Source organism: Stylophora pistillata, chromosome 11, assembly GCF_964205215.1.
Source record: "Stylophora pistillata chromosome 11, jaStyPist1.2, whole genome shotgun sequence".
NCBI classification, from domain to species: Eukaryota; Metazoa; Cnidaria; class Anthozoa; order Scleractinia; family Pocilloporidae; genus Stylophora; species Stylophora pistillata.
Genome location: NC_142529.1, coordinates 13,733,301 through 13,785,800, shown reverse-complemented (window position 1 = coordinate 13,785,800; position 52,500 = coordinate 13,733,301). Strand labels below are relative to the sequence as shown.

General features: G+C 39.0%; 2 protein-coding genes and 2 pseudogenes across 2 annotated transcripts in view; 2 read left to right on the top strand and 2 right to left on the bottom strand.

The window, feature by feature from the left end:
• The window catches only part of LOC111327177 (PDZ domain-containing protein GIPC2), a 17,861-nt gene extending 11,709 nt beyond the window's left edge, over positions 1 to 6,152 (bottom strand). The window contains exon 1 of the mRNA XM_022931295.2: positions 5,710 to 6,152. Within this exon, the coding sequence (XP_022787030.2) occupies positions 5,710 to 6,072 (363 nt within the window). The 5' untranslated portion in view covers positions 6,073 to 6,152. The remainder of the gene's footprint in view (positions 1 to 5,709) is intronic.
• A 19,407-nt stretch (positions 6,153 to 25,559) lies between these two features.
• Positions 25,560 to 27,439, top strand: LOC148720157 (uncharacterized; annotated as a pseudogene).
• Positions 27,440 to 33,883: 6,444 nt separating this feature from the next.
• On the bottom strand, positions 33,884 to 35,557 carry LOC148720156 (uncharacterized). The gene is made up of 2 exons (XM_088739559.1): positions 35,333 to 35,557; positions 33,884 to 35,171 (listed from the first exon to the last, which is right to left on the bottom strand). Exons 1-2 carry the CDS (start codon positions 35,438 to 35,440, stop codon positions 34,119 to 34,121), a joined length of 1,161 nt encoding a protein of 386 aa, XP_088595685.1. The 5' UTR covers positions 35,441 to 35,557; the 3' UTR covers positions 33,884 to 34,118.
• Positions 35,558 to 38,722: 3,165 nt separating this feature from the next.
• On the top strand, positions 38,723 to 40,282 carry LOC148720155 (uncharacterized; annotated as a pseudogene).
• The last annotated feature ends 12,218 nt before the right edge of the window (positions 40,283 to 52,500 follow it).

The following is a 52,500-nucleotide window of genomic DNA, read 5'->3' as shown; positions in this document are numbered from 1 at the left end:
GAAGACAGTAGGTTCATAACACATATTCGGGAAAAACTAATCAAAGCAAACAAGTGCCTGTTCATTTTAAGATCTTTAAGGAAAGAAGGGTACAATCAGGCCGAAATAGACCATCTGTTTCTAAATCTGGTTCTACCAAATATATTATACGGGCTGTCCGTATTTGGCGCTGTAAATTCCGAATTAACAACAATCCAATGTTTCTTAGATCGATGTTATAAGCGCAAGTATACATCCGACCACATTAATGTTTATGAATTGTTAGTTCAACAGGACACACGTATCTTCAAGAATGTTTTTAATAATACAATACACCCTTAAAGAGCTATAATGCCAAAAAAGAAATCAACCAAGTACAATCTGAGGAAAGCGACAAGTCACCATCCTAAAATAAACACTGATAGGTTCAAAAACACGTTTGTTAATCGCTTAATTTTTAAACATAATCTAGTCTTATAATTTTTATCTTGATTTTCTCTGTAATTTATATATATACCTTCTTTTAATGTTGTAACATAGGATATGTGATTATTTATCTTATGACTTAATAAAGATTCAATTCAATTCAGATTAGAAGTACTGGCCGCGCATCAACGATGAGCTTGTTACAGTTTATACTCATCTTTCAAGTGAACTTAAATAATATATTTACTTAAAGTACAAACCTAATACCGTGAATCACTTCTATTGCTAACATACTGATGAAAACAACAACCCTTGGGAACAGTAAAAGTTCTGGCTGATTGTTTAAATTGGATTAATTAATACAATCATCTTATGTAAACACGAGTTGGCGATTGAATCCATCCGTAAATTAATATTGTGGACAAAACAATTATACTTTTCTGACCAAAGAAACACTTGTGGAAGTCACTGCCACATACCTTTAATTTCAATCAGTCAAAAAACTTGAGGTCTATAAAATGCCTTCAGTGATATATCCTTCCAAGGTAAAAAAAACTTCAAAGGTTTGTTATTAGATGTAAGCAAGAGAAATCCTTGTAAACAAAGTCATCACGTTTAAATGCAAATTTTAATGAGTGATCCTGCATTTCCTCTGGCGATTTTAGTATTTCCAAATTATCATGGATGGCATCAACTTGTTCCGAAGTCTTAGTTTCCATAAGTCTTCATGTTAACAAACCATGAAAAGCACTCGACAGCGATTTTGCTAAAACAACAAAGCCCTCAATTAGAACCAATTCAATTCAATCTGATCCACAAATCCGGCCTAAATATAGGCTCTGTGTAGCCTCTTGTTTAGTAACAGATGGTTGCCTCAAAATATTCTTCCATATAATTTTGCAGTGTAAAGCTCTATTTCATCTCTTACGGCCTCTGGACAAAGATAATTATTTTCCGGTCTCCGTTCTTCTAACAAGTGAAAATAGATTGAACGAAGAGAAACTATCATTTTTCGAAGCATAACAATGTGAGCTTCTTGATTGGTTGTTGCCTATCTGGACTTTGCCCTGTGCGTGCGAAACACGTGATAAAATGTAGGTTGTTTACAGGAAATTGACACGCAATGGGTCCAGGTTAGCTAAAAGCGAATTTTATTGGCAGAAAACGTCTAAGCACGTGAGAGTTGCGTACAAAATTAACAGACCGTACCATTCTGTCCCTTAGGAAATATTTTTCATTGAGGTAGATTTATACCATAAAATGTACATTGTTAACTGGAAAATGGCATTTCATCTAAGAAAGCCTAATCCATACTGGCGAATAAAAAGTAAACATGCAATTGTAACGGGAAAGTATCGTTTACACAATACTTAATTCATGATAACTTTTAGAAGCAAAGAAACAGCTATGTAATGTGGCAGTCGACACAAAGTAAATGTAACTTGGTGGTTGTTTCAATCAAGTAGCCCTTCCAAAACAACACGCTATAGCACTAAATTCGTGTTAGGTCTTTAGCTGATGATGTGTGCGTCGTAAGTGAAGGAGCGGTACACAAAACATGCACGTTTTAACCCGCTAATCCGTAGAAAAAGTTCCCTGACAACCTTTCAAATCCAGACAGATCATAACGATAAAATCCTCACGAAGGACATGAGCCATTACATTGAATAGATGATCTTACAACTCTTGTAGATGTCTTCTTACCTTGTTCCTTGAGTGAAATTCAAAATTGGAATCGCTGATTAACTCATATATATATAGCGATAAAATATCCTGAAGTTGCTCCTACAAACATCTCAAGTAATATTTGATTCAAAATTTTTCTCATGTTCCACTCAGTCTTTTCCAGAGGGGAGAATAAGCATAGTTGTACAATGATCACAACTCCACCACTTTCCCAACACGACTGATACATTTCCTTAATTCACGGACCCCTCTCTCCGACTCGCGCGTTGATTCGCTGAAATTCGAAGACCTGTCAAACCATAAATTACCAAGAACCCTCTGATTGGTGTGACATAGGAAAATACTACAATCTGATTGGTTTGTGATACACCAAAAAATTGGGCCAATCAGATTGCGTTGAGATACACCAAAAAAGATATGCCAATCAGATTGCTTAGAGATACACCAAATCGCGCTGATCAGATTACACTACACCACAATACACCAATCTATACGCTAACATATAGTTTTTTTTTTAAAAAATAACTCAATAAAGGTTATTATTATTATTATTATTATCAAAAGTTTGATCATAGAGATTTCAATAGACTTTGACTATTAAAGATGATGGAATAATTTCAGCAGAGTTGAAAGGTATCACATAGCAAGTCAGAGAGTCAAAATTCCTTTAGAATCAGTGATTTTTTTTAAAATAAATTCTTAAACAGCTCTTTGGGCCTTCTATGTTAAACTTTCAGCTATATAAAGCTTCTTAGAATAAGCCACAAAGAAACAAGAACAGCTATGAAACATACATCACATATTTCAGCTCCTTTTATAGCACCTCACAACCCTGGAGAGGATAGCAAGGATTGGCTGAATTAATACCTTTCAGGCCTTAAAAAGGTAAACAGGAATATATCTCTTCAGCATTTGAACTCCAATTGATTTGTTCTTTCAGGAGATTCTCAAAACCCTCAGTAAATGAAAGAGGATCCACAGGCAATGAATTTCTAAAAGCTGCAAATGGCTCTGACACCAAGAGCCTACTTGTCTGCCTGCATGGGCTCAGATTTTTCAGTTACCTCAGATTCCAAATTCCTCTACTTTATAACCTCTTTAAGGAATGTGATAACTATAAATTATCTCATAAACCTCAATACTAAGAACTCCAGTAATTGTGAGGTCTTAAGAGTTTTTCACCTGCCTTTCTTTCAGAAGGAAAAATATTACAAGAGATAGAACTAATTTGCCACTGAATCAAGACAGGAAAAGAGATAGGTTAAAACAAGGTTATAATGCAAGCTGGCCCTGATGAAGAGAAGAAGCCCAGAGTTAGCATAATTTATGTCCTAAATCTTAAAAGACAGGTAAGCTAACCTTTCACACCTTCCTCTTTCTTAGTTAAACAAAGGTATAATCACCATAGTTTCTCGGTTATAAGGCACACTTGGTTATAAGACACACCCCAAACTTAGAAAATTACATGGAAATACTCGGTTATAAGAGCTAACAAAGAGTTTGATGGATCTGAGAAAGTTTCACAGCTTTGCTCTGGTAGTGAAAGCAAATGGCAAAAAACTCCCACCAAAGCAAGTGGCGAAAAACTCGCCCCAAAATTCATATTCAAAGGTGTTCGACAGCTGAATGTCAACATGCCACCGAGGGTGTAAGTTTCAGTGCACAAAAAAAGGCCAGATGGACGAAGGTTAGGTTTTATCTCCACATTGTATATTGAGAGAAGGAACTTTTTGAGACAGCCACACAAACACGATACTAGGAATTTGAAACAAGGTACAAATGATTGTTTTGTTGTCATGGATATCATGTGACCAAGAAGGTGCTGTTAAGAACGTGTATACAAATCTATGTTTGTTTGCTTTTCTATGGAAGTTGATTAGTGTTCTGAAAGTAGTATTTCTTTTTAATTCATAGGAAAAAAGGATTGGATTCTATGCAATCTTTGCTACACCTCTGACCAAAAAGCTCTGCTGAGGTGGGATTCCTTTCGTGGTCATTTGACAGGGGCCATATAAGAAACGGTTCTTTCAGAACCACCACAACAGCTCTTTTCAGAACCACCCTGGTTCTTTTCAGAATCACCAGATCTAAAAATGTCAATGACCAACAATTAGTGTTCTTTTCTAGTCTTTTTAACCATAAGTTCTGCTAAAGTTGTGATCTTAAGATTTAGTTGCACAAAAATACTTGGCTATGAGACGCACCCCAATTTCAGCACTAGGTACTTTCCACCCAAAGGTAGAATTTTCTTGGTAAATGGCTTGAAAACAATAATTGGCTATTCACTATTTGAGTGGATCAAGGTGTCAGACCAGCTATGCAGTAACTCAGAGCAGCATTAAATCAATTTTTCTAATTGTAAACCCAGTTCTTTCTTTGTACTGGCTACATGACTGCTTTGCTTCAAAATGGCAGGGCAAGGCAAAGCAGCATACAAAGCCATACCATAACCTATAGTCACATGCAAGATTAAGGAACCTTCTGTGGCAGCTTTGTAAAATCTATCCACTCACCTCATTTTCAGAAAAGAAATAACCTTTGCAAGAGGAAATAAATTTCCTTCAAAGTTTGTTTCACTTGAAAATTTTATTCATCAAAAGTTTTGACTAGTGTTGAAATTTTACACCTGATTGGTGGATTGAGTGAGTATCAAAATCAGTGCAACATTTCATCTCAATGAAGAAAATAACCAACTGATCCACAAAAATGTGTTGAGTTTTGAAAAAAATATTTGTAGGTTTAGCACTTTATCAACATACAGAGGAAAGGTTCATATTCCAAACATATAAATAGTACTCGGCAAAATTTATTTGGACAGCTTTGTCACTAATTATTTTTTGTGCTGTTAGGGTAATGTGTGTCTGGTGTCAGGCTTGTTTTCTCGTTGTGTATGACTTTTTTTTTTTTTGTCTTTTGTACGACTTTTTTTTAGTCTTTTCAGGGTGAAAGTCAGGGCCTACAGGCATAGGCTATTTACCATTCTGTCGCATTCAGCACTTACCTAGTTGATGTTACATTTGTGTCAGGTTTAATTGTCTGGCCAGATTCAGGCTCCTGTCCGGCCAGACACTTCTGCACAAGGGCTCTCAAATGAAAATTATCCACAGTAAGGATGCACAGTGCCGTACAGTAGAATTAACTAATGAATGAATTATATCTCTCTTATCCTAACTCAGAGTCCCAAGATGGCTGTGATCATTCACGATCATTCTTGTTAACTTACCGTCACATATCATTTTAGTTTTATTTTCAGTATCGAGAATGCCCTACTAATATGCAAATTGACGTAACTATTTACAGAAGTTTTAGTAAGACTTTGGCCAAAATTATTGAATAATGAACTAGTAACCTTTCAAAGACCTATACACAAATCCAAAGTACTGAAAACAATTAAATCTAAAGAATGTACATGTACCACCTTATTATTAATCTCTTAGTAAGTCGTACGTGCAGCACATGTTGCCATCGACTTTAGTGCGTGATGTTTCGAGGACACCTCACTGACACCACAACCATTCTATACAAAGACGCATCAACCATTAATAAGCATATACATGTCTACTGAAAGTATAAACATTAGTCTTAATTAGATCGACTATTTCTTATATTTTCACTAACCTCCTTTGACTGCATTTTAAAGACCTCTGCGATTTTTTGGTAGAGTTCCTTCACGTTTGTAAATCCTTCAACTTTTCCCGTGGCACTTCCATGGGCTAATTGACAGTAGAATACAAACTTGGGAGGAGGAATCGGCGGCGAAGGTCCTGAGTCAGTTGGTGGAGGATGGGGTGTTCTAGAAGCCATATCATTCGATTTGGAAGAACGTGGAGGTTCCGGGATTTGAACAGACGGATGCGTGCTTGTTCGTGAGGTATTTTCTGTTCCAGCGCCTCCGGAGCGATTACTCGACAGTTTTTTATCTCCATCAGTTTTGCGAGAATCGGAAATATTTGCTCCCCCTTTCTTAAAAAGAGGCATCATTAAAATCGCCAAATTATAGGTCACCAACTACTGTCTGCATCGATTATGATTCAGACGAAACTGTGCTTGACGAAAGCTAGTTCCCAGTCCTTTTGAATCAGCCTGTACGGTGTCATAGTGTTTTAGGTATCCCGGAGTTTTGTTCATGGGCATCCCCTTACCGAATAGTGTTTTGGGTATCCCCTCTGGGAGATACCTTGAACCCTAAAAGTGACTTAACCAACAGACTGGGGCAAGTAAAGCTTGTTGACGTCAGAAAGTTGTTTTGGGTCATCCAAGATGCTTCGCAATAATTGGGTTATTGTGAAGCATCTTGGAATGAGCGATCAGTCAGCAGTTTGAAGTGAATTGCCTTGCATGTAAACAGCCCATCGATTTGAGACACGCACAGGCCAAAATAAATAAATAAATAAATGACGATTATACAGCGCCCTATCCAAAAGCGCTAAGGCGCTTCACAATCAAGGTAAAAAGAAAAAATAATAATCAAACATAATCATTCATTAAAATAACGCTTAAAAAGATAAGTTTTAAGATTATGCTTAAAAGCGTTAAGATCTAAACTTCATTTTATAGTTTCAGGACGGTCATTCCACAGCTTAGGGGCAGAGACAAAAAAGGCGCGATCGCCATAAGATTTCAACTTGGAGCGAGGAATCACTAAGTAGGGTTATAAGTTTCTAACAAGTCATTGATATAACTAGGGCACAAACTATTCAAAGCTTCAAAAGTAAAAAATAAGATTTTAAAAATAATCCTCTACTCCACGGGGAGCTAGTGCAGTTCCCTCAGTAAGGGACTAACGTGATCATGCGTGCGACCACATAAGATCAGCCGTGCCATGACAGGCGCCATGATGGCGGCAACGAATTTCGCACAAGCGACAAATGCAGGAATTGCACCGATCTGTGATTGGGAGATATAAATAGCATTTCAATTCCAGATAATATTTAACAGTTTATACTAGTTAACTATTACATGTAACCATAGTTAATAGAGGGGACTATTAACTATGATGTAACTCACTAGACAGACGACCCATATAGATATTAAGACCGTATATCGAAAGAGTTATCAAGTTCTCTGTCGTGTGAGTTTTACTGTCTAGACTTTGAGGATTGACTTACTTACGTTTCTTCAAATGACTGTAAAAAAAAACTTCTCAGCGAAACTAGCAAAACAGACATTAGGATTGATCCGTCACGAGTGTGTCACTGGTGTGATTCCTGTGGAAAACCGCTGTGTTGACTAAATGAAGGAATCGCACTGACGTTTGGTGGGAAAACTGGTGTATGTTTTGGGTATCTTTTGTTAAAAAAGGAAACGAATAGAAGCTATGATGCAATAAAAGGCGACATTTCTGACATTTCGCCAAAGTTTAGATCAGGAACAATAGAATAAAATAAACCCGGATATTTGACACATGCAAACGGTCTGTAAACGGTGCGATTCCTGTGGTACCGCTGTTTAAACTAAATGCAGGAATGGCACTGAACGACAGCCCAGACAACGATAGGTAAAGAGGCTGGATATTATTTCTCTGGCGCGCGCAGACTGGGTTCTAATTTACCTGGGACTTTTAAAAGTTGCAAAAAAAAAGCTCACACAAACAAACAAACATGGCCGCCGCGCTTAGACCAGAATCATTTTTTCATCTGCCTAGTAGACTATGTTTTACGCCTCTAGGTAGGCTGCCTACACTTTCTTCTAACTTTATTAGTAGTGTGTTTCAAAAACGGAAAGCTACAACACTCTCAAGTGACCAAAATACGGAAAATTCAGAAAGCGGTCTGTGACTTAAAAGATCTTTACAACAACGGTGGGAAGGAAGCACTGGTCTCCATTCTTAGCAAATCGCCAACCACATCGCGTCGATCAGCTCCAAAATAATCCAGCACTTTGAAGGCAAATAGAGCAGCAGCCATTTCCAGGCGCAATCCACCCAGAAGGTGAACCTGTCTTAGCAAAATAAAGCTTTATAGAAGAGCGCGAAGGACGTTCGGCAAGTGTCTTGGCTTGACGCAAATGTTGCGCATGCGCAATTTCCCATCTTGTCAAGTAGAAATTTTTGGAAATTTGAAACTTTAGACTCACGTATTTCCGTTTCCGCTCGGTGAATTTTTTTTTATTTTTTTGCACGTTAACTTGGAACGGCTCTGTGCGTGTTTTACAAAAATTCGAAAAAAGTCTGTCAGAGGGAAAAAAAGTTAACGATGAATTCTAAAAAAGGCCTCTTTTCGTTAAACTTTCTGACAGAATTTTTTTAAACTTAGCAGTCAAGTAGACCAAGACAGTCAAAGGACGCATGCAAAATCTAAAATAAATTCACCGTCTAATTTTTAAGAAAATTCAAGTCAAGTCTAATTTTGGACCCAGCATTGCAAGCCAGCAACGTTGCCATGGCAACGAATTTTTCAATATATTTACAACAAACTGATTCTTCAATAATATCTTTATTTCAGGGGAAAAGTGATCGCGATTCGTTAAAGCTAAGCTTCATAATTTTAGTTTAAATATCTTGCATCAGAAAAGAGAAATACTATATCCAGCCTCCTTAAACTTGTTTAACTTTTGAAAATTGGGAAAAGAAGCGTTAAGTAGCGCTTCCGAAGTAGATTAAAATCACTTTACATTTTCCTTTATTTTCCTCTGAATGTAAGAGAAGATAAAAGCCATGAGCAACCCTTTTAAAGCTATACTTTATGCATGCTGTTCCCATAGACTTAATGCTATCTTTTCACCCTGTACATCTCCGTTGCTTCTTTCTCTTCAGCGTAACATCGCTCGTTTATCATTTTATCTTGTAAAAAGTTCTTGAAGTAATAATTTACCTTGAGTTTAATAAGTTTCAGGTCATTTGGGATTTGATGGACAAAAAAAAGGACTAGAAATTCGATTGATAACGCACTAACAAAATAATTGATTAATTATTTTTTCAGGGGAAAAGATGCCTAACTAAAGTGCATTTCGCAAAAGTTTAGATAAGAAACCTCGGGAAGGGTGACGGGATTCTTAACGATAACAAAAGCCCCACTTCGAGAATTTATGCAGTTAGTTTACCCATGAGAGAAACGCCCCTGGTATCACGACTAAGTAAAGTTACAAAGTAAAGTAATGCAAGTTTTTATTATTTTAAGTTACTGTTTCTAACTGAAGTAAATGGAAGAAGGTTTGGAGTGATATCTGTTAGGAAAAATCCAATCACCAGTTGTATTACCAAATACAACAAAACTATTTAACTACGGGTCACTATTATAAGCCGGCCAGATCTGTTTTTCTTTTTTACAGAGGACATTTCGCCACCAATCAGAACTGTAAACCAGATCGATCATTTCTCAGGCGGTACTGTATGTTCTGGTAAATTTTTGTAATTGTTCAAAATAACCCATCGATTTACAAGCGTATTGAACAAGAAATCGACGGCTTACTAGTACAATATTTTGCGAAACGAAACGAAACGAAACCAGGCAAGACGTAACGAAATTAAAAGAATAATGCAGATACATTTTCTATTAAGTTAAAGGTAACTTTCACGAGGATTTTGGAGTAATCTTCAATCAATGAGAAGGATTTTTATTCATTTTGCAAAGTAGTAAGATAAGAAGAGTTACTATTTTTTTAAATCAACTATTTTCACCCTGCGGAGAAAACGTGACGCCTTTCATGTCATAAAAGTACATTTAACCATTTCAAATCAGTATTTGACCGAGGACTTTTGCCTTGCTTTTATTTCTTAAATCGTATTTAAGTAAATACGAAATGGAACATTTTCACCCTTCAGTAACAATGTCTGTCTATTCAGGTCACAAAAATACGTTCAAAAGTCACTATCCGAGGGCAAATATGCTATTTTAAAGAACATCAAATTTCCAAGCGGCAACTATCAGACCGATAAACACTCTATTGTCTTCATTGTTCACCACTAAATTTTCTTCCTCGCGCCAGTTGAAAACAGCCAAAACCCATTTATTTATTCATGCGTACAGCCTGTCACAAATGTCATTAATTCGCAACTGTACATTGGCTAAATAATACATTTTACCTGTCAAAATTGAAAAGTCATTGTTTTACCAATCTGCCTAACTTCGCGGCCGTCAAACCATTCAAAGTTTTTCATGACTTTCCGCGGACGGGCACTATGGGCCGAGAGTGTCTTTCCACGGATTAACGCTATCGCGTCTCGTGATCAATTTAAACCAGTACGAATCGGATAAAATTTAGTTGTGAACTTTAATTCCCCTCAGCAGGTAGTAACGATGTTGCCATTCTCGTGTCACACGATAGGTTTTAATTAAACGGAATATCGAATAAAGAAAGATCTTGGCCATCTCCGCCTGCATAAACGTTCAGTATCTTCATTCCCTATCAACAACAACAACAACAACAACAACAATCATTATTTCTACTCTTGTATTTGTCAAGTTAAAAAACAATATTGAAAATAAAAACAGTCTTGGCTATCTGGAATAACCATAGGGACTAGCGGAGCCAGGTACTCAGTAGACAACAACATTGAATGAACATAAATTACTGATCAGCAACAAAATTATAACATCAAATACATATTATACAAAATAATTTATATCAAGGCCTACAAAGGTGGACAGAATTTAACAAACAAATAACTAACCAGATAATTTGGGAAAAGACAGAATTGCAATCTAAGATGATAAAAATACATATCTATGATAATAATTCAAAACGAGATCGTATTGTACTGATTCCTCAACGTTGGCGCACATGCAAAAAAAAGAGATGTAGTGTGCGCTCGTCTCAATACAGAGCTACATGATTAGTGCACTATTCGAATTTTTCGTTTTTATTGATGTTGCAAGAGTAACTAGTTCTCGTTAGGAAAATTTAGAGATTAGATTCATTATTGATAACATAAATCGCCTCCGTTCTCCTAAGTGAATAAAGTTTCCTTTATTTTCCTTCTGAAGATGAAAGCAATGAGCAACCCCTATCTACAGTAATGATTTTATTAAAAACGCATTTGAACATGTTTAAACTTTGTTGTGAGCAGTGTTTATAACTAGATACATTAACGTATGGACAAGCATGATTAAAAATTATCTTAAAGAGGTCTTCACTCACTTCCGCCTTATAATAAACATGTGTAAAGGGGGCATAGATCCTCATTAAACAGGGGTTAATTAGGAAAAGGAATGTGTCTCTCTCGTGAGCAGCCGTTGGTGGGGAGGAGCGTCGAGTGACGATCCTAAAAACGGCTGCAACGAAGACAAGGGTAGATGGGGGTAAACGTGGTAAAACATGGCTAACCAAAGGTAGATGGGGATAAACGTGGTAGAACATGGGTTACCTAGGGTAGATGAGGGTGAACGTGGTAGAACATGAGTTACCTAGGGTAGATGGGGGTAAACGTGGTACAACATGAGTTACCAAGGGTAGATGAGGGTGAACGTGGTACAACATGGCTACCCAAGGGTAGATTGGGGTAAACGTAGTAGAATGTGGGTTACCTAGGGTAGATGAGGGTGAACGTGGTAGAACATGGTTAATCAAGGGTAGATGGGGGTAAACCGGGTAGAACATGAGTAAATGAGGGTAGATGAGGGTAAACGTGGTAGAACATGGGTTACCTAGGGTAGATAAGACTGTACGTGGTAGAACATGGCTAACCAAGTAAACGTAGTAAACGTGGTAAACGTGGTAGAACATGGGCTACCTAGGGTAGATGAGAGTAAACGTGGTACAACATGGCTAACAAGGGTAGATGGGGGTAAACGTGGTAGAATATGGGTTACCTAGGGTAGACGAGGGTAAACGTGGTAGAACATGGCTAACCTACGGTAGATGGGAGTAAACGGGGTAGACGATGGGTTACTTAGGGTAGATGGAAGTAAACGTGGTAGAACATGGGTTGCCTAGGATAGATAAGAGTGTACGTGGTAGAACATGGCTAACCAAGTAAACGTGGTAAACGTGGTAAACGTGGTAGAACATTGGTTACCTAGGGTAGATGAGGGTAAACGTGGTACAACATGGCTAACCAAGGGTAGATGGTGGTAAACGGGGTAGACCATGGGTTACCTAGGGTAGACGAGGGTCAACATGGTAAAACATGGCTAACTAAGGTTAGGGGTAGATGGGGGTAAACGTGGTAGAACTTGGGTTACCTAGGGTAGACGAGGGTAAACGTGGTAGAACATGGCTAACCTACGGTAGATGGGGGTAAACGGGGTAGAACATGGGTTACTTAGGGTAGATGGAAGTAAACGTGGTAGAACATGGGGGTAACCGTGATAGCACATGAGTTACCTAGGGTAGATTAGGGTGTACCTGGTAGAACATGGCTAACCAAGTAAACGTGGTAAACGTGGTAGAACATGGGTTACCTAGGGTAGATGAGGGTAACCGTGGTACAACATGGCTAACCAAGGGCAGATTGGGGTGAACGGAGTAGATCAAGGGTTACCTAGGGTAGATGGAAGTAAACGAGGTAGAACATGGGTTACTTAGGGTAGATGGGGATAAACGGTGGTAAAACATGGCTTAAATAGGGTAGATGAGGATGAACATAATAGAGCATGGTTAGCCAAGGGTAGATGGGGGTAAACGGGGTAGACCATGGGTTACCTAGGGTAGATGAGGGTCAACATGGTAGAACATGGCTAACCAAGGGTAGATGGGGGTAAATGTGGTAGAACATGGGTTACCTAGGGTAGATGGGGGTAAACGTGATAGAATATGGGTTACCTAGGGTAGATGAGGGTGAACGTTGTAGAACATGGGTTACCTAGGGTAGATGGGGATAAACGGTGGTAAAACATGGCTTAAATAGGGTAGATGAGGATGAACATAATAGAGCATGGTTAACCAAGGGTAGATGGGGGTAAACGGGGTACACCATGGGTTACCTAGGGTAGATGAGGGTCAACATGGTAGAACATGGCTAACCAAGGGTAGATGGGGGTAAATGTGGTAGAACATGGGTTACCTAGGGTAGATGGGGGTAAACGTGATAGAATATGGGTTACCAAGGGTAGATGAGGGTGAACGTTGTAGAACATGGGTTACCTAGGGTAGATGGGGATAAACGGTGGTAAAACATGGCTTAAATAGGGTAGATGACAGTAAACGTGGTACAACATGGCTAACCAAGGGTAGATGGGGTAAACGGGGTAGACCATGGGTTACCTAGGGTAGATGAGGGTCAACATGGTAGAACATGGCTAACCAAGGGTAGATGGGGGTAAACGTGGTAGAACATGGGTTACCTAGGGTAGACGAGGGTAAACGTGGTAGAACATGGCTAACCTACGATAGATAGGAGTAAACGGGGTAGACCATGGGTTAATTAGGGTAGATGGAAGTAAACGTGGTAGAACATGGGTTACCTAGGATAGATAAGAGTGTACGTGGTAGAACATGGCTAACCAAGTGAACGTGGTAAACGTGGTAAAAGTGGTAAACGTGGTAAATGTGGTAAACGTGGTAGAACATTGGTTACCTAGGGTAGATGAGGGTAAACGTGGTACAACATGGCTAACCAAGGGTAGATGGTGGTAAACGGGGTAGACCATGGGTTACCTAGGGTAGACGAGGGTCAGCATGGTAGAACATGGCTAACCAAGGTTAGGGGTAGATGGGGGTAAACGTGGTAGAACATGGGTTACCTAGGGTAGACGAGGGTAAACGTGGTAGAACATGGCTAACCTACGGTAGATGGGAGTAAACGGGGTAGACCATGGATTAATTAGGGTAGATGGAAGTAAACGTGGTAGAACATGGGTTACCTAGGATAGATAAGAGTGTACGTGGTAGAACATGGCTAACCAAGTGAACGTGGTAAACGTGGTAAAAGTGGTAAACGTGGTAAATGTGGTAAACGTGGTAGAACATTGGTTACCTAGGGTAGATGAGGGTAAACGTGGTACAACATGGCTAACCAAGGGTAGATGGTGGTAAACGGGGTAGACCATGGGTTACCTAGGGTAGACGAGGGTCAACATGGTAGAACATGGCTAACCAAGGTTAGGGGTAGATGGGGGTAAACGTGGTAGAACATGGGTTACCTAGGGTAGACGAGGGTAAACGTGGTAGAACATGGCTAACCTACGGTAGATGGGAGTAAACGGGGTAGACCATGGATTAATTAGGGTAGATGGAAGTAAACGTGGTAGAACATGGGTTACCTAGGATAGATAAGAGTGTACGTGGTAGAACATGGCTAACCAAGTAAACGTGGTAAACGTGGTAAAAGTGGTAAACATGGTAAATGTGGTAAACGTGGTAGAACATTGGTTACCTAGGGTAGATGAGGGTAAACGTGATACAACATGGCTAACCAAGGGTAAATGGTGGTAAACGGGATAGACCATGGGTTACCTAGGGTAGACGAGGGTCAACATGGTAGAACATGGCTAACCTTGGTTAAGGTTAGATGGGGTAAACGTGGTAGAACATGGGTTACCTAGGGTAGACGAGGGTAAACGTGGTAGAACATGGCTAACCTACGGTAGATGGGGGTAACCGTGATAGCACATGGGTTACCAAGGGTAGATTAGGGTGTACCTGGTAGAACATGGCTAACCAAGTAAACGTGGTAAACGTGGTAGAACATGGGTTACCTAGGGTAGATGAGGGTAAACGTGGTACAACATGGCTAACCAAGGGTAGATTGGGGTAAACGGAGTAGATCAAGGGTTACCCAGGGTAGATGGAAGTAAACGAGGTAGAACATGGGTTACCTAGGGTAGATGGGGGTAAACGTGATAGAATATGGGTTACCTAGGGTAGATGAGGGTGAACGTTGTAGAACATGGGTTACAAAGGGTAGATGGGGATAAACGGTGGTAAAACATGGCTTAAATAGGGTAGATGAGGGTAGATAGATAGATAATAGAGCCTGGTTAACCAAGGGTAGATGGGGGTAACCGTGGTAGAACAAAGGTTACCTTGGGTAGATGAGGGTGAACGAGGTAGAACATGGGTTACCTAAGGTAGATGGGGGTAAACGTGGTAGAACATGGCTTCGCCAGGGTAGATGAGGGTGAAAATGGTAGAACATGGTTAACCAAAGGTAGATGGGGGTAAACGAAACAGAACATGGGTTACCTAGGGTAGATGAGGGTAAACGTGATAGAACATGGGCTACCTAGGGTAGATGGGGGTAAACGTGGTAGAACATGATATAATTTGACAAAGTTGAAATGGTAAATTGGCCACCTTGACGATTACAAAAACTGACGTTTCGAGCGTTAGCCCTTCGTCGGAGCGAATAGAGGAATTGTGGGTTGTGTGTACTTTTAAAGGCAGAAAATGGAGCTACGTTATTGGTGGCAACATGGCAACGAGAAAAGCAAGAATAAATTAGTGGAATGAAAAGCGTTCGTTGATACCTGCGGGATTTAGACTGCCGGTTTGAAAGATGAGCTTTTGTTCAAGAGTTTTACGGCTTTCCGTGCTACCTAAGTGTAAGGAAAGACCGTAGATTGCCATATGTTGCTTAGAATGATTAGGCAAATTAAAATGTCTAGCGTTTACCTCGATCTAACCTAAGGCAGATGGAGGGAAACGGGGTAGAACATGGGTTACATAGGGTAGGTGGTGGTAGAACATGGGTTACTTAGGGTAGATGAGGGTGATTGTAGTAGAACATGGCTAATCAAGCGTAGATGGGGGTAAACGGGGTAGAATATGGGTTGCCTATGGTAGATGGGGGTAAACGTGGTAAAACATGGGTTACTTAGGGTAGATGAGAGTGAACGTGGTGGAACATGGCTAACCAAGGGTAGATGGGGGTAAACGTTGTAGAACATGGGTTACTTAGAGTAGTTGAGGGTGAACGTGGTAGAACATGGCTAACCAAGGGTAGATGGGGGTGAACGTGGTAGAACATGGGCTAGCTAGGGTAGATGGGGGTAAACGTGGTAGAACATGGCTAACCTGGGGTAGATGGGGGTAAACGTAGTAAAACATGGGTGACCTAGGGTAGATCCGGGTAAACGTGGTAGAACACAGGTTACCTAGGGTAGATGGAAGTAGACGAGGTAGAACATGGGTTACCTAGGGTAGATGGGGGTAAACGGTTGGAAAACATGGCTTAAATAAGGTAGATGAGGGTCAACATAGTAGAACATGGTTAACCGAGGGTAGAGGGGGGTAAACGCGGTAGAACAAGGGTTACCTAGGGTAGATGAGGGTGAACGAGGTAGAACATGGGTTACCTAAGGTAGATGGGGGTAAACGTGGTAGAACATGGCTCCACTAGGAAGATGAGGGTGAAAATGGTAGAACATGGTTAACCAAAGGTAAATGGGGGTAAACGAAATAGAACATGGGTTACCTAGGGTAGATGAGGGTAAACGTGGTAGAACATGGGTTACCTAGGGTAGATGGGGGTAAACGTGGTAGAATATGATATAATTTGGATATATCAACTAAGTGGAAAGGGTAAATTGGCCACCGTAACGACTACAAAAGGTGACGTTTCGAGCGTTAGCCCTTCGTCGGAGCGAATAGAGGAATTGTGGGTTGTGTGTGCTTTTAAAGCCAGAAAATGGAGCTACGTTATTGGTGGCAACATGGCAACGAGAAAAGCAAGAATAAATTAGTGGAATGAAAAGCGTTCGTTGATACCTGCGGGATTTAGACTGCCGGTTTGAAAGATGAGCTTTTGTTCAAGAGTTTTACGGCTTTCCGTGCTACTTAAGTGTAAGGAAAGACCGCAGATTGCCAGATGTTGCTTAGAATGATTAGGCAAATTGAAATGTCTAGCGTTTACTTCCATCTAACCTAGGGTAGATGGAGGGAAACGGGGTAGAACATGGGTTGCATAGGGTAGGTGGTGGTAGAACATTGGTTACTTAGGGTAGATGAGAGTGATTGTAGTGGAACATAGCTAACCAAGGGTAGATGGGGGTAAACGGGGTAGAACATGGGTTACCTAGGGTAGATAGGGGTAAACGTGGTAGAACATGGGTTAATTTAATTTAATTTAATAATAAGTTCTTATATAGCGCATTAAAATTGAACTCTATGCGCTTTACAATTACAATTAACAAAATTTCAATAAAAATCCTATAGATGCAATTTTCGCTACTCTATCTAAACTAATGAATTAGTACGTGTTATACGTATATTTGACAACGTACGATATCAAAGAAAATCTGGTGGCTTAATTTTTGAAAAGATAAGTTTTGAATAAGCGTTTAAAGGAGTCAACAGATTCGGCGTTTTTTATGCATTCAGGTAGTTGATTCCACAAATACGGTGCAGCGTTGGAGAATGCTCTTTGCCCATACGTTTTGGTTCGAACTGTAAGGACCTCAAGTAGATTCATGTTGGATGAACGGAGGTTTCGTGCTGGAATATATCGACTAAGAAGTTCAACAAGATAGGTTGGAGCCCTGTCATTTAGTGCTTTGTATGTTATCAAGAGTATCTTGATTTGAATTCGTTTTGTGACCGGGAGCCAATGAAGTTTCATAACTATAGGTGTTATGCTGTCTCTTGATTTAGCACCGACTAACAAGCGGGCAGCTGTGTTTTGGATCCGTTGGAATTTTTCGATGTCACAAATCGGTAGACTGTACAATAGGCTATTACACTAATCAAGTCTCGATGAGATGAAGGCGTGTATCAATCTTTCATTTTGCTGCGTCGAGAGGTATTTACGAACGCGACCAATATTTACTTAGGGTAGATGAGAGTGAACTTGGTAGAACAAGGCTAACCAAGGGTAGATGGGGGTAAGCGTTGTAGAACATGGGTTACTTAGGGTATACGAGGGTGAACTGGCTAACCAAGGGTAGATGGGGTAAACGTGGTAGAACATGGGTTACCTAGGGTAGAGGGGTAAACGTGGTAGAACATGGCTAACCTGGGGTAGATGGGGGTAAACGTGGTAAAACATGGGTTACCTAGGGTAGATCCGGGTAAACGTGGTAGAACACAGGTTACCTAGGGTAGATGGGAGTAAACGTTGTATAACATGAGTTACCTAGGGTAGATAAGGGTGAACGTGGTAGAACATGACTAACTAAGGGTAGATGGGGGTAACCGTGAAAGACCATGAGTTAGCAAGGGTAGATGAGGGTAAATGTGGTAGAACATGGCTAACCTAGGTTAGATGGAGGTAAACGGGGTAGAACATGGGTTACCTAGGGTAGATGGGGGTAAACGTGGTAAAACATGATATAATTTGGATATATCAACAAAGTTGAAAGGGTAAATTGGCCACCGTAACGTTTACCAAAGCTGACGTTTCGAGCGTTAGCCCTTCGTCGGAGCGAATAGAGGAATTGTGGGTTGTGTGTACTTTTAAAGGCAGAAAATGAAGCTACGTTATTGGTGGCAACATGGCAACGAGAAAAGCAAGAATAAATTAGTGGAATGAAAAGCGTTCGTTGATACCTGCGGGATTTAGACTGCCGGTTTGAAAGATGAGCTTTTGTTCAAGAGTTTTACGGCTTTCCGTGCTACCTAAGTGTAAGGAAAGACCGCAGATTGCCATATGTTGCTTAGAATGATTAGGAAAATTGAAATGTCTAGCGTTTACCTCCATCTAACCTAGGGTAGATGGAGGTAAACGGAGTAGAACATGGGTTACATAGGGTAGGTGGTAGTAGGACCTGGGTTACTTAGGGTAGATGAGGGTGATTGTAGTAGACCATGGCTAACCAAGGGTAGATGGGGGTAAACGGGGTAGAACATGGGTTACCTATGGTAGATGGGGGTAGACGTGGTAGAACATGGGTTACCTAGGGTAGATGAGAGTGAACGTGGTAGAACATGGCTAACCAAGGGTAGATGGGGGTAAACGTTGTAGAACATGGGTTACTTAGAGTAGATGAGGGTGAACGTGGTAGAATATGGCTAACCAAGGGTAGATGGGGGTAAACGTGGTAGAACCTGGGCTAGCTAGGGTAGATGGGGGTAAACGTGGTAGAACATGGCTAACCTGGGGCAGATGGGGGTAAACGTGGTAGAACCTGGGCTACCTAGGGTAGATGGGGGTAAACGTTGTAGAACATGGCTAACCTGGGGTAGATGGGGGTAAACGTGGTAAAACATGGGTTACCTAGGGTAGATCCGGGTAAACGTGGTAGAACACAGGTTACCTAGAGTAGATGGGAGTAAACGTTGTATAACATGAGTTACCTAGGGTAGATGAGGGTGAACGTGGTAGAACATGACTAACTAAGGGTAGATGGGGGTAACTGTGGTAAACCATGGGTTAACTAGGGTAGATGAGGGTAAATATGATAGAACATGTCTAACCTAGGGTAGATGGAGGTAAACGGGGTAAAACATGGGTTACCTAGGGTAGGTGGGGGTAAACGTGGTAGAACATGGGTTACCTAGGGTAGATGGGGGTAAACGTGTAAGAACATGGGTTACATAGAGTAGATGAGGGTGGACGTGGTGGAACATGGCTAACCAAGGGTAGATGGGGGTAAACAGGGTAGAACATGGGTTACCTAGGGTAGATGGGGGTAAACGTGGTAGAACATGGGTTACTTAGGTTAGATGAGGTAGAACAAGGCTAACCAAGGGTAGATGGGGGTAAACGTTGTAGAACATGGCTTACTTAGTGTAGATGGGAGTAAACGTTGTAGAACATGGCTTATATAGGGTAGATGAGGGTGAACGTGGTAGAAGATGGCTAACCAAGGGTAGATGGGGGTAAACGTGGTAGAACATGGGCTACCTAGGGTAGATGGGGGTAAACGTGGTAGAACATGGCTAACCTGGGGTAGATGGGGGTAAACGTTGTAAAACATGGGTTACCTAGGGTAGATCCGGGTGAACGTTGTAGAACACAGGTTACCTATGGTAGATATTAGTAAACGTTGTATAACATGAGTTACCTAGGGTAGATGAGGGTGAACGTGGCAGAACATGACTAACTAAGGGTAGATAGGGGTAACCGTGGTAGACCATGGATTAGCTAGGGTAGATGAGGGTAAATGTGGTAGAACATGGCTAACCTAGGGTAGATGGAGGTAAACGGGGTAAAACATGGGTTACCAAGGGTAGGTGGGGGTAAACGTGGTAGAACATGGGTTACCTAGGGTAGATGGGGGTAAACGTGTAAGAACATGGGTTACATAGGGTAGATGAGGGTGGACGTGGTGGAACATGGCTAACCAAGGGTAGATGAGGGTAAACAGGGTAGAACATGGGTTACCTAGGGTAGATAGGCGTAAACGGGGTAGAACGTAGGTTAGCTAGGGTAGATGGGGGTAAACGTGGTAGAACATGGGTTACCTAGGGTAGATGGGGGTAAACGTGGTAGAACATGGGTTACTTAGGGTAGGTGAAGGTAAACGTGGTAGAACAAGGCTAACCAAGGGTAGATGGGTGTAAAGGGGGTAGAACATGGGTTACCTAGGGTACATGGGAGTAAACGGGGTAGAACATGGGTTATCTAGGGTAGATGATAGTGAACGTGGTAGAACATGGGTAACCAAAGGTGGATGGGGGTAAACGGGGTGGAACATGGGTTACCTAGGGTAGATGGGGTGTAAACGTGATAGAACATTGCTAACCAAGGGTAGATGGGAATAAGGGGGGTAGAACATGGGTTACATAGGATAGATGAGGGTGAACGTGGTAGAACATGGGTTACCTAGGGTAGCTGAGGGTTAACGCGGTATTACATGGTTAATCAACGGTATACGGGGGTCACCCAAGTAGAACATGGGTAAGCTAGTGGAGATGCGGGTAAATGGGGTAGAATAAAGGTAACTGATAGAACAAGATTACATAGGACATATCGTGCAAAATACATGAATGTCATGATACTTAGGATTAATATGTATTAGTTATTGGGACATGATATGGACCTAACATGAACGCTTTACCCCATACTCTTGACCTCGTTATCACTAGAGAAGAACAATCTTTCCTCAAGAATCTCTTAGTATTTGATCCTGCACTTTCTGATCACTTTATGATCCGGTGTAATCTGGACCTTTGTAAACCTGTTGCTCAAGATCAAATGTTATCTTTTCGATGTTTACGTGCCACTGACATGGATAAGTTCTCCTCTGACCTGGAAGACTCCGCGCTAATTAGATCACCTCTAAATGATGACCTTTCATTAGCTATTGATCAATTCAACTCCACTCTGTAATCGACAATCATGCCCCAATCATTCGTAGGTCTGTTACTCTTCGCCCTTATGCGCCATGGTTTACGGATGAAATTAAAGTTGCAAAGTGAAAGAGAAGAAAACTGGAAAGAGGATGGCGCGAGCATAACACCGAAGCTAATCGTCATACACCGAACATTGTCGTGAGGTGAATGACTTGATACGTTGTGCAAATAGGAACCACTTTTCATCTATAATTGAAAGCAACCAAGGAGACCAGAAAATATTATTTCAAGCAATTAATAATTTGTTATACAGGAAACTGATAGTACGGTATCCTTCTGTGGGTTCTTATATGGTTATAGCTGAAAAGTTCAAATCAGTCTTTATTGACAAGATACGACGTATGATATATATACTTTTTACTCAATTATTGTAACATAAGACATGTATTTTTTTATCTTGTGAGGAAATAGACTACTATATAGACTACTATATACGCGTGTAACGTACCCACCAGTAACATCACTCAATAGCTATCCGAACATATACGTTTATTTCTCGACCAGTGGTTTCTATAACAAAATTAAATTACACTAAATCTAACTACCGAAAATAAATGATAGAAACAAAATAATAAACGATATAAACGCGGCGAAATGAAGACATAAAACACACCTGACGGTTTGGATCATGAAAGAACGCGAGACGCAGCTTAAAGACAAACAACACCAAACTACGTAACATAAAGAAGCTTTACGCGCTAACACTATGATATATATGTTGACGGGAGGGGAATGAATCCCACCACGTGAACGGACTGCTGGCCCCAAATTTGTTGTAACAACGCGATAGTTGACCTGTTCATAGTACTGGATTTTCGAATGTCCCTTACTTGGATAACACTGCGACCCAATCCCGGCCCTGTGAATTTGCGACTTTTCAACGTGTTTCTACCGACTTTATAGCTAACTTTATTCAATCCTCCAGAGTAAAAACTTGTGCTCTCGATCCACTACCAGCTTCTGTGTTAACTAAATGTTTACCAAGGTTGCTGCCAGTTACAACTGATATTGTAAATCGTTCCTTAGATGAGGCTCTTGTAACAATCTCACTCAAAACTGCCTCGATTATTCCATTGTTTTAACAAAAAGAAGACTAATTTAGATACTGAAGATTTTACGAATTTTCGCCCTGTTTCTAACCTTCCGTTTGTCTCTAAATTGATTGAGAAATCGGTTGCGGTACAACTTGTGTAGTATGTTGATGACAACAACCTTGATGTGAAATTACAATCTGCTTACGAGAAATTGCATAGCACTGAGACTGCTCTTCTGTTTATGACGACATCTTACGTTCCGTGGACCGTGGTTGTACTGTTGTTTTATTACTGCTCGATCCATCTGCGCCATTTGACACGGTGGTCTAAATCTAAATGTCTAATCTGCAAAGGGCAATACAGCCCATCCTCAGCAGATATACTCACCCATCCCATCCCAGGGGTGGACATCCATCACACATTAATCTCGTGCGTGGGAAATTAACGTCTCCTACCCCTAACCCTGCCGGAGACGAGACCTACGGTTTATTCGTCCTTATCCGAGAAAACTAGAATATCTATCCATTTCTTGATATCATAGAAAGGTAGCATATTCTCCTCAGTTATTTTAAGACCCTGTGTGTTGGTCCGGCCGGGGCTTGAACCCTCGACCTCCCGCACAACAGTCCGGTGCTCTACCAATTGAGCTAACCAGGAGGCGGTTTATTACTTCACAGACTTAATACTCGGTTTGGTATCAAAGGCAAGGTTCTTGGTTGGATTAAGTCTTATCTCACAAACCGAAGTCAATTGGTTAGCATAAATGGATCAAATTCCTCTTATTCTGATGTGATGTTTGGAGTTCCTCAGGGATCTGTTGTAGGTCCGATTTTGTATTTATTGTAAACGTCTCCTCTCGGCTACATTAGAAGAAGACGTGATACGAACTTCCATTTCTATGCGGATGACTGTCAGATTTTTTTTCGCTTGACTCGGTTTCATCAGTTACTACAACGAGAATCGAAGCCTGCCTACAAGATATTGGAACTTTGATGTCATTGAACAAACTTCAAGTTAACGGTGATGAGACTGAGCTTTTGGTCATCGGATCGGGCAATGTCTGCTTCTCAGCTTCGTTCTTTTACAGCGATCGATGGATCTGCTATACAGCCTTCGCACTCTGCCAGGAACATAGGAATAATCTTTGACAATAAGTTAAACATGGAACGTCAGGTTTCTGCTATGTGTGAATCTGCATTTTTTCACAACCAGAATATATCTCGGATTAGAAAGTTTTTGTCAGCTAGTAGGACTAAGGCGTTAGTACGCGCTTTCGTTACATGTAGATTAGACAACTGTAATTCTCTGTTATATGGTCTTCCGAAACACTTAGTTCATAGATTGCAATTAGTCCAGAATTGTGCTAACTGAAACAAATGAAATAATTATAGTTTGGATCGTATTTTTTGCCGAGGCAATTTATTGAAACTTCAAGGGTATCAGAAACTTTGGCGCTAATTTTATTTCAAATATCATAAAACATTGCCGTTAATTGTATTTGCCTCTTCTTTGTTAGACGGTGGAAATTGTGAGATTGCCTTGGTCTATAACAAACAAAAGTACCCCGACATCTTTGTCAAGCCTTACATTGTTTCGTTGTCGCTCTTTTAAGTGTGAAAATTGCAAATTGCGTATATTTCACTCCCAAGTATCAAGAGGCATTTGACTTTTAGTAATACGTCTGCGGATAAGAAACTTTCTTGAATGTATATATGTATGTATTTAGAATATTTAGAATTCACTCTAATCTCTACTATTCCTAGCTATCATTGTTCCTTAGAACGAGAAACTAGTTTGGTTTCCATAGACAGTTCATTTTGAGACAGGTGACTCAAAAGGTTTTGCGTTAGCGCTAAGGTTAGGAGTAGTAGTAGTAGAAGTAGTAGTAGTAGTAGTTGACACCTGAACAGGTGTCAACCCCTAAAAAGGTGTCAACCACCACCGGCTCCATACAAACGACTCATTCACGACATTAACATTACAAACAAGCCAAACAGGACCTAACTTCACCGACGGATCGAAACAGACCAATCATGACCGACTTACGCCACTTGAGTCTTACAGCCAATAACATCACGGCAAAGCTAACCAGTCATTTTACACGAACTGGACTAAGAACATTCTACTGACAACAACCATTCACTTGACTCCGATGAGGACTTCCGCACAGCTTGTCGAAACGTCCGTCACCACCACCGACAACAGTCCTTCTCAGGACTACACTCACCCGGACGATCACACTACACTTTCAAATAAACTGTTTCCATAACGCAAAATTACATCGCGCATTTAGGCTCCTGACCAATTTAACAAATTTCAAGCAAGTTTATTCACACAAATGAAATAATTATAGATTAGATCTGCTTGTTTTACAGAGAAATTTGTTGGAAACCTATAAAAGATAAAAAAATTGCCGTTAATTTTATTTGCATCTCCTTTGTTCAACGGTGGATATTGTGGATTTTGTGACAAACAAAAGCACCCTAACTCATTTGCAGCCTTGTATTGTTTCCCTTTCATTTTTTTTAATTGTGAAAATGGCAAAATGCACATATTTCACTCAGGACTACGTATTAAGACGCCTTTGACTTTGAACAGTAGGTTTGCTGATAAGAACCTTTCCTAAATCCACTCTAATCTTTACTAGTTCAGGCCATCCTTCTTCCTTAAAGCAAGAAGCTAGTTTGGTTTTCAGATTGAGTTTATTTTGAGACAGGTAATAATAATGATAATAATAATCTATTTACGTAGCACCTTTTCTACAAGATTCAAAGGTGCTGTTTACAAAAATTTGATAAAGCTAGAAAGTAAAAATAATCACAAGAAACTGACATTAAAACTAAGCGCTAACTACACAAGAGATAAATGTACACGATAGGTAGGAACTATTTATCGATTCATAAACATCACGATTCATAAGCTCGAATAAAAAGAAATGTTTTAAGTTTACGTTTAAAATCGTCAATTGAGTTTGCAGATTTAATATCCTCAGGTAAGTTATTCCAAAGTTCCGAAGCAGCAACAGAAAAAGTTCCTTTCCCATATGAGTTGAGATTCTATTTCGTCACCGGTCCACGTCACAGGGAACCACGTGAGATATGCGTGCGCACCTTCGCGTTCAGTTGCTTGTTAACCTTCAAAGCGTTTGGAGCTACGTCGACCACTTTCACTGTTTTTAGCAATAATCTTTCCTGGAATCTTACGTAAAACAAACCATCTGTACTGGAGCCGTTAGTTGCTATAGAATACAACTAAACCTGGACCTGACTGATTCATCCCGGATCCAGAACTCAGGGTGACTGCGAGTTGATACCATTCTTAAAAATGGCGGGAAAACGCTCATCCGACAATATGAGTCCGCACAGTGCTCGACTCACGGCAGAATCGGAAAAGGAAGACGAAGACACACTCCTTCGTGACGATGATGTGAACAACTCAGTCCTAAGGAAAATTCCTGTCGCTTCAGCAAAAGCCAACGGCTCGTTGGAATCGACACTGTTGAAGCTCAATGCCAACATGCTGTCAGTATCTCACTGGGGCGGATCCAGGATTTAGTCAAGGGGGTTCGGAGAATTGTCCCCCTCCAGAGGGGTTCGAGATTTTGAAAATTAGGTCTTCGGAAACACGATTTCCAGTGTTCTGAAGGAAAATGTTTGGGTTCGACCGAGCCACCCGAACCACCCCTGGATCCGCCCCAGTCTCAGTCAATGAGTTCGATGCAAGAAACCCTTGCTCGATTTGCCGATGGCCAGAGACACTCGTAAAGGCCAAGAGTTGATGTATTCTCTGACTCGGACACCGACTCCAATAATGACGCTTCTGAATCAGTGACACACTGCTTAAAAAAGGAGAAAAGACTTACCCGACACGGGAGTCGAAAGATGATTTCCCCGACACGATCGCTAACGATCTGAATGCTGACGAGCAAACCGACCAAGATGTTTCGGACAAGCTCGCCAAACTCGTCAATAAGAGATGGTCGGAGAAACTAACTTCCGATAAACTCTCAGAGAAATTAAAGAAACATTCCCGACCCGGGAACCTTGGGAGCTTAGTTGCTCCACGTGTAAATCCCGAAATATGGGCAAACATGAGCCACACGGCCAAAAGCTTCGAACTCAGAGCAGCCAACACTCAGAACATCGTATGATGCACGATCCTCGCAGTAGATAGCGCTATTTATGCAATAGCGAAAATCAGACCTGAAAAAAAAAATCAGGCCTGTACGAGATTCGAACCACTGACCTCTGCGATACTAGTGCAGCGCTACTAGCTGCACTAGTATCGCAGAGGTCAGTGGTTCGAATCCCGTACAGGCCTGATTTTTTTTTTTTTTCAGGTCTGATTTTCGCTATTGCATAAATAGCGCTATCTACTGCGAGGATCGTGCATCATACGTATCTAATACCGCAGTTCAAAATGTATGAACTTCATATATTCATTGTATCTGATTTATCACTCTCACGGGTTTATTACGAATCAACTTAACGGCCTGCTCCCAGTTGGCTTGTTAGCTCAATTGGTGCAGCGCTACACTAGTATCGCAGAGGTCAGTGGTTCGAATCCCGTACAGGCCCGATTTGTTTTTTCAGGTCTGATTTTCGCTATTGGATAAATAGCGCTATCTATTGCGAGGATCGTGCATCATACGTATCTAATACCGCAGTTCAAAATATATGAACTTCATATATTCATTGTATCTGACTCAGAACATCGTTTCTAAGGTGGACACTATTATTGCAAAATGTACTGAAAACCTGCTCAAGGCCCGCCAAACAGATGCGAAGAAAATTTACCTTGATGAAATGGTTAGTTTTCATACGGATGCTTTGGCGTTGTTGGGCCACTTGCAATATGAATTATCACTGAAAAGGCGCGAGGCGATAAGACCTAGCCTCAAGAAAGAATATGCTACGCTTTGCTCTCCAACTGTCCCAGTTACTTCGCTGCTCTTCGGAGATGACCTTCATCAACAGCTTACAAACATAAAACCGTCAAATAAAATTTTACAAGTGTCTGTGAATGTAAACAAATCACAAAAGGATGGCTACAAAAATAATCCTAGCACCAGGGGACAACACAGACCCTCAGAATAGTATTATAAAAGGTCCTTTCATCCCCACAACCAATGGAAAAGTCGTGGCGACATGTTAAAAAACTTCAAATCCCCCCTCTACAAAAAGAAGGAGGGGGGCAAGAACTAAAGACAAACATTAAGGAGCTGACCAATTTAGGAACCCTTCAGGTTAGTAATTTTGAGCTTTATGTTGGGAACATGAAACAACGATTGTTGTGTCAGATTCAGTACTTTCAGGTGGGCAGCATAAGCACATGTTCCTCAAGATGGCTGGACTTAACCTTAGACCCTGAGGTCCTCAGCACTGTGCGAGGCCAGCCTATAGAATTTATCTCAACTCCCTTCCAACACAGGGCCCCACCACAAAAGAAATTTAGTGCAGAGGGAAGCACTATTCTTCAATCTGAGATTAACAAATTACCTCAGAAGGAAGTTATTGTACCTGCTAGAAATTAGCCAGGGCAGTTCATTTCTACTATATTCTTAAGGCCAAAACCTGATGGGTCAGATCGGATGATCCTAAATTTGAAAAACTTAATGAGTCAGTTCAGTATGAACACTTCAAAATGGATACACTGTGGACGGTGATTCGAATGATGAAACCCAATTGTTATATGGCAACTATTGACATCAAGGATGCGTATTATTCAGTTCCCATTGCTGAAACTGACCAGAAATATCTTAAATTTGAGTGGCAGAGAACACTATACAAGTTCACATGTTTCCCTAATGGGTTGGCATTATGTCCAAGGAAATTTACCAAACTGCTCAAGCCAGTTTATTGTTACCTAAGAAAGAAAGGGCACCTTTCTTCTGGCTAAAGGCTGATAGTTTCGAAAGAAACTGTTTGGGGCTGCGTCGGTGGGAGTAACGAAATAATTTGGATATATGAACAAAGTTGAAATGGTAAATTGGCCACCGTAATGATTACAAAAGCTGACGTTTCGAGCGTTAGCCCTTCGTCGTCGCTCCGACGAAGGGCTAACGCTCGAAACGTCAGCTTTTGTAATCATTACGGTGGCCAATTTACCATTTCAACTTTGTTCATATATCCAAATTATTTCTTCTGGCTATATTGACGACTCATGTCTGCAGGGCGATGGATACCAGGACTGCCTAGCCAATGTTGTAGATACAATAAAATTATTTGATTCATTGGGTTAAACAATACATCGAGAAAAGTCAGTGTCTATCCCCACATAAATTATTACCTTTCTGGGGTTTGTCCTAGACTCTGACTATGAAAGTCTACCTCACCCAACAAAAACAACTCAAACTCAAAAATGCCTGCCTTCGTATTATTAAGACCCCAAGGCCAACCATCCGATTGGTAGCACAGTTGTTGGGATTAGTGACCTCTAGCCTTCCTGGGGTAATGTATGGTCCACTGTATTACCGCAGACTGGACATAGCAAAAACCGATGCGCTATCCCAATGTGGGGATTTTGAGGGTAACATGGAACTAACGCCCCCTGTTCTGGAAGATATAAACTGGTGGATAAATAACATTCACTTATCATGTTATGTCGTTTACCATGGGGAGCCCCACGCTACCTTATACACTGCTGCTTCTACAGTCGGATGAGGCTGTGAATTTCAGGGAACCCTCACGGGGTGGGGGGTCATGGAGCTCAATTGAGGCCCAACATCACATTAATTACCTTGAAATGTTGGCTATCAAATTAGGACAAACGTTTCGAGGAAAAAGTCAGGCATCAACATATAAAACTTATGGTGGACAATATACCAACAGTCACAATTCTTAACAACATGGGTACTAGTCACTCCTGGCAGCTCAATGAGCTCAACAAGGAGATATGGACTTGGTGTATTCATCGAGGAATATGGCTGACTGTAGCCCACATCCCAGGAAAAACCAATGTAGTTGCTGATAGAGAAGCTAGACAACATCAAAGAGAAATTGAGCGGACCATTAATTCAGAGCTATATGAAGAGGGTATCTGTAAGCTGGCAGTACAGCAACCATTGACTTAGTTGCCTCTAGACTCAGCTATAGACTTACACCTTACGTGTCCTACAAGCCCGACCCGGGTGCTGTGGCTGTGGACGCGTTTACTGTACAGTGGTCACAATATGTTTTTTATGCTTTTCCCGCCTTTAGTGTGATCACGAGAACCTTTCAGAAGATACAGCAGGATCAAGCGACAGGCTTGCTCGTTGTACCTTTTGGCCAACTCAAACATGGTTGCCACCACTAACAAGAATGGTAATACAAGCACCTTTAGTACTACCGAAAAGAAAAAACACACTGTACCTTCCTCAGAATCTCAGTGCAGTGCACCCACTACACAGTCAGATGTCTCTACTCCTCGGCCACTTCTCCGGCAACAATTGTAGAGTCAGGGAATTTCATCATCAGCTACCGACATTATCATGCAGTCCTGGCGGAATAGCACAAGAGTCCAATACAGCTCTTACATTAAGAAGTGGTTGGAATACTGTTGTAAATGGCAAATTAATCCAGTTTCACCACCTGTAGCAAGTGGGCTCAACTTTCTTGCGGAGCTCTATCACAAGGGACTCAGTTATAGTGCGTTAAATACTGCAAGGCGCGCATTGGCCAGTGTCATCGCCTTACAGGGTAATCAGTCCTTTGTTAACCACCCTCTTGTTTCACGTTTCTTAAAGGAAACATTTACAACAAGACCTAAATACAAGGAAGTGTGGGATGTGAACACAGTTCTTGAACATTTAAAAACTTTACATCCTGCAGAGTCTTTATCCCTAAAATTGTTGTCATTAAAACTAGCTTTGTTGCTGGCCATATTGTCAGGCTAACGCAGCCAGACCATTCATGCGTTAACTACAAAGGACATGAAAGCCTCAAAAGACAGTGTAATGTTTATTGTAAATGATTTTTTAAAAACTACCAAACCCGGTAAAGAATGTGCTAAGTTAGAATTTCTGTCCTTCGATGAAGATCCTCGAATCTGTGTGGTGAGGTATCTATCAGTATATCTGAAGAGGACCAAGAACCTGAGGCACGATCACCATAAGTTACTTGTTAGTTATCAGAAACCACACAGGCCAGTTTCCAAGGACACTGTTAGTAGATGGTTGAAGATGGAATTGAAGCTTGCTGGCATAGATACTTCCACCTTTAGTGCCCACAGCACAAGAGCTGCATCAACCTCAGTTGCAAAAGCCCAGAAACTCTCAATTACCACCATCATGGCTAGTGCTGGGTGGTCATCTGAAAACACCTTCACAAAATATTACAACAAAACAATTTTCAAACCAACTGACAACTTTGGAAAACAACTACTCAACGCTTTGCAAAAATAGACAGTTATCTCCTGCTACACACCTTAAATTGAAACGCTACTTGATTCAAACGGCTGTTAGAGAGTATTACTATTACAGGAGTCACTGCTCATGTTTACAACCAGACTGTTCATAACATAGTGTGTAAAAATTAAAACTCTGGTTTTGTTGTTGTTATATTTATGGTCGACTTATTCTTACGGTCACATGCTTTCAAGTCTCACGTGGTTCCCCTGGGACGTGGACCGGTGACGAAATAGAATTGAGAAATTAAACGAGACTTACCTGTAAGTTGAAGTTTGATTGAGATTCTATGAGTCACCGGTCTGGAACAGGGCAGTCACGTGCCCACCCTGTCATAACCCATATTATTAAAAACTAGATCATTGGATAATGCAATTCAAGACTTTTTATTGGCTTAGCCATTATGGTATAAATATACCATAATCTGCAAATATGGTAAGCGTACGTGTAAGCTTAAAATAAAAGGGTGCTAAAAATGTAATAAAATTTAATAATTTAATTTAACGTTTTTAATAAAACGATTATTCCACTCGCGCTTGTTGGATATGAGATGATTATAGCCAACGAGGCGCGTAGCGCCGAGTTGGCTATCTATCGTCTCATATCCAACGCGCGCTCATGGAATAATTGTTAATTATAATACATGCCTGTACCAAGGCACCATACAAAGGGACTGATCCTATATTTCACCTATATTTCGTGCACTGGGGGAGCAGAATACGGTCTCATTTGATATATCAACAGAAGACAGTGGCGGCCAAGGACGATGGGAAGAGGATATTACGAGAACTTCAGACTTATCTTTGTTTAATTTCAGCTTGTTAGAAAGCATCCATGCATCCATGTCTCAGACACAGCTTACCAATTTGGTGTTACTCAGCTTCATATCAGAGACAGACGACGTCCTGAACGTAATATATAGCTGAGTGTCAACGGCAGAAAAGTGATGGAATATTTGATGTTGTCGAGCAATCTCGCCAAGAGGGGATGTGTACAATGAATATAACAACGGGCCGAGAACGGATCCCTGCGGTACACTAGACCCAAGAACATGAAAAGCAGAGCATGCATCATTAACCTGCACAAACTGTGTACGATCGGAAAGATATGATCGAAACCATTCCTTTACAGTTCCAGTAATTCCAAAGCGATTGAACAGTCGCGAGAGGAGAAGACCATGATCGACAGTATCAAATGCAGCCGAAAGATGGAGGAGTACTAGGATAACTGAATTATGTTTATCTATCGCCATGGCTATTTCATGGAAAGGAAAGACCGCAGAATGACAAGGGCACATCGAGACCAGTCGCTAGAGATTTTAATTTACCTAATCATTCTAAGCAACATATGGCAATCTGCGGTCTTTCCTTACACTTAGGTAGCACGGAAAGCCGTAAAACTCTTGAACAAAAGCTCGTCTTTCAAGCCGGCAGTCTAAATCCCACAGGTATCAACGAACGCTTTTCATTCCAATAATTTATTCGTGTTTTTCTCGTTGCCACGTTCCCACCAATCACGTAGCTCCATTTTCTGGCTTTAAAAGCACACACAACCCACAATTCCTCTATTCGCTCCGACGAAGGGCTAACGCTCGAAACGTCAGCTTTTATAATCGTAACGGTGGCCAATTTACCATTTCAACTTTGTTGATATATTGAAATTATTTCGTTACCCCCATCGACGCAGCCCCAAACAGTTTCTCAAGAAACTATCAGCCTTTATTAATTAACTAAAAACTGAGAAAAGCGATCTCATATTAGACTGAATCTCAGCAACCAGATTTGAATAAAAGTTACTTCTTCATGAAGATAGTAAATCGTTAAGAACTTTACATTGACGCATGTAAGCTTCCCGATCACGTATAGAACGGGAAGCACGCCACCGTCGCTCAAGCCGTCTTTTTCTCTCTTTCCAGACTTAAATTCCTCTGAGTACCAAGGTGCCGCTGAGCGAATGGTAATGGTATGCTTCTTAATGGGAACATGTCTGTTAAAAATTCCAGATAGTTCAGAATCATATGTTGCAACAAGGTCATCAAGTTCATTTGGCGGATCTCTGAAGAGCCTCGAGTGTCGCACATGAAAAGATCAATATAAAAATTCTTATAACTACGATAGAGAATTTGCTTCTTTGTAAACAAAGGCTTCTCCATAGACAAAGCACAATTGAGAACAAAATGGTCAGAGAAAGCGGCGTCGTGAACAGAAACAGATGTAACTAATTGATCATCATTTCTTGTTATGAGGAGATCTAATCTGTGACCAGCACGGTGAGTGGGAAAACATACATGTTGCATCAAATTAAACGAGTCAACGAGAGCTTGAAAATCTTGTGAAGATTTATCCAGATTATTGTCAACGCGAAGATTTAAGTCACCAGCTCTCAAAAGTAGAGGGGACTGGTTATGAAGGCCGGCATACATCAGAGAGCTAGGTTATTGTTCGAGTTTATCGAAGCCAACCAAGCGTGACCGTGCACACACATTCAAGATGGCGGGGAGCTAGAAGACTTGTGTACGTGGTTTGATCTGTTTCCAAAGCGTCATGATGTAATTCTGTCCACCGGGACAGTTTATTTAAGTATCTAAACTCGAAATTACAATGCCTGGCGACAACTGTGCCGTGTTTGGTTGCGGTACATGTCGTAGAACGAAAGGAATCGGCATATTTAAGTTGCCCCCGCTGCGAAATGCCGGGTATGAAAAATGGCGCAAAGAGTGGCTAAATCAGCTGACCAAACCAAGAATTATCGACAAAGATTTCCAAAGTCAAATCGATAAAGGAAATTTATTTGCATGTGAGAAGCATTTCGATCCAAAGGATATCGAAACGTGTAAGTAAGTATTCGAGTAAAATATCAATCAAATGGTACCAGGAGAAGATCAAGAGATAAGTCTTAGTCCAATGACTATATTTGATGGATTAATTTGGATATATCAACAAAGTTGAAATGGTAAATTGGCCACCGTAATGATTACAGAAGCTGACGTTTCGAGCGTTAGCCCTTCGTCGGAGCGAATGGCGCTAACGACGAAGGGCTAACACCCGAAACGTCAGCTTCTGTAATCATAACGGTGGCCAATTTACCATTTCAACTTTGTTGATATATCCAAATTATTTCGTTACTCCCACCGACGCAGCCCCAAACAGTTTCTTTCGAAACTATCAGCCTTTATTCATTTATATTTGATGGATGATTTTTGTCCTCACTCTATTGTATTAGCTAAACTATACTTGTTACCATTTCAATTAGCTGAAAGTAATTATAAACCGTGACAAGTATTTATTCGATTCCAGAGAGATGAGGAACATGGGTTTCATGCATAGTCAGTAACAGCCTTTAAATGTAATGATAAAATGTTAATTTTGTATAACATCAATAACAATGTTTCTTGGGAAAAGTATAAGCCAGGTAACTTTTAATGCTCATTAAAATCCTCTGAGTCAATCAATACAATTTTAGCAATATGGTGAAAAGTCATTAAAATTTATATTGGACTAGGACTGCCTGTCATTTTCAGATTCTTTACAAGCTCTGCTTATTTCCTTACATAGCGCTTTGGATTTCAACTGCTTTGCTTGTACCTTATGCTTCTGTATGATATCCTTTGCGAAAAAAAAGGAGCAGACTCTTACATACAGTTGAATGATGTTATGTAGTACATCTTTGGCAACAGTGCTTTCTGCTGTAAGTTCAGCATCAGACAAAATTAAATGATATGCAGAGACTACATCTATGTCATGGGTAGATCTTGATATAATGTCAGTACAATCAAGCTTTCTTATGTCAGCCTTTGAAGTTATATCCCTAAAATAGTGCTCAGCTCTTTCAAAAATTGTTTGGGTATTCTTTGTTATTGTCCATAAGCCTCCACGATTTAAAGATGAAGTTAGCCTCTGGCTATCTGAAACAGCCTGGTCATCTGACTTTCCAGCCTTAAGAATTGAGATTGCTTGCTCAATTTCCGGTGATTTTTTACTATTTGCCAGTTTGTTATGAAGTTTATGTAGAACATATCCTCCCATGTACTGTAGTCCAGCTTCTTCTTCAGCTGAGAGTTTAGTTAATGGTGCACAAGTACAAATACTAGAGTCTTTGGCATTCTCCTTGCTGCCAGCCAATATAAAATCTGCCACTTTGGTAGATAGCAATGTCGCTGCATCCCTAGACAACCCCTCAAAATAAATTACTGCATTTGACACTACTGCAGAGTAGAAGGAAGTATAGAATCGTTCCGCGTTACCAGACTTGACCAAGCGACCATACATGTTTTTTATTTCGCTTATACCTCCATTTGCTGGATTTGTTTGGTAGGTATTTATTTCCTCTCTAATCGAACTTGGATACAATTTCTTTCCAACTATTTTGGCTTTTGCTTTGTGGATGATTTCACAATAAATCTCGAAGGTGAACTGCTCTGTTTCCCTTGGCTTTTCGGACGAATCTGCACTATTTTGGTCTTTGTGCTTCGCTGTTTTGTGTCGCTTTAACCCACTCTTGCTTTTGCACTTCTTGGAACACAGTTCGCATACTAAGTCATCGAATTCGACCTATTTCAAATAGATATGATATTAAAAAGATTACAGAATACCCGACATAAAAGCACGATAAACAGTTGAACTCGATCTTTGCCAAACATACCGAAATGGTAATAGCAAAACAGCTGTTTTCTCTCGCTTTTTAAACTGATCAGGAAGGCTATAATACTTACATCGTCAGCAGCTTCTGTAAAGTATTCATCTAGCTCTTCTTCTTCTAAAATGTCTAAAATGGCATCAAAATCGTCTCCGAAAATAAAAAGTTCACTACTATCCGCCATGTTGCCTTGTAGTGCAAATCAAGGATGTGCACGTTCGCGTGACGTCACGGTACATTTCAACCTCAGGAGCCGAACAATAGGCCGGCCCTTTCATGTATGCCGGCCTTCATAACCAGTCCCCTCTATTAACTATGGCTAGATGAATCTGTGACATATTGTTCCAGAAGACTTCCGATTTCGACCATCAATTTATTGGTGGTGGTGTCACGATTCGACGACAAAGGAGGTCGATAAATAATGACGATGCAAACACTTCTAGACAAAGAGGTTTTAATTTGCATATCCATAAACTCAAACGTTTGGAATTGTTTTGTAGAAATAGTGGATCTGGAAATGTCGAAACCATCCTTTATTAAAACACCAACACCGCCGCCTCTGGTTCTTCTAGGAGAGTTGTAAAATGCATAACCAGTCGGTGTAAGATCACCAATAATGTGGTCATCCAAATTGTCAGTTTGATTTTGGAATCAAACCTCTAAATTATTCTCTAAACATTACAATATTATTACCATGAGACACACGTTTGGGCCAGAAAAATTTCATTTAATTGTAGAATAGTAAAATCCCCCTGGGACAGGGGGAGGGAAACAAAAACAAGGATACAACGAAGAGGCTAACGAAAGCGACAACTAGCACTGGCGAGATAACAACGTGCAATGGACGAAACGTATCGTGCTAGATTGTGGTTATCAGGCGCCATTGACAATATTGTCAATGAATTTGTATTGGTTTTAACAAATATATTCATACCGACATAAACTGGACAGCTAATATTGGTAACGTTCTACAAGGCATATAACGCTGAGGCCCTGTTAGAGCTAAGGAATAATAATTATTCTAGGTATGTTGGATAAAGGGCAGCATGACATCAGGGATAAACATAAACCTGGTAGTGTTAGGAATAATGGAAATACGTTAAGGTACAGCATTAACTACACAAGAGCGACCAACTTTACAATGTATTTTCCATTACCAAATCGGAATATCGAAAAAGCCTCGCACTCTTTGTTAGCCTATTTTCTTCTGAGCGATATAGTCAGTAAGGGAACCGATACTTGACGGATATTTGACAGATGCTTGGCCGATACTTGACCGATACTTGACCGATACTTGACCGATACTTGACCGATACTTGACCGATACTTGACCGATACTTGACCGATACTTGACCGATACTTGACCGATACTTGACCGATACTTGACCGATACTTGACCAATACTTGACCGATACCACACCGGCAGTTGATCGATACATATCGGCCAATGCACCGGCCGTCAGTAGACTGGCATATCGGTCGACTACATCGTTTGACTGTCGGTGGACTATCGGCCGACATATCGGCCGAGGCCACCTAAAGTACACATGATCCGCTTGTACTAGGTAGTGCTTTTTGAGAGTGCGAGATAATTTCTGCTTTTTCGATCGTGTATAGAGACTTACAACCTGATACAGGCCATCATTGTTGAGGAGTTCGTTCAGTGAATGAGCAAGTTCTTTAAAATTATACATGTAAGTGTTGTGGGTCCCCAACAATAACGGTACCGATGGCCAATTAATGCTCGCATCTTCGAATAGAAGTCTGATGACCGAAGTTGTCATTTTCTTCGTGTTTGAGAGGAAGGTTTTTGTTAAATACGGTTAATTAAAATGGCGATATAGCCCTGATGAGATGTGTTTATCTCTCTATAACCACTTTATTTGAAACGTTTTAATTGGGCGTTTACAAAAGCCGGACCGGATCGGATCAGATCGGATTGACGAAACCTGGGGCCCGTTTCTCGAAAGTCCCGGTCCCTTAACGGACCCGTAAAGCTGTTCTATTTTCATTCAAGATGGGGACTAATTTTTGTGCTAGAACCTGCTTTTCTATCCTTTAAATTTTGATTTGAATACTTGGCTTCGTTGCCCGTTCAGTTACCGGGACTTTCGAGAAATGGACCCCTGTACCGGATTGGACCGGATTCACAAAACCTGGATCGGATTGCGTCCGATTGACAAAACCCGGACCAGGTCCAAAAAAAATCGGATCGCCATAAATTTCCCTCCAAAATAGTCACGTAACATCTCATGATCAAGCTTTGGCATAGAAATACGACTGCCTTTTTCGCAGCTCAGTGAACCAATATTGTAATGATTCTTTTTCGTATAAGATATTCCACAGGCGCCCCAGCTCACTACATTAAAGGTATAGTTGTTTCGCCTAAACAGGCATAAAAAAACTACAGAAAACATACGAGGTAAGTTCACATACTTTATTATTTTGAAAACTATACATAATTATGCCATAAGAAACACATTTGTAGCCTTGCACACTGTACTTGGTTTTTTTAAAATGTATTTAAAAATTATTGTAAATTACTGACCCATCATTGTAAATAGTAGCAGAAAAGCCTTTTTAGGAGTAATTATTAAAGACTATCATCATCATAACGAACGTTTTGATAGGACGCTACTACAGGCTCCAAACACTGTTTATAGAGCGCTCAAAATCGACGGTCAGCACTGTAATGTAACACCGCTTTTCGCAACACTGTCACAATATGCTACTTGCATTGTAACACAACACCACTTTCCCATCACGGTCACGTCCGCTCGTAATAAAACAACTATACATTTCGTATTGTGAGCTTGAAACACAGCGAGCATTCACATACCTCTTTCTCCGCCATCTTCGATTGAGGTATCACGTGACTATTTTGGCGGGAAATTTATGGCGATCGAATTTTTTTCAGATCCGGTCTGGGTTTTGTCAGTTCGACGCAATCCGATCCAAGTTTTATTAATCCGGTCCGATCCAATCCGGCTTTATCAATCCGATCCGATCCGATCCGGTCCAGATTTTGTAAACGCCCGTTTTAATTTGAAGTTGTCGTCTAAGTTCTGAGACGGAACTCAACAAATTTGGTCCCACTTGGCAACAGATGGCACTAGGCTTTTACACAAGTTGCTCGGCAACTTTTTCGCAACTTTTGGCCTTTCGAGCAACTTTTGAGCAAATATGAGCAACTTATGGTTTAGAGCTTTTTTTCGGCAAGTTATGGTCTTTCGAGCATTTTTTCGGCAACTTTTTCAATCCGAGAAAATACATCCTTTCTTGGTGACAAAAATCCCTTTTTTATGCATTTCCTCTCTAACAAAACGAATAAATATCCATGTTAACTCAATAGTCAGGCTTTACTGACTACAAGTGAGTAGTGACTACTGCCATCTGTGCAGTGTGTTGTGTTAGTGTGATCGACGGAACTTTGGGTTACTGTGGCTGTGTGTTTCCAGCGCGCTACATGGTCAGCGGTCTGAGGTCTGAATACGTTTTCAAAATGGCGGCTCGTGTTAGTTCAACTTCAAGCGAAGAAATGGCTTCCGGCTCGGAAGACTCTGCTAGTGAAGATCCGATCAACATAGCAAAAGGACGCGGAGCAGATATAAAAGAGCCTGAGAAGGCTGAAATTGCAAGAACGAGAAAAGTCCAAAGAAATCAGGCAGGCGGAAAGAAAACTGTTCGCGGACAAAGGGATCCTAAAGTGAGTGCTTATCAACGAGTGAGGGAGAATCGGAATGAGTTCCTTAGCGTCACAAGTAAAAACATGTTGAGATGTGATGCATGCAAAGAAACTATAAGTAAAAAGAAAAGTAGTGTTCGCAAGCACATAAACTCGGTGAAACATAATGATGCCAAAAGAGCTATACAAAACAGTAAGAAGAGAGACAAATCACTTTTGAAATTTCTTCGAAGGAAAGATGAGGAAGATAACCCTAAAGGCGAGACATTACCAGAAGACATGAGACTCTTTAGATTTGATCTAGTTGAAGCGTTCGTATCAGCAGGAATACCTCTGTCCAAAATTGATCACCTTCGTTCGTTTTTAGAGAAATATGGGCATCGGTTGACTGCACATGGCCATTTATCGCAAATGATACCGTCAATCATCGAGAAAGAGAAGGAAACTCTAAAAACCGAGCTCTCACTCCTAGATGGCTGCTCAGTCATTTTCGATGGGAGTACAAGGCTAGGAGAAGCTCTTGCAATCGTTGTGCGTTTTGTTGATGACGAGTGGAATGTGCAGCAGCGCCTAATAAGACTTCAAGTCTTGGCTAAGAGTTTAAAAGCGAACGAACTTGCTCAATGCCTGATCCAGTCTTTGGCTGTTGAATACTCAATCCGCCCTGGTGTACTCCTTGCAGCCATTAAAGACGGAGCCGCGGTCAATCATGCTGCTTTGGAGCAGGTTAAGTTCTTTTTTCCTCAGCTGCTAGACATTATGTGTTTCTCTCACACCATCGACAACGTTGGAAAACATTTTGAGTTCCGTGTCTTAGACCGATTTTCCCAATTATGGGTATCCATGTTCTCCCACAGTGCTACAGTACGGCTAGCTTGGAAGACTAGAACCGGAACAGCTATGAAAACATATAGCGCAACAAGATGGTGAAGCAAGTGGGAAGTTATGAAACAAGTACTAGAGTACTTTGGGGATGTGGAACCCTTTTTAAGGGAGAACTAGAACGACCATCTTGCTCCTGCTACAACTGGACAACTCTTGGACATCTTTAATGATGTATCTGGTGCTAAAGAACTCGAGTTGGAGCTAGCAGCACTGACTGATGGAGGATCTTACTTTGTCACAGCTACCTACTATCTAGAAGGGGATGGGCCTCTTATATTCAGTCGCTATGAGCGCCTAGCTAGTGTGTCACACTCGGTGGCAGTTGATGCATATCCTAACCTTGAGGGAGTGGCGAGCCGGCAAGCCAATGGAAACCTGGCTTTGTGCAATCAGCTTGTGACAAGGACAAAGCAGTGCATAAGCCCTGGGCTTCGTTTCTTCCAACGGAAGAAATAAAAATAAAAATGAATTTTACAGTATATTGAAAGATGAACATATCTCAGATGATGATTATGAACATGCTAAACAAGTATGGGAAAAATTCAAGTTAAAAACAATGGGTGATTATCATGATTTATACTTAGAGTCTGATGTATTATTATTAGCTGATGTCTTTGAGAATTTCAGACAAACTTGTCTTCAATATTACAAACTCAATCCTTGCCATTATTTCACAAGTCCGGAATTACCTTGGGATGCTATGTTGAAAATGACTAAAATTAAACTTGAATTATGACTGATACTGAAATGTATCAGTTTATTGAAAAAGGTATGCGTGGTGGAATAAGTTATATTGCTAACAGATATAGTAAAGCGAATAACGAATACATGAACGATTATAATGAAAATGAACCTTCAAAGTATATTATGTATCTTGATGCAAATAATATTTATGGTTGGGCGATGTCACAACAACTTCCAACTGGTGGATTTGAATGGATGAGAGAAGAAGAAATAAAAGATCTAGAAGAAGAAAAAATAAATAAAAAAGATTCTCTATTTAGATCTAGATATGATTTTGACTCTTATCGAGGATTGATTCTTGAAGTCGATCTTGAATACCCAAAATAATTGCGTTATTTGCATAATGATTATCCACTATCACCGGAAAAGATTAAAGTTAAACAAGACATGTTGTAAATATACAGTAAACAAATAGCTGATAAATTTAATATATCAACAGGTGTTGTATCAAAATTCATCCCAACGTTATCAAACAAAGAGAGACACGTTCTTCATTATGAAAAATCTTAAGTTATATCATCAACTTGGTATGAAATTGAAAAAAATTCATAGAGTACTTAAATTTAATGAATCAAAATGGTTAAAAAATTACATCGAATTTAATACCAGAGAATTCATGCTAAGAATGAGTTTGAAAAAGACTTTTTTAAACTGATGAATAATTCCGTATTTGGAAAGACGAAGGAAAATCTTAGAAAGCGTGTTGATGTAAGACTTGTCACTGACGAGAAGAAGATATTGAAATTAGCATCAAGACTAACTTATGGGTCAAGTGTTACGTGCACGAATGACCAACAAATGTCCGCTAACAAAGCATATATGAAAAAAGACTCCCGAGTACGATATATGGCACGCAACAAAAATGTAACAACAAGTAGTTACCCATTTAACTATTATTTAATTAGTTTTACACTGTTTAATCTACTTAGGTTAGAGATTAAGTTAAGCAGTTCATAAAGCAGGCTTACAATCCTTCATGCCGTGTAAGTGTTCGTCGTCTTGATCAACTTCCAATTCCAACATCCGCCGACTGAAGACCACAGCGCTTGGCTTTCTTGATTTATCGCATTCTTTCCTTGTACACAAACTCTTCCGGAGGACTGCATAGTAAACTCTGTATTCTCTATCTTCTTCCTCTCTCGACTATCGTCTTTTTCATCTCTTTCTTCTCTCCGGATATCGCAAGGTCAAAAGGTCATAACCTCGTCATATCATAGCTTCCAAAAGTTCAGTCAGCAAGCCACGAGGGTAAGCCCTCGGGCAAATCTCCTTTGTACTTCTCACATGCCAGCTTTTATACATTTACTTTAGTTATCTAGAATGTTCTATTACTATTTATAGCGTATTACAAGTTGTACTATTTTTGGAAACTGCTGAGTCACATGAAAGCAGTTTCTGGAATATTAGAGATTATAGATAATTTTAGAAAAGTCTGGAATTGCGTGACAGATTCAGTAAAAATAATTCGATCCTCGTAACACAAGTAAAATATTCAATGAAAATCTAGTTGCTGTACACAAGATAAAAGAAACATTAACTCTGAATCGACCTGCTTATGATTGAATGTGTATTCTCGATCTTTCAAAGACATTAATGTATGAATTTCATTACAATTATATCAAGAAAAAGTATGAAGATAAAGCAAAGTCATTGTTTACAGACACTGATTCACTAACATATGAGATTGAAACAGAAGATGTGTACAAAGACTTTTTGGAGAATGAAGAATTGTTTGATACTAGTGGTTATAATAAATCATCATCGTTTTATAGTGAAGAAAACAGAAAAGTTATTGGGAAAATGAAAGATGAAGTAAATGGTGAAGTGATAACAGAGTTTGTTGGATTGAGATCGAAAATGTATAGTTTGATAACAGATAGTGGATGAGAATCAAAGAAAAAAGCAAAGGAAGTAAAAAAGTAGTTGTTAAAAAAGATATTGAATATGAAAGTTACAAAGATGTTTTATTAAATGATAAACAAATATATATCATAAGATGAAAACAATCAGAAGCCAAAACTACCGATTAGGTAGTTATGAGTTAAACAGAGTTTCATTAAGTTGTTTTGATGATAAGAGATATATTCTCAGTGACGGTATTAATAGTTATGCATATTATCATTATAAAATTAAGAATTGTTAAGATTTTGGTTATTTGATTATTATCTTTTTTTTTAACTTGGTTATTTATCTTTGTTTTTGATTTGGTTATTTTATTTTAGTTTTTTGATTTGGTTATTTATCTTTATTTTTCTTGTTTTGGTTATCTATCTTAATTTTTTTGTTTTATTGGTTGGATCTTTTCTTTTTACTTATTTTGGTTTTTGTTTAGGTGAAATTTTCAAATTCATCTTCATATAAATAAAAACCGAATCTATATCTATTTTTTAATTATTCATTTAAAGTTGTAACGGATGATGGAGTTGCATCAATGAAGAAAATTGATTCTACAGTTGTTTCATTATCATATAATAAAAGAGATGGTTCATAATTTTTTTTAATAAAGTGAAATAGAGGACACCTAAAAATTCCTGTTTTATTTTATCATTTAAATAAGGTTCGTTTATATTTGAATCACAATGTGAATAAGAATTATCAAAGTAAAAATATACACCTACGTTGTCTCCATTATCTACATTCGTTTCAGTTTGTCCTCTTTTTGAATGATAAATCCAACCATCATCTTCATCATAACTAAATATGAATTCACATTGAAAATCATTATGTTTAAAACGAAGATAAAACAGATTTATTTCTAATTCTTTAAAAATTACATCACATAAGTTTAATTCTTTCATATTTTTTTCATTTAAATAATTTTTTCCATATATATGATAGAAATTATATAATACATATATATGAAAACAAAAAAATCATTATTGTAAATGGAAGAAATATTGATGTTTCAAACATTGATGAATATCAATTAACAGAAATAAGCGGTAACATGACTGTAGACGAAATAGAAAGAAAGTTGATTGATATGGGTTTTAAGTATTGTGATGAATACAGTAGTGATGAAGATAGTATTTATATATGTAATCTAGAAGATAATGATGAAAATTTAAGACGATCAGAAAGACTTAATAATAAACCAAGACTAAATTATTCAGAAGAGGATTAAGACTTAAAAAATAAAATATATATAATATATATAATGGCAACAGAATTAATTGAAAACATAGAAACTTGTAATTGTGAAAATTTGTATTTTATAAAAGCTTGTAAAGAATTGATAGATGATATTAAGGATGAAGTTGATGGAGGAATAATTCTTTTTCCACCATCAGCAAGAGCAATAAACTATTTAATAAGTCGGTACAAGAAAGACAAAAATGACTTAACAATGGTAATAAAAGAATAAAGAAACTGCTAATCAAGAACAGTTGTTTCAATATTTATCAACTTTATCAAAAGATAGATTTGTTTTTGTTTAGTTGAGAATGAAAAATTTTTAGAACCAGTTTATGAAACTTATGATGAATTACTGTTAAAATCAAAACAGAAAAAGAAAGAGAAAAATTAAGAAACTAACTAATATGAGTGAATATGATTTAATGATGTCTATATTTGAACATTATGAAAACAACCTAAATGTATTAATAGTTCATACTTTTGGTGAACTTCTTGGAAAAATAAAAAATGCAAAAAGTTTATCATAAAGGAATCACTGATTTCATCATCATTATAAACAGTGAGAAGGTTATTTATTGCGAATTAAATAAACCTGGGAAAAGGATTGAAATGAGACTAGAACAAATAGAATTCAGAAAGAGAGTAGAAGGCAAAGATAATTATGTTTTCAGCAACGATTTCGAACAAATAATTGATTTTATTGATTACCACGTTTTGAAGCATAATTATCTTAATTTTAAATCCGATGTATGATTCTATTGTGGGTATCTAATGTTTCTTTAGTTTTGAGCTTCTGGTGGCATAGTTTGCATCTGATTCGAGCATCTTGGAAGAATAAAACAATTTATTTTATTATTTCATCATAATTTGAAGATGTAATAGTTTTAATATTCATATCTTCAAATGCTTCCAAAGTCTCTTTTTGTTTAATAGACATTTCAAAATTATTTGTTGGAGATTTGATTTCAATAGCGAAACCATTAAATTCTTTATGATTACATAACATGATATCAGGTTGACCAGAAGTATATCCTTTTCTATAAGCATCAGATCGTTTATGAGTATTATCTTGTAATTCACCTAACCCAGTAACAATTTTACATAAGTTAATATAATTGTTCCTTATGAAATCAATAACTTTATAATGAAGTGACTTTTCATTGTCAATTATAATCATATTGTTGTTTTCTTTATTAAACATCTTCTATTGCCCAGTTTTTCTGAACGACGAAGTAACTTCACTTATGACCCATCTTTTAAACTTTTTGGCTTCCTTCTTTTCACTTCTCAAAATTAAACTATAAAAGCCTGATTCGTTGATTAAGGTCAATTTTTTAATTACGGCCATTTTTAAGTCTCAGACAAAAGGCAACGATTCGTTACTCTTTGCTTAAGAGGCCTAAAAATAGGTTTTTTTAATTTTATCATCTTCATCTACATGATCTGTTATTACTTTTCGTGAGTTTTTATATTCCAAAATCTCACAAACACCTTTTCCAACAAACCATGGATTATTTTTTTCATCAATCAAAACTTGAAGTGAGCCAATCTGTGTGTTATTAAAATTACAAGAAATCATTCCCATTATAATATATGTATATAAAATTTGTTACCATGGATACGTAACAACCAATCAGAGTTTACACAATTTTCAACTTTTTCACTGTAATATTAAAGAAATGTGTACACAAATGTTTAAAAAAATTGTGTAGCATTTGATTGGTTATTTAAACAATGGATGGATTTGTAACCATGGTAACCAATGAATTTTAAATAGCTTGCAAATCCTGTTAATCCAAACACCAGAAGGAGCATAAATTTCCATTGGATACCATTGTGAATAATCAATGTTACCAGCACTTATCTTTTTACTCAAATCATTTGTGAAGCTGTCAAGAGCTTGATCAAGATATTTGTTTGCTGTTTGTTTGATTTTTTTCTTGGCGTAATCTGATTTGATAGCTTTTGCAGCACCTTGTCCAGAAACATAAGCTCCACTGTTGGCTAATCCTTTCAGAACCATTTCACCAATTGAATGACTGTTTCCTACATCAAACAATCCTCCACCTGATTTATTTTTGAACGAAGTTAGTTTTGATTATACCATATTCTGCACAAGTGCACTTTAACATCAATCTACCATTTTTAGCTGGTTCATATCTTTCACTTCCACATTCTGTAACTTTTCTCTGCTTAACACAATAAGATTTCATATATAAATATGCTATATTATCGATGTAACTTTTGATTTTGGAGGTCCTCCTTTTCAGCACCAATATCTGTTTAAATAATGTATTAAATGAACAAAATGAAACTAGATCAAGTTCTTCAATTGGCCAATACTACAATAAGTATAATTTAATAAAATTGTCCTGCATCAGGTGACTATTGGCAAATTTATGGACCAATAGTGGTCAAAATCATTTTCATCAATACATCCATATACCCATCATACATATTGTCAACACTTTGCAATTGAAGGGAAAAATGTTACCTTGAAAAGTGTTATCACTGCCATCATCATCATCCTCATCAGATTGCAAGCCTTTGATTTTCTTATTTTTCTTTTCTTTACATTCATTTGCTGAGAGGTTGTTAAAGTTAAAATATATTATAAAGTAGTTACTGTAGTAATGAACTTGCCAGAGAACTATTGTGTAGAAACTCTGCAGCAAACTTTTGTACTGAGCTTTGAACATTTTGTCAACATAAGATCTATTCTACACTCTTACTCTAACAGACGGACTATTAATCTCACAGCATGAAGGTCTTTAACTGGTACAGACAGACTACCTTTGATTATGTTTACAGTAATCATTTGCAGTTGGCATCAACAAAATATTTTCAAAAGATATTTAACATTAGTTACTCACCTTTTCTTTTAGGCTGAAGAGGAATATCTTCTTCTTCGATATCTACCCCCAAAGCACTTTGCCGCCGTTTGCATGCATCTTCTGTTCCCGTGTGAAAATGAATTTTATTATTTAGAGGAAAAGGAATAGTTTATTGTTACAAGTTCAAGACACATTATGCAAAGTTGTTTGGCTTTAGTTAGCATACCTTGAAACATAACTAGGCCAGGCCAAACACCCCTGGCATCTTTCACTCCGACTTTTGTTTAATTTTGAAGTTCTTTTCCTGGATCACCTTTGAGGGCATAACAGAGTACTTCTCCTCTTCCACAAAGTAAATTACAGCATGACTTTTGGAATGTGAATCTAAGTCATATGATGCAGACAATTAAACTGCATATTAGTAAACTACCACATAAACACATTTTTTGCCCTTGAAGTTAGACTACTCCATGACAACTAAAAGGAGAGGCACCCAAACCGGTCTAATAACTGAGCTTTTTAGCCAATCAGTTTACATTATTATGGTTGCTGTAGTGGTAATATCTTGTGTTCCTCAGAATTCTTTGCTTTTTAATGCTTTGTCATTATATGGCGCGCGTGAACCAGGCCCAAGTGTACGCCGTTGAATTCCCCGGATGAATTTAGCTGGAGGAACTTCTTACGAGTTTTTTACTTTTACCTAAGGATTTTGCTTCAATATAATTTCATGAGACACTGTCATCTGACCAGAATGTGAAGGCATTGAGATGATATTAAAGGAATCCTTGTCAGTATAAAAATGTTTGCTTAGCGATCTCAAAGTTTCCCGAGTTGGCCTGCATTTTAGGCTTTTCAAAGGTTTTCCGAACAACGTAAAATTATAGTTTGAGGCAAACGATTATGCATAAATTTTGAAATCATTTGACTTTATTATAACGAAATAATAGAAAAGAACGAGGTCTAACCCTAGCTACAAAGTAGTCGCGATACAATGAACGCGCGTGGCAAGCACCTTCAAGAATCCACTTATTTAATGCCAGAAACCATTGACAGATACGTTAAAATATTGTAAACCTACACTTGGAGTCATTCACAAACTATTCCCGAATTCCCGATTTCTCGAACCTCCAGGGGAAACGCAAATTGGTTATAGAAATCGGGAGGGGGGGAGGAATTACAAGTGAAGCAAATCCAAGGGAATCAAGGTTTGGTTGGAGATATCGGGAGGTTTGAGAAATTGGGATTCCACAGGCAAACATAACAGTTTCAAGTAGCACTGAAATAACAACATTTTTATACTCGTTAAAACGACCTAGTGAGCAAGTCTCTTTTGCTAAAGAAAATAAGGAGATCGAAAGCTTAAACTAGTAATAACCACGAAGCACGTGGAACTATGGAAGGCCGTGTGAAATCTAAAATATCTTGCACGATCATAGTCATTAAACCCTCAGGCCTCTTTCACATCTCGATTCCTTTTTAAGATTAGTGATTATAAGTTTTATTGGCAGTTAATTGAAGACTTATGTTATAGATTTTTTCGTTCATACTAGTAACTGTGATGATAAATAGTTGAGTAAAAAACCACTGATTTTTATAAAGATGTCAAAGAAAACTTACCTGGAAATTTGTCCGCCATTAGCTTGGTTTGAAGACGCAAACTGGTTGGTATTGAATCTGCCATTTTATAGTAACTTGAAAGGCTGTAAATTTCTAAAAAGTTCGTAATCAAGAGTAAACGCGCTACAACTCGTCAAAGCTGAAGGAACGCGCCGGCAACGTTAACATGAGACGGGAAGGCTGACCGACATGTGCACGTACACATCCGGGGCCTCAATAACGCGCTAGCCTAACACAGTCATAGTTTAAGTTGAACTGTATTTGATTGGTCAATCAAACATTATTCTCTATCCACTCACAGAACAAGATGAAAAAGGCCGCGAATATTTTTCTTTGGCGGGAATCATGAGCTTTGTCTTTTAGAGGAGTGTTAGATTTGCAGTTGATCTTCATATTTTATATTTGGTGGTCTGAGAATGATGATCTATGGCTGAAAGTGACGATAGCGAACTCTCTTATACTGTGCAAAAACAAGACCGTTTAAGAAGCGAATTTAACGACGATTCTAGTAAGAACTCCGACTCGTTTGAATCTGAAAACAGTGAAATTGTAGTTGGCGATGGCGACGAAAGCGAGCTGTCTGATACTGTGCAAAATACAGAACAAGACCGTTTTAGAAGCGAATTTAACGACGATTCTAGCAAGAACTCCGACTCGTTTGAATCTGAAAACAGTGACATTGAAGTTGGCGATGGCGACAAAAGCGAAATGTCTGATAGTGTGCAAAATACAGAACAAGAACGTTTTAGAAGCGAATTTATCAATGATTTTAGCAAGAACTCCGACTCGTTTGAATCTGACACTGGAGTTGCTCGCACTGTAGGTGTCTCCAGTGAATCTTCAACTTTAGACAGTTCCAGTGATAGGATTTCGTGTAGCAGTCCAGTCCATTATCAAGAGTGTACCGATGACTTGTTTTATCCCCCTTCGAAACGCTTATGTATCGACGCGACAGATAAACAAACACCAGAAACCACGAGAGCAGTTGATATGGATACAAGTAATTTTAACAGCACAATCTCTGAATTTGAAAGCGAGATAGCTAGAGCTAATGAAGGTAACAATTTTTTTTAAAATAATCAGTTACCACAAAATAGAAAACCCCAAAATAAGTAAAAAAATTACAAAAAATTTTTTGCACATAAGGCTGCAATTAGGCCATGAAACAGTCCCAGCTTATCTTTGGTTTTACAATTATTTACAGATGAAAGACAAGATTTGCCACAAGTTAATCAGAGAGAAACCACCAGTGACAGTGCATCCTCATATGACAGTGCATCCTCATGTGACAGTGCATCCTCATATGACAGTGCATCCTCATGTGACAGTGCATCCTCATGTGACAGTGCATCCTCGTGTGACAGTGATTCTGTTTTGGAATCAGATAGTAATAATGATCATTATATGGATAGTAGCGTTGAAAATTCTCCACTCTTTAGTGGTTCCTCTCTTTCCCTAAAAATTTTAAGGGGGCTTTCCTGGCTCTTTCTCAGAGGCATAATCTGTCATCGAAAGCAACTGATAGCTTTCTTAAACTCATAAAGATGTGCTTACCAAATGGAAATGGATGCCCTTGATCTTCCTATCGGCTTGGCGAGTCACTTAAAGACATTGGCTACAGTTATGTCAAACATATAACATGCCACAAATGTCAACAACCACTTCAAAATGATCTTTGTATAAATGATATCTGTTCTGAAAATGGTACTCACTCAGTTGGAGATAGTTCTAGCACAATTTATGTGATTCATCTGGAACAAGAGCTTAAAAAGGTAGTTTCTGGTAAGCAAAGTTTTAAAATCAAAAGTTACCACTTCTAACAAATTTACGATTACTTTAGTATCGAATGGTATGGATCTTCTTGTTTACGACAGTTAGTGTGATCAAATAGTTTGGATCCAAGAGACGGATTGAGTGAATCCAAAAATAATCAGTAGTCACACACAAAATATAAGCTTTCTTATTTTTACCACTAAGGCTAATGAAGTAATAAAATATGATATATTATAATTTAATATGACCAAGGTGAAACATGCATGATTCTCTGTAACTCTGAGTTTCGTGTTTATCTGTAATCATGAGAAGAGTGTGTAGGCATGAAACTCAGTTATAGCAAATCATGCATGTTTCATCTCAGTAATTTTAAAATATTATATTTTGCTCTACACACCTGTGTATTAATTGAGCACATTTTAAGAGTATTGGCAACAGTTTCCAAAAATTAGTATAAATAATATATTATAACAATAGCATATTTTTTGCTTACAGAAAACTGGTCAGCAGTGAAAAACTTTATTCAAACATATAAACACACTCGTGGCATTTATAAAGACATTATAGATGGAGAAGTGTACCAGAAGCAAAGTGCTCAAATCAAGAGAGATGGCAGTTTTTGCATGTCCCTGTATTGGCATTTGGATGGAGCCCCTGCACTGAAGTTCAAAAGTGTCTCACTATGGCCTATACAGAGTTTTATTCCCGAGTTACCACTTGCTTTACCGTATTCCTAGAAAAACATTATATTGTCTGGGTTATGGTATGGAAAGAAAAAACCTGAAATGGATTCATTTCAGCAAACATTCGTAAACGAGGTGAAAAACGTTCAATAGGGTTTCCATTTAGACATTGAGAAACCTCCCAAGTGCAAACTTAATGTGAATGGACAAGGAGCTGATCTTATGGCCAAGGGTCCGTCAATAAATTTTAAGATATTCAATGGGAGATTTGGATGCTGTTCCTGCTTACACCCTGGACAAAGATTACCTGGAAGTGGAAATGTAAGAATATACCTACCTGGTAAATTTCCAAGTAGAAACCATGCAGATTCCTTAAATCATGCTGAACTTTCTTGTCTTACTGGAGATGCTGTTTTTGGAATAAAAGGCCCTTCTACTGTGCAGGAAATCTTACAAATTCCAGAAATAGTGTTATTTGATTACATGCACCAATTTCTTGAGGGAGAATATACCAGAAGGGTATCAAAGTGGCTCAATGGAAGCTGCCCTAGTGAAACAAGTCTGAAAAATGACCAAAAAGTTTCCCAGGCTCTTTTTAACATCAAACTGCCTCATGACTTCAAGAGAAAATTTAGGCCTTTGGAAGAGTTTTCGAAATGGAAAGCAAGCGAGAACCAGGCCGTTTTCCTTCATACTGGACTTCCTGTGTTGAAGTTCCTGCTTCCTTCTCAAGTGTTTTACCATCACGCACTTCTAGTCACTAGTGTAACCAAGCTCTGCTCTGATTCAATATCAGAAAATGACATTAGCATAGCTGAAGCCATGATCCAGAGTTACGCAAGATAAATCCCCTTATTGTTTTCAAACCGAGAGCGTACTTTCAACTCTAATTCATTGAATCACCTACCAGCACAGGTTAAGGCTCATGGTCCACTGATCCTTCACTCCACTTTTATATTTGAGTCTATGTTCGCTTATCTTAAGCGCATATTCCATGGTAGCAGAGGCATTCCAGATCAGATTTGTAAACGACTAGCGAGAGCACATTCTAAGCAATACATACAGCAATGTGTTGCAGGGAATGATGAAGCATGTGAGTTTACACAAGGAATGCTAACATCAAACTCCCCTAAGGCTGTTGGGGTTAATGACGAAGATGTCAAGCTCTTCACACCAATGCTGCACAAGATCCCTCATGTTGGTAATCCGATAGAGGGATACTTCAATGATGACAGAGAAGTCAGTGTGTCAGAAAGAATGCGTAAAAGAGGCAGGTGTTTCACAGCCTGTGCTACAAGAGGAAAGCCAAATCAGCAAGCTATCTTGTGAAGTATTTGTCACAGTCTGACATTTGTTTTGGAGAGGTCCAGTTTTTTCTTAAGGACTGCCATAATGATGGCTATGCTGTTGTCAGACTGATTGATAACATTGGTTTGAACGTATGTTCATCAGGAATTGATCCTCCAAGAGATCCTGTTGCTGAAACATTTTGGTCATCTGGCTTCTTAGGGCATCACTTTGTTGCAGTGCGATTTACAAGGAGATTTAAACTGATACGTTGTATGCAGATCGAGACACGGGTGGTTTTTGTGGAGAGTGATGAGCCTAATATTGATGGCTATGTATGAGAGGTTTTAAAAAGCTATCAACATGATTAGCTTATATATCATGTAAACTGTATGTATTTAGATAATTACTGAAGCTAGCTGCAATATTCAATATAGGCAAAACGTTTTTTTGTATTTAACAATTATTCACTGAAGGCAGGGTGAAGGGTGAATATCGTCGAATAATCCCTGAGACAAAGTCAATATTCACCGAAACTGAGGCAAATAATTGTTTTAGTATGATTTCAGAGCTGAACAACAGAGAAATTCTAAAATCATAA

Coding starts and splice junctions, on each gene's coding strand:
- LOC148720156 (XM_088739559.1), bottom strand. CDS start 35,440: ATGGCGGATAGTAGTGAACTTTTTATTTTCGGAGACGATTTTGATGCC. Junction 35,172..35,332: donor TTACAGAAGCTGCTGACGAT/GTAAGTATTATA, acceptor TATTTGAAATAG/GTCGAATTCGATGACTTAGT.